Here is a 72,089-nt window from a genome sequence, read left to right on the forward strand (position 1 = left end):
TGCTTTAATAAGATACGAATTTTTGTTAAGCCACCTTGAACTCTGCCAAGAAAAGGTGGGATGCAAATTGCTTTAAATAAAGTACAGTAGTACCTTGGTTGTCAAATGGCTTAGCTCCTGAACAATTCAGCTGCTGAATGCAGCAAACCTGGAAGTAAGTGTTCTGGTTTGCAAATGTTTTTCAGAAGTCAAATGTCCGACGTGGCTTCCGTGGCTTCCGATTGAGTGCAGGAAGTTCCTGCAGCCAATAGGAAGCCGCGCCTTGGTTTTTGAATGGTTCCGAGAGTTGAATGGACTCCCAGAATGGATTAAGTTTGACAACCAAGGTACCACTGTAATTCTTAGGGCTGTGCCCGGATCCTGAATGGAATTGGACCTATTTCAGTCATCCTAGGAGTCTGCCGGATCATGTTGAAATAGCCCCAGGATTTCCTGGGGTCAGAGTGGGTCCACCCAAAGTGATTTGGGGCTGTCGAAAGGTGTGTGTGTGTCTGTCTGGTGGCATATAATGGGTGGAGAAGGAGATGTGCAAGCAGTCCGTGCACATCTTTCACCCCCCCCAACTGCATGACTGTGCAATCCTAGTCAGACTGGGGTTGTGCTAGATCAGTCCCTGAATTTGGGGGATTGCACACAACTCTAGCAATTACAAGTCTTGGACCCGTGAGAGTGGGTGCCCAGGGCACGCCAATGTCATTGTGGCGTGCGTGGGTTGTGTCGGCACCCCCACAGCGTGCTGATGTCACTTGTACACATTGCGGGCGTGTGCGTGCACCGCCGAGTGAAACCTTGGGGGGATCCGGTCCCTTCATTTAAAATTTTTGGGTGCTCAGGCACCCAGGGCCCCGCACAGTCAGCACCTATGAGCATGCACCTCCTTGTAGTCTCTACAGCCACAGCAGATGCTGTACTTCTCTATTGGCTTGACTTTACCCCTGAAAGGCACATTTTTCCATTGTCTCCTGAGACAGATGGATGCCAACAGCAGTTTAGCCCTGTGCTTGGATCACAGGCTGCTCTGCATATTAGGAGCACCTGCAGCAACAGTTTCTGACCTGTAAAATGTGGAAATCAGCCACATTGATTTCAGTGTGATTTGCTTCCAAGCCAGCGCATTTAATTTTGTAGCCTTCTTAATTTCAACACTGGGATCCCCCCCCCCCCCGGAAGATAAGCCAGCCCCACAAAGATTCTCTTCATAGCATATAAAGAGTTTAACAATGTGGAAAGAAACCCATTCCCTGTAGGGACTTGTGTCATGGTGGGTGGCCAAAAGTCATCTTGTATTAGTAGCAAAGGACATCTTTTATTCATGGACATGAGAAATAAGAGGGAACTGCAAAAGACACGCTGCTGGATTATGATACAAAAATAATATGGAAGACACTGACAAATTGGCTCCTTGACAAAATGTCACTTACTGTTTGAACGCTGCATATTTTAAAATCTAATTTAAAGCTGCTTATCAAGTTTTCTCTCTCACAGGTTCTTTTATTAACTTTTACGTCTACACTGGATATACATATCCATCTGGGAGACATGATTACCCAGAGCATTACTGTGCACACAAAGTGTTCCTTCGCCTCATCTTGGCTGCCCTTTCTTAGTTCAATATGTGATTCTCCACTGTCAGTGGGATTTCTTGGTGGGACACTGGCAGTTCATGCTGCTAGCAGAAGTAAAATACTAGCATATTGCCTTCATTTTTAGGGGTCTGGAGGAAGTATTCCAGCAACTGGCTCCTGGTAGAGTTATCAATAAAACAACGTAGGAAGTGGCCTTATTCGATATCAGATCATCAGCCATCAAGCTTATTGTTGTCAACACTGACAGAAGCTTCAGAAAGGGGTTTTCTCTATCTGGAGATGCCAGGTACCTGGCAAATCACTGTGCCTGTTTTTGCACCTTGTCAGAAAAAAAGCTTGTTGCTGGAATGGTTGATCTTCAGGGTTCAGCTCTTCTCTCTAAGAGCCTGCAGAAGTTTCATCTTGCAGTGGGAAGTATTTCGTCTCTAGAGCACGTAGGTGTGAATGCTAAGGCACCTTGCAGTGCACAGCCGGTCTTTTCACAACTGGCAGTTCTAGAGGTATATTTTGAACAGCAGCTAGCCTGTTGCAAGACAATGCAGTTTCCTAGGAGGAATTTAATAAAAAGAAACATGCTTCTAGCTTTAAAACAAATGCAGTGTAAAGTAGGTTGGCTGGGGGTGGGGCTCTCAGTAATGTGAAACAGTGTGATTGTAAGTGGACCAATCCCAGGATATAAAAATTGGGATGCTTCAAGGATATGTAAAGTCCGTTGGGCTGTTATAATAATAATAATAATTTATTATTTGTACCCCGCCCATCTGGCTGGGTTTCCCCAGCCACTCTGGGCGGCTTCCATAAAAACCAGAAATACACTAAAATATCACAGATTAAAAACTTCCCTGAACAGGGCTGCCTTAAGATGTCTTCTGAATGTCAGGTAGTTATTTATCGCTTTGACATCTGATGGGAGGCGTTCCACAGGGCGGGTGCCACTACCGAGAAGGCCCTCTGCCTGGTTCCCTGTAGCTTTGCTTCTCGTAATGAGGGAACTGCCAGAAGGCCCTCGGCGCTGGACCTCAGCATCCGGGCAGAACGATGGGGGTGGAGACGCTCCTTCAGGTATACTGGGCCGAGGCCGTTTAGGGCTTTAAAGGTCAACACCAGCACTTTGAATTGTGCTCGGAAACGTACTGGGAGCCAATGTAGGTCTTTCAAGACCGGTGTTATGTGGTCTCGGCGGCTGCCCCCAGTCACCAGTCTAGCTGCCGCATTCTGGATTAGTTGTAGTTTCCGAGTCACCTTCAAAGGTAGCCCCACGTAGAGCGCATTGCAGTAGTCCAAGCGGGAGATAACTAGAGCATGCACCACTCTGGCGAGACAGTCCGCGGGCAGGTAGGGTCTCAGCCTGCGTACCAGGTGGAGTTGGTAGACAGCTGCCCTGGATACAGAATTGACCTGCGCCTCCATGGACAGCTGTGAGTCCAAAATGACTCCCAGGCTGCGCACCTGGTCCTTCAGGGGCACAGTTACCCTATTCAGGACCAGGGAGTCCTCCACACCAGCCCGCCCCCTGTCCCCCAAAAACAGTACTTCTGTCTTGTCAGGATTCAACCTCAATCCATTAGCCGCCATCCATCCTCCAACCGCCTCCAGGCACTCACACAGGACCTTCACCGCCTTGACTGGTTCTGATTTGAAAGAGAGGTAGAGCTGGGTATCATCTGCATATTGATGGACACCCAGTCCAAACCCCCTGATGATCTCTCCCAGCGGCTTCATATAGATGTTAAAAAGCATGGGGGAGAGGACGGAACCCTGAGGCACCCCACAAGTGAGGGCCCAGGGGTCTGAACACTCATCCCCCCCCCACTTTCTGAACACGGCCCAGGAGGAAGGAGCGAAACCACTGTATAACAGTGCCCCCAGCTCCCAGCCCCTCTAGACGGTCCAGAAGGATGTTATGGTCGATTGTATCAAAGGCCGCTGAGAGATCCAGCAGAACTAGGAAACAACTCTCACCTTTGTCCCTAGCTCTCCGGAGATCATCAACCAGTGCGACCAAGGCAGTTTCAGTCCCATGATGAGGCCTGAATCCCGATTGGAAGGGATCCAAATGGTCCGCATCCTCCAGGCGTGCCTGGAGTTGTTCAGCAACCACGCGCTCAATCACCTTGCCCAAGAATGGAAGATTTGAGACTGGGCGATAGTTGGCCATACTGGCCGGGTCTAAAGATGGTTTTTTAAGAAGCGGTTTAATGACCGCCTCTTTCAGCGGATCTGGGAATGTTCCCTCACAGAGGGAAGCATTCACCACCCCGCAGAGCCCATCGCCCAGCCCTTCCCGGCTTGCTTTTATTAGCCAGGATGGGCAAGGATCCAGGAGACAGGTGGTTGGTTTCACGCGTCCAAGCAGCCTGTCCACATCCTCGGGGGTAATGGATTGAAATCGATTCCATGCAACTTGACCAGACAGAGCTCTAGCACTCTCCCGCCCCAGCCCTGCTCCCACGGTGGTGTCTAGCTCCTTCCGAATATGAGTGATTTTATCTGCAAAAAACTTTGCAAAATCGTTGCAGGAGATCTTGGGGTCTTTACAAAGCCCCGGTGGTAAAGGTGGTTCTGTTAAATTACGAACCACCTGAAAAAGTCTCCTGCTACTATTTTCTGCAGATGCAATAGAGGCGGTGAAGAAAGTCTTCTTCGCCGTCGCTATCGCCACTTTGTAGGCTCGACGTTGAGCTCTAACCTGTGTCCGGTCAGATTCGGAGTGAGTTTTTTGCTACCGACGCTCTAGCCGTCTCAGCGATTGTTTCATCGCCCTCAGCTCTGAAGAAAACCACGGAGCTGTCTGGGCTCCATGCAATCGGAGAGGGCGCTTCGGAGCCAGACAGTCGATAGCCCTGGTTAACTCCGCATTCCAGCGGGCCACCAGGGAATCAGCTGAAAGGCCATCAACATGGGATAAAGCATCCCCTACCACTCTCTGGAAACCATTTGGATCCATTAAGTGGCGGGGGCGGACCATCCGAATTGGTCCCACCTCCCTGCAGAGGGGAAGGGTCGCGGAGAAGTCCAGTTGCACCAGGAAGTGATCTGACCATGGCACTTCTTTTGTTTCACTTTTACTTAGTGTCAGATCACCCACGTCACTAGAGGTGAACACCAGGTCTAAGGCATGTCCATGACTATGAGTTGGGCCAAACTTATTCAGGGACAGCCCCATGGAGGCCATGCTTTCCACGAAGTCCCGAGCAGCCCCTTGTAAGGTCGTGTCGGCATGGATGTTAAAATCCCCTAGGACAACCAAACTAGGTGTCTCCATGAGAAAATCTGCCACGACCTGAAGCAGCTCAGACAGGGAATCCTTGGTGCAGCGGGGAGGTCGGTACACCAAAAGGAATCTTGTACTGCCCCTATTGCCCAACTTCCAGAACATGCACTCAGAAAACTGGATCTTCCCAGTAGGACGCCTGGTGCAAGCTAGTGACTTCCTAAAAATCACTGCAACCCCCCCTCCCCGCCCACATGACCTGGGTTGCTGTGCGTAAGAGAAACCTGGTGGGCAAGCAGCGGCAAGGACAGGCCCATCTGCTTCCTCCAACCAGGTCTCTGTCACACATGCCAGGTCAAATCCTCCATCCACAATCAGGTCATGGATGGCAGTGGTTTTATTCATCATTGACCTGGCATTACACAGCAACACCTTCAGGTCATGTAGGTTTCCCCTGTTGATTCCAGTATCCATCCGGTCAAGGCCAGACCTGGAGGCAGGGATAGTCTTCAAACGATGACTAAACCTGCCTCCTCGGTAATGACATGGTCTGGTCTTAGCGTAACTCCGCCTCCTGCCCATGATCACCGAGATCGGATGTCCCAGTGCTTCCCCCCCTGTGGAACTTGTCCCAGCCATCGTGTTGGCTGGGGCCCCACTCCCGGCAGCCCTGATCTAGCCCCTTCAAAACAAAACACAAACTATACAGAACCAATAGAACAACAACAACAACAAAAAGGAACAGAACAATTATATTAAAATTAATCCCCAACCAAATATCCATCCCACCCACCCCCGACAATGGAAAAAAAGAAATAAAGAAATAAAAATTTAAATTGCCACCGACTGCTTGAGGACATTTTAAAGCACATTAACCACCTGGAACAGGGAAGCAATGGCAGAACACTTCCCACCCTTCCCCAAGAGTTTGTTCCAAAAGTTTGTTCCTGGGCCACGCCCCCTGGGCCAGTTGGAAAAGGCCCTGGAAGGGAGCAGGCCCTGCAGTCCTCACCCAGCCAATGGTCCGAGGCCTCACCGCAGCAGGAGTCCCTTGTCATCTAAATACTTGTGCTGGTGCAAGGATTAGCGCTAGTGCAAGGAGAGTTTCTCCATCTCCTCCCCGGTCATGCCCTGTGCCATCCCTATATCTGCTCTCAGATGTTGGTGGAACCCCCACCCCCAAATTGATTTAAGGGGTGCATGGGAGGAGGAGATCGGGAGAACATTCCATTATGCAAGGAGAAATTCTTGTGTTGACACAACATTCACCTTACAGCATTATGTTAGGTACAACCCAAAGCCTGTGAAATCTTGAAGGGTATGCCATAACCTGAAAAATTCTACCCTAGCTCCACCCTGACCTTACAACCCCAAGATACCTGGTTCTGCTCTGGGCTAGACTTTGACTTACCAGACTCAATTATGGTTGTCTAGCTTTGCCTTACTCCTTTTGGAAAGCAAAAGTTGACAACCTTAAGCCCAGCCTACAGCCATCATTAGCATGGCAGGTAGCTAAATGATGCAACAGTGCAGTTTTGTGACATCATCAGTGTTACAGAATCATCAGAACTTCCACAACCAACTCAAATTTCCTCTTGAATTTGTTTGCACAGTCTCTGACAGTAACTTTTCTGCTCCCCCCTTTTCTACTTCCTGCTGAAGCTTTTTTTTTTTTGGGGGGGTATTTTTTAGTAAATATGCTAATAGCTACAGCTACTCCAGATTGCATGCTTAGTCCCTGGTGCATGGAAAGAAACATCAAATGAGGTATACATAATGGGACATTAAATTACATTTCTGAAGGGCCAGGCATGGATATTTCAACTGTAAGCATTAATGGAAAATTACCCCATCACCTCCACCAGAGGAAGAAGGCTATTTTCTTGATACCTCATGCTATCTTACACCATGTTCCTACATGGTAGATGTCCAAAGATGTTAATGCCATGCTTGTTATGTTCCTTTCAAACTTTCCAGCTTGAATAGCTGGGAAGAGAACAAGCTGTTTATAATTTTATTGTCCTTTTTGTGAGCTGATAATGCAGTGAAAGGCAGGGTATGCATGATATTAAAAGAATTATATGGAAGTTAAATTATATATTGGCTGATAGCCAACTTAGTCCTATTTGGAGTAGTCCCATAGACACCAATGGACTTAGTTATTTATACCTACAGAGGGGAGCCTTCAAAGCTTTAAGCCTCATATCTGAAATCCCAGCAAGACTACACCGCATGATTTTTCTCTCCATGTAGTTTGTCCTACAGTGCCAAGATTCATAAACTTGAAGTACAATAAGCCTTGTTGAGAAGGCAGTATGTTTGACTGCATGTCAGCAAACAGAATCAGTTAGCAAGGCATGCTGCCAGTACATAGAATCTGCCTTATACAGAGTGAAACCATTGGAACATTGGAACAACCATTGGAACATCGGAACAATCATTGAACATTCACAGCCCTACCTAGAGAAGCTGGGCAAGTAGTTGCTCTAACATTGAACTTTTCCCTTAAGGGAAACCTGTGCTAGCAGGAGTGGTTAGCAGCAATTTTGCCCTTTGTATGACAGGAGTGATATTCACTGCTTTAACAAAATATGTGTATGTGTTTGCGTGCGTATATATATCAGTTAAGAAACAAGGAATAAATACGGTTTATTATATCATTTTACATATGATAAATATCCACTGAGAACCTGGTGTTTAATGGTGATGTATGTGAAAAACGTGAATGTTTTTAATTTTAATTGGTCGTGTATGCATGCATTTTCAAACTGAATGCAGGAAAACCCACATCTGAAGTGGTTCTCTGGAGATGCTCAAATTGTTCCACCATGGTTCTTCTCTGTGTATCCTACTGAAGGATTTTTTAATGCTATAAATCATTTTATCCATGCGTAATTAATTTTAGCAATAAATGATGCCAAGCATGAAAGGAAAGCCACAAATCAATTTTAAGGAAGTCATTCTGATGACTGGCATGAAATATGTGAGCCTCCTGCTGGCTCTTTAGAGTTGTACCTATCCTCCAGATTATTTGCATGAACAGGTGCTTAAAGGATGCATTGCCTCATCTTGGTGATCACTGAGCACAGCAGAAAGGTGTATTCGTCCCTGTCTCTGATACATTCTCAGAGCCCTCTGTGTTCTGCTCTGCTTCAGAAGTGGTTTGAGCTGTCAGACATTGCCTATTGGGATGGCATTCAGTGCTGCGGAGGGACACCATGCACTCATCAGCAGTGATGTCCTTCTAAACCATTTTGTTCAAATTCCACGTTGGAATTCAAGAATTTGACTTGACATTCATAGGCCCTGTGTGGGTAAACCGCTGAGAGGGAATCTCAATGGGGAAAAATGTTGGAGGACACTGGTGCTAATAGGCTATTGCTGTGACTCCGCCCCACTGGATGAGCCACATTGATTTACTGATTGCTTTATCTACAGTACTTTGATTTATATATCACCCTTGCTAAGGTAACCAAGTGTGGCAGAGTACCATCAGGTCAATTGGGAGCCAGTGATATGTGTGATCTCTGGCCTGGGCTCCTGCCTGCCTTCAAGGCACATGGTTCTTAGGAAGATGAGGAACAGCTGGACCAAACATCTCTCAGGCCACTGATGGTTCTGTCCGAAACTGATGATATGTGTGCTCCTTGCCTGGGGTGGATCTACACTCAGTGAAAAAAACTGCTATAAATGAGTCAGAAATTAAATCATTATAACAAAAGGAAAAAAACAACGCTATGTAAAATCGCATAGAAAAGTTTCCTGCTCTACAGTAACATCTGGTGTTGCATGTTTATAACACATTCAAAACGCTGTTTTTGGACTACTTGGTTCTTTCTAGTTATTATCTGGGGACTAGACACTAAAGTATACTCTACCTGAGAAGGAAGAAAAATAGGTGTTTGAGCCTACACAATGGTCTTGTCAAGCAAACTCCAATTTGTTACATATCCTTTTCCAGCCAAATCAATAATCACCTTAGAGTATAATTCTATGCATGTTTACACAGAAGTAAGACCCACTGTTTTCAATAGGGATTCCTCCCAAGTAAATGTGCATAGGATTAAAACCCCTTTTGTACAGGTACCACAATTTCATTAACTCTGGTAGAATCCACAAATATATATGTATTACAAAACACTTCAATTTGCTTGCTCTCACGGTAAGATTTGTCAACTAGAAGTGCTTCTATCAATCTACATTCTGAGAAATAAAATTTATTTCATTTTTGCAATTTGCAGGGCACTGAGACTGAGTGACAGTGACTTAGGCTGCAGTCCTAACCCATTTTACCTGGGTGTAAACCCCACTGAGTTTGACAGGGTTGACTTCTGAGTAGACATGATTAGCCTTGTACTGTTAATCAAGGTTACCCAGTGAGCCAATGTCTGTGCTGGGTTTACCAACTTGCTTTCCAGTGTTTAAAAATCATGCGAGGGAAAGAGCCTTTGACTGCTTCATAATTGGCTGAAAACATGGAAATGAAAGAGTAAAGTTTCCTCAGTAAGGTATAAAAATGGGAAGTACATTTGCCACAGCAAAACAACTGCACTCTGGGCCACTAAGTGCCCTGCTTTTAAATCAAAAGATGATGGAAAGAATGAAAATTGGTTGAGCACAACCTGGTTTTTGTTGTTGTTGTTTGTTTGTTTTCATGTCACTGCACCTTACAGTGGGAGATTTTGGAATTACAGCATCCTCATCGCTTACAATTGTGGCCTTTTCAGCATACTGGGAAATGCCATTTAGTGACATGAATGAAGACTACGGGAAGACACTAAAACATTTTAATAATGAGGGCAAAACGCCTCATGTATGCCATTGGGCTTTGACCCCGGTCCATAATACTGGTGTGCAGCTCAGTTCAATGTGACGTTATAAACGGTGGGAGTTAAGAATTCAGTGCAATTAAGCAGCACTCTAGTGTGGCGTTTCGCCTTAAGTGATCTGAATATATTTCCTGCTGCTTATAAAGTGGCAAAATCCTCAAGCTTGGAACATTATATAGGCACCAGGGTGGGGCAGTCCCCCACAGGGTTTCAGACTACAGGACTATTCCTCAGGAGAACTCATACATTTGGCTGTTATATCTCATCCCAAACAAAAGGTGATAGGAACATCAGAAATTGCTTTATACCAGCTCAGTCTCTTTGTCCATCTATTGTGACTGGCTGCAGCTTCCCCCTTGGGTAGGAAGCTTTCACACACCTCAGTGATTTGAATCTTTTTTTTTTTTAAACTGGAGATGCCAGGGAGCTGGTTCATTTAGCAGGCAAAACATGTGTTCTGTCACTAAGCAGTGGCCCTCAAACAACTTTAACTTAAATGCATGGCTTTTCCCCAATTCAGACTGCATCCACATCCACACATTTAAATAACTCTTGTACCACTTTAACAGCCATAGCTCTTCTCCCCAAATCCTGGGAACTTCAGTTTGTTAAGGTTGCAGGGAATTGTGAGGGATAAAGTACAGTTTCCAGGGGTTTTGTGGGGGTGAAGCCATGACTATAAAGTGGTGTAAGAGGACTTGAAATGGATATTGTGGATGTGACATCAGTGTTGAGTTTCTCAGTTGGAACTTGATCTGAATCTTTTTACCCTTCCCCCCAGAATTCTCTTCACCACACTCCGTACCAAAACCAGAGATGGCCTTCCCTGCCTCCAGACTCAGTGCCCTTTGAAGATGTAGTAAATAGCAGAGGAGGAGGAGGTCCTCTGCCACATAGGTGGGGAGCCTGTGGACCTCCAGATGCTGATGGACTACAACTCCCTTCATTACTGACCATTAGCTGTGCTGGCTGGGGCTGCTGGGAGTTGTAGTCCAAAAACCTCCGGAGGGTCACACCCTGCTCTATAGTCAGGGACCTGCACACCTTAAGTAGCATCATCTCCTGCATGTACCTCATACCCTCCAACATTTCTCTGATGAAAATAGGGACACCCTATTCTATTATTATTATTATTATTATTATTATTATTATTATTATTATTACCCCACCCATCTGACTAGGTTGCCCCAGTCACTCTTGGTGTCTTCCAACCTATATAAAAACATAATAAAACATTAAACGTTAAAAAACTCCCCTATACTGGGCTGTCTTCTAAAGGTTGTATACTTACTTATCTCCTTGGCTTGTGGGTCATATAACTCCATACCCTCCAATATTTCTCCAATGGAAATAAGGACGTCCTAAGGAAAAGTGGGACATTCCAGGATCAAATCAGAAACTGGGACAGCTTCTGTAAATCCGGGACTGTCTCTGGAAAACAGGGACACTTGGAGGGTCTGTGTACCTCCTGGTTTCTTCAGATCTGTTGTGGAGGCACAGCCTTGTGTCTTTCACAGAAATGTGAATGGGAAGGATGCAAATCTGTACTTTCTCTGTGGTGACATACTGCCATTGTGGAAATGTAGCCAAGCAAAGCCCAGCTGGAGGCATCTCCATGGACCTCTCCACACTTAGTTAAGATGTAGCTGTTCCAGAAAGCATGTCTTGCCGGTTAAGCTGGAGCTGGTGCCTTTCTCTGTTGGGACATAACCTGGAATCTTTGGCTGCGTTTCATGCCGGCTGTTTGTTTCTCATAGTGTTTGGGGGATGTTTTTATTGTAATTGTTTGTGTTTATTGCACAGTACGCAGCTTTGAGTGTTCTCTTTTTGGCAGAGATCGTGAGATAGAAATTTCAATTAATTAATTAATATTTGGCAAAGAAATGAGAGAAAGCAGCTGGAGTGGTGGTGGGGGGGGCAATGGTGAGTAGCAGCAACACTTTTTAGTACCATTCTGAAATATATTCTGGGAGTGAGCCCTGACACAGATTTAGCCCCAGTGCAAATTTTGCTACAAACACACCCTCTCCTGCTGCATATGCTATCCCCACCGCTTTCCCATATTCATAATTAGTGTTGTGGGATAGAATTTTTTGTTTTGCTGTTATTTGTTTTAGTGTTTATCGTGAAGATTTCATAGGACACAGCATCTGAATATTCTACTTCAAGCACTGAAGTGTCTTGGGAAGGCTTGTGTTGCTACACCAAGGGAAGGCACTATAGATATTCATCCTTTGCTGTGATTTTTAATAGATATGGCACTGCAGGAGGAAATCTATCCTGAACACAAGCAATTCCTTTTTGAGGAGGAGTCCCTATTTCCCAAGGCCGCTCCCCCAAAGTTAGTGTGTCCTGTGCTTAATATTAGCTATTGGCTTATTGATTACTCTTTATACAAACATGCTAATTCATTTTTCCTTTAACCTCTGAGACTTTGAACTACAGGTCTGCTTCTGCAGTTTATTGAAGAACAAGCTCCTTAGTTCTTCGCTAGTCACTGAATGTGAGAGAGCTTGGAAAAGGCAATGCTCTCTAGAGGGCAGGCTTTGTCTAGTTATGCCTTGAAAGGTTTTCCTGTAAGGCCAAACAGCAACTTTTGAAAATCATTTCCTCCCCCAGATGTTGAAACATTCTTTATTTTAATATTCCAACCATGCCCTTCTGCTAAATGTGGTCTTCAAGGTACGTATGTTTTAGCAAACCAAACTACAGCAGACATGTGGCTGCAAGTGAACAGAGCCTTCCTGAAATGTACTCACTGCTTCCTTCTCATAACGTGTCTTTTCTCATATCTGGGATGTGGCGTAGCGTTGTACCTTTGGGGTAAATCCAGCTGGGTCCTTTGCACTAATGGAGAAGGGCTTTTGAACCAGCGGATGGTTCCACTAATGGAAGACAAAGGGAGGCCATTTTTGCTCTTTCACTCCCCTGATTCCACCTTGTAGACTCCACCTCCCTCCCTGTTAAGGAAGATTACCCAACTCTCTGGAGCAGATTTCTTGGGGGTGCTGCTGCGGGTAGCAGCAGGGAAGGGAAATTGCCAAGAATGGCCTCTTCCATTAGCAGAGGCCTCACCTACGTCAAAATTCCTTCCGTGAGTGCAAGGCCACTAACTGACCGCCAATAGTTGTGGGTGGGTGAGTAGGGAAATTCATGACATAACTAGTCACATCACAGAAAGTGAAGCTTCCCAATATGGAGAAGGAATTGAAAAAGCAAAACAGGAAGGGCCTGCTGGTACCCCCTCCATGTCTACTGTAATGTGTTGTTTGGCTACAAGCCAGATCAGAGAAGCTCCTTTTTTGTTTCTCAAGTTAACCTTGAAATGTGTTATGCGGCTACGTGCATTTATTCCATTGTGTGCTTACTGTCAAAATATGCTGTGGAGAGCATACTGGCATTCATTTATTTATTAATTTATTTTAAAGATTTATGCCTTGCCCTTCAACAAATTCTCAGGGTACACTGTAAAGAATCAGCATTACAGCGAAAACAAAACAAAAACATTAAGCCTAGATTTTGGCTTACATAGAATTGAATTGTAGAGTTGGAAGGGACTATGAGGGTCATCTAGTCCAACCTCCCACAATGCAAGAATCTTTTGCCTAACATGGGGCTTGAACCCACAACCCTGAGATTAAGAGCCTCATGCTCTGCTGACTGAGCTATGTTGCAGCTTCAGCTTCCCCGTGGTGTGTTTTCACTCCAGTAATGGGGGGAGGGAGGATGCGTCCAGAAGTGAATTTGCTGTGTTCTTTAACATGCAAAGTACCACAAGGCAGTGCCTGAGCAAAAGCTTGTATCCAACCAAGTAGTGTACTTCCATGTAAGACTACAACTCCTATCATCCCTGACTGGGACTGGATGGGAGTTGGAGTTGAATAACACATGGGGAACACCACATTGACTAATCCTGATCTACTAGATTGAACTGACTGATGTACCAGCACTGAGAGGAAGAAATCTCTAAAGTGATGCTATTTTCTTTGACTAAGGTATGGTTTTTGTGTTAGATTGAACAAATTCATACTGTCAGTATCTTTCGAAATGGCAGATATAGTGAAAATGCAACTGATGTTCAGTCACAAAACTGTTGTAAAGAACTGAAGGTTATGAGTGGCAAACACTGTCAATCTTCCCTGTGTGCCGTGTTTCATGTTGAATGTCAGGGGTGTTTGGGGGGGGGGGGGCTTAAATCACACAAGTTGGGAGATTTAACAGTTTTCCAGGTACTTTGCTGCAAGGTTATCTGTTCTAGAAGAATCAGATCCTTCACCAGGGCAAAATGGAGCCCATTCACTGCATCAAGATCCCAGATCAAGGCTTCCTTGAACCGTGGCAATGACTAAGGCTCATGAACTATATGTCATCACACAGGCTAAGCTTTGGCAATCGATTGTAAAACAAAAGTATGCTGGCGTACTGGCTTCTCTTTGGGAATCTATTACAAAGCAAATCAGCAACATCCTCAAACCTAAATGGCCTATGTAATTCTAGGCTGGATCTACACTGATGTGTTTAATGTTATTAGAACAATATTAGATATATTGTTCTAAAATGCCACAGGGCATATTTGCAAAGTACGGTAAATGCTGTCTCCCTACTTCTGGGTGCTGTGCAGCGCCCTCTGGTGCCACATTTTAATAACGCATTATGAACGTTAAAAGTAGGACATCATGTATCCATATAGTTAGCAAAACCATTCCTTAACCCTTCCTCAAAGTTAAAAACCATGAGTGTAAATCCACCCCTAGTCTGGACTGACTGCATTGAAGTGCCTTATTTCTCTCCAGCTGGCAAAACATGGACCTGACAGCTAAAGATGTGGTACATACCCAGGCAATTGCTCCATTTTGCTCTTTTGTCCGACCGGTCCTAAACGTGTCCAATCTCATAGAAGAAATATTTAGCTACTGAGCCACACTGCTAAACCTAGATTCTTGTTTGCGAGATGCAATGTGTAAATGTGTTTGTTAGGTGAACTGCTGTCTCCTTGAACAATACTTTGTGTGATAGATCTCTGAGCAATGAGGATTCTTCTGCCTAGCCTAAGATGATTTGCCTCTGGTTAGAGAGCACATTTCAGCTGCCTCTTGCTGGTAATTCTGCAAATGCAGTTTGATTCAAATCCAAAATGAATTCCGATGCTTCTTGATTTTAATCTCTATCTGACTTTCGTTCTGGTGCACATCTAATATATTGACGTATATCTTCCTCAAACTGATGATGGTATCTCACTTCGCTGCTCTCCAATATTGTTGAATTAAGACATCAGAATAATTAATGCTGCTGCCAGATCAACAATGATGCTCCTTTCCATTCCACAGAGCAAGTCTCAGTCTAATTTTAATGTGGAAGCATCAGCGAGAGAAGACTTCATTGCCATTAAGAACCAGTTAAACATTAATTAATGGCCATTTAGAGCTTTATGGGGACATGTTTAGTGAAAAATGCCCCACTGGCAGAATAGGAATTGCCTTCTAATTATCACATGGCTTTGAAAAATTACCTGTGTATCTGTACTATTATTCCTTACAATTTGATGGCATGTCTCATATCATGATCTATATAGATAAGGAAAAGTACAGAAGTAAAATGAACTGTTACTTCCCATCTTTCTGCTGGATTTGATCAATTTCCAAGTAAATGTGCTCAAACTTGTGTAGCAAGCAGAAATGGAAATGGAAACATTTGTCACCTTTAGAGAGAAATGTGTGCAGAGATTGTTAATATTTGCAAACTCACTGACATTCCGAAAGAGCACCCCCTCACTCCAGCTACCCCCTTCCCGAAGGAAAAGCATTCTGAGGCACTTCGCTTTGCTCTTTTCTGCTTCATGTTACTATATTTCCTCATTCTGGTTGTGGGGGAAAAAATCAATAGCAGCTATTAATCATTCTCCCTCATGTGCAAAGACTGTGAACACCTTAAAGGTGAAATGCAAAGGTTGGCAGCAACAAAGAAAGGGTATGTGAATTGCCATTAAGTACACCATAAGTGGGGAGACAGTTAAGGTGACAACCACATTCCACTATCTTAGATGTTGTTCTCCACACAGATGAGGATCTTAACCACTTAATGAGCAAGTCTTCTCTGGTTGCAGCCCCCTGCACCTCCCAAAGAGCTCTTTGGGGGATGTCTAAGGGCCAAACAGGGAATATACCAAACTCCTAGACTTTTTTTAGCTCACAAAAATTGTCACTGTATGTCCTGATCTCCCTCTTTTCTTATCCCCTTTGTGGTTGAATTCTACCAGATTCTACTGTTTTGTTTTTGTCTTTGATTCTTTCTGCATTGTACTTTGAAAATATATACTTTCAAAAGGTACCTGCCAGTCACTGCTGTGTGGATGCGTTTCTTAATTTCTAATATAAAACTCACGCAATCCCATTACTAGTAGCAAATGGCACAGGAGAACATAAACAGGTCGAAGAGGTTCAAACCCACCATTCATTTCATATAGTAAACTTTTTAGGAGAGAATGGGCTCATTTGGGATTCAAAACAAAATGGTTGAGCTTTCCATCCTCAATGTAGTTTCGTCCCTTTAAAAATGGAACCTTGTTCTATAAAACTGTATATTAGCCATTGTGGCCAAAAAGGCTTAGTTGAACCACAAAGCTGCTGGAATGAATAATTGGTCACCTTTCCTATGTGCATACAAAAGTGCTTTGCACATGCACAGATATCATCTCTCTATTCTGGTCACAAAGTTTCGGCCCATAGAGTTCATGATTATGCTCTTCTCACTGACCAATACTGGTGCTGAGAACCTACTAAAGGTGAATGCTAAAGGTACATAAGTTTTTCTTCAGTAGTGTGTTGGTTCTTCAAGTTTGCTACTTACGGGTCTTTGCACTGAAGAAACAAAAGAGAAATCTCCAATCTTGAATAAAAGACAATGAATGTTTCTCATTGTGCTTTGTACTCCTCCTGGCTTCTTTAATCAATAGAATGCTCAGTGCTTCCTGGTTCACTGAGACAAAGCAAAAGGTTTGGTGGGAATAGCTCAATAACGTCAGATCCTCCAAAAAGAAGAAGAAGAAGAAGAAGAGGAGTTTGGATTTGATATCCCGCCTTTCACTCCCTTTAAGGAGTCTCAAAGCGGCTAACATTCTCCTTTCCCTTCCTCCCCCACAACAAACACTCTGTGAGGTGAGTGAGGCTGAGAGACTTCAAAGAAGTGTGACTAGCCCAAGGTCACCCAGCAGCTGCATGTGGAGGAGCGGAGACGCGAACCTGGTTCCCCAGATTACGAGACTACCGCTCTTAACCACTACACCACACTGGCAGGTACCTTTTGAAAAGCATAAAAGAACACCGTTTTGCAGGTGGCTGAAAGGATTCTGCTAAGATGTTACAGTGAATACAGCAAATGCCATATTGACAATCTAAAATATACGTTGGCAAAGCTACGATATGTGTCCAGTGTATGACATTGTGAGAGCTTGGTCTTCTGATCTTGCCAAAGCAGCCCAATAAGAAGTCAGACTGCAGCATTTCCAATGATGCTGGTGACATAGGAAGGAATCCCAATACTGCTGATAGTGAACAACTGCTGGGAAAATGAAATGGCAAATCTCCTATGCAAAGGCCCCTATGCAGAGCCGCTGAGGGGCAGGTGCATTAGGCTGCTCCAAAAGGCAAGGGTTGGTTCCGAGTAAGACCAGAACATGGGGGGTGAAAAGGCCACAGCGTTATTGATTACAGCAAGGTAACAGGGATTTACTTCGCAATGTGGCACGGATCTGTTTTCCACTTCAGAATTCTGTTTGAAGAAAACCCCTTCAAGCATTCCTGCTGAGGTATGCTGCCCATGAGAGTTAACCAGAGGGAAGGACCAACATGGTGTAGCTCATGCATCAGGGACCTTGCAGCCAACGAGGTGAGAGCTGTGAGGTCTGGCCCCACTTGAGCCGTGACAGGGGGGTGATACATCACCTCAGGGTCCCATGTGGGGGTCTCCCCATGTTTGAGATCCTGCCCAATGTCATACATACATAAAATGAAATTCCTGGCTTATCTAAGGATATTGATACCAGAGCTTTCAGAAACTGCAACAATTCTAGCTCACTCAAACAATAATGATATTGATTCTTCCTGAATTTACAATTTACTATTAAATTAATAGTATGATGTAGATAGGGAATGACTAGGAGGGTGATAGGGCAAAAGCATTTTCGATAGCAAGTTATATTTAGCTGTGATTGGATGTAATACATATTATGTTCTCTACTGCTTATCAAATAACTTCATTTTATTCTCGTCACATCCAACATTAATCTATCACCAACGATCTGGGGTTTAGCATCTGAGTATCTGCCCAAAAGTCATCATTACCATGATGCTTACAGCCGTAGAAGGTCTCTGGTATTTTGTCAGTTATTATTAACAAATACCAGAATGGAAATTGACGATCAGTCTTGATAAGAGACCTGATTGTGCTATTTACATCAAGGCAATTTTAATGAAATGCCTAATTCATAAACATACACCATTGATTTTCATATTCACATCACTGCAATTAGGAATTGGTATTTAAAGGGCACACTTCATATTCTGCATGTGGGTTTTTTTAATCACACTTCACGTTTGTTTGTTTTTTGGAATTGTATAATTTCCTCCTGTGAGATGAAATAATTTGCCTCCATTTCCATTGCTCCATTAAAGGCAACACCTTTTAATGTCCTAAGATAGTTGGGTGAGGATGGGACATTTGGGGACCTGGTTATGGTGCATTGAGAGGAAAAGAGCAGAGTATAGTATGGTGACACACAAGGCAGTTCTGCTGCTGAAGCTAAGCTGTTGTGCCTGGATGGGAGACTGCCTATGAACTGTATGAATATTGTACTGGATCTCCTCAGAGGAAGTGTGGGGAATAAACATTATAGACAGATACAGTTATATGCAAGCTGGCTCCCAACAGTCTACTGCAGTCTAGCATGATCATAAAAAGACTCCAAGATGGGACTCTGCAAATGAAGATAAGAGGTTATGTAAATTTACAGTGTAATCTCATTTCCTCCTATTTTCTTTCAAAATTAACAGTTTAATCAAGATAGAGAGTGGCTCAAAGAGCAACAGGGCAAACGCCTGCTTAGAAGTCTAGATTTTCAAAAGTTGAGTTCTCTAGGGAACTCCCAGTTTTAATGGCACCCCAAAGTGTTCTTTCATTCCCCTCAACTAAGTTAATGGCCTCCTATGGGCAAAAGTGCACTTGGAATAACTTTTGCAGCATGGCAGGAAAAATCTATCCTACACCCCTGACCTGAATAGTTCAGTTTGCACAGTACACAAACCCCTTTGGGGTTTCTGGATGTATAGTTGAAGGAATGGGTTTCCAAAACCCAAAAACTGACTGTGCAGGCAGTTTTAAACTGCACCAAAATTCCTATTTTTCCTTAGCTAAAATCCATTAATTTGAGCTCTGAGCTCAATGCATAAACAAAAGCCCGGCTGTATAGACAAGTGCTCAGAGCCCTCTCCTTTATCAGTTGTGACGGCAAATATGGCCTTCACTGTAGCGGTAGTAGAACAGAACAGAGAGAAGACACGTCTGTGCTTTATCTTATGTCCTGGACACACTCTGACACACAAACCCAGGTCTGGGAACAAACGCCAGAGCGTGTTCCCGGAGATGATTACCTCTCCCCAGATAAGAGTAGGAAGAGGAAGATCCTTTTATGGTCAGAAGTACAGGAAGGAAGATCCTTTTATGGTTGAGAGTACCAGAGCAGGAACATATGTGATGTCAACCTGTGTACATAGGCCGACGTGGTTGGGCTCCTAGGGGAGGAGGGAGAGGGTGCCTGGAGGATATATAAACTGCATGAAACCTGTCATTTCTTTGGACTTGCTGTGGACTTGCTCACGCAAGTGCCTTCTGCTATCCGGAGAGCAGAATAAACTCTTTCTTTGAACCAACTCGGTGTCATTTTGACTTCCTTCCTCCTGTCCCGGAGCAACGGAGACATAGTCGGTGAACTCCAATAAGGCTTCATTGTCACTCTCTCCACACACACACACCCATCAGAGTGATGAGCATTTCCCTAAAAATAAATTGCCAATTCAGTTCTAAGCACAGTTTTAAATCACCCTAGCTGGAGTCCTTCACCTGCTTACTAGCTTTGTTGTACCTCTTCCTGAGTCTACAATCAGATGAGTGCATCTGAACTTGATTTGCCCTCCCTTCTCATCTAAAGGAAAATCCAAGCTACATTCATAGGGTCCTGCTCAGGCAAAAGAGCTGTAGCATATCTGAGGGGTAATGAAATTTCCAAAGATGTTGTGCATCTTTGTGTGTGAGTTTATAACTAGTTATTGCTTAAATATTGCATTTGGACAGTTCTGCTCAAGCAAAGCATTTTAGGGGAAGGTAAAATAATTCTAATATGTGAAAGTTAATTTTGCAGAGGAAGTTCCCACATGTTGTCTAATCTAAACATTAATTGGAATGCAGAACTCAACCCTGCATTTTTAAAGCAATTTGGCTGTTGGCACAGCTGTTATTTCCATGGAATAATTAGCATTTAGCAGTAAACAAGAAATACATTCTCTTTTCCTCTAAAGCAGTGTGTGAAATCCTATAGAATGTCATTCTATTTTCTCCTGTTCTTTGCAAATTGTTATATGAAACACTATATAATAGCAAACTCATTCTCAGTGTGGGCATCCTTCATTACCTGAAACTTCAACATCCACACACAAGAAGGAAAGCATTGCTTACTGACTGAAACCCAGAGCACTCCACACGGCAACATTTTGTTGCAGGCCTCACTTGGAGTACAAAGCTGTGGCCATTGCAATGGCTTGTCTCTTCATCCTTGCTGATGAAGGGCTCTCAGCACCTGGAGGTGATTACAGACAGCTGTTGGAGGACCTCAGAAGCTGGCACATGTGAGACTGGCCAGGAAGTATGGAGTGGAGAAAGAGGGAGAAAGAACAGTGAAAAGCAAGTAGCAAAGTCAGGGGGGAATGAAGCTCAGAGCAAGAAAGAGTTGGTGGCGCAAAGAGCTATTTCTCTAGGAACTGGGAGCAAGCAGGTAAGATGGAAGTTGAGAGTTCTTAACTCAAATATGCAATTGTTATTTTGACGAAAGCTTGTCCTAAAGACTGGCCTAAGTACCTGTACAGCAAAGTGGCCAATGCAGACCACATTTAAAAAGTAATAATCTGGTGCTGGTAATTTAGCAGAAAGCATTATTAAAAGGAAAAATATTAAGCTGGTAGACAAATAAGTCTTGCTGAAAAAGAATCAACATAGCTTTTGCAAAGGTAAAACCTGTCTCACTATCCTTAATGGATTGTTGGTCTATCTTCATATGTTCAGATATTTCTTCACCAGACACTGGCTAATGAAGACAGCTTTTTAAAAAAAGGATTTGACAACTTTGTGGAGGATAGTTTTTGTCAGTGAAACCTCTGGGTTCAGAGAAGGGCTTTACCAAGTTTACCTATGAATACCAAATGCTGGAGACAGGTGAGGGGTATTGATGCCATAACATGCTCAGCCATTGTTTGAAACATAATGCTTGTCTACATGGATGGGAACCTTTGGCCCTCCAGATGCTTTGAGCCACAGCTTGATTTTGACAAGGGTGTATCATGTTGTTACTTTGCTAACCTTTCCCCTCTCTCCTCCTTAACGGGACTGATTAGCCGATTTGGTGCTTTAGATCTTTGATGAAAGTCTTTCAGAATTTTTTCTGCAAAGCATTTTGTTTTCCTCTGAAAAGAAATTACAGCAGTTGACTTAGAAGGAGATTAATAATTCAGAGCTTTGAATAGAAAATGAAAATCAAGACAGGCAATAAGTTAGCAGTGTTCATGTTTTGCTGATCATATGAGTTTTTGTATGAAACGCTTTCTCATCAACCGACAAAAATGCTAATGCGTTGAAATATCTATATGGTACCATCAGCCTTATTTCACTTAGGGAATGATGTAAGATCAATTCAATTGCGCCCTTTTGAAGAATATTGAAATTTAGCATTTGTTCTATGTAGGAAATACAAAGGTAACCTTTTTTTATCCTGTCTCTCTACCTGTGTTGTCTCTTCCATCTATGCATACATTGAGTTTGTTAACCTTTGGAGCTGTTGAATCATAGACTGAAAGTGACTTCATATATGAGGGGAACTCAGCAGAAAATCCTTGCAAACTCCTTATTAGGTCTTTGCTTCAATTCCCAGTATTTCAGGGTTTTGTTTTTTTAATGAATACATAGCAGCTTAAGATGGCTCCCTTACTCTGTGGAGACATCCTTGCAGGTAGCATAGATACCATTGGGCTAGATGGACTCCGAATAAGGAACTTTAATATGTTCTGTTCTGCTTGTGTGAGAAGAATAAGGCTGAATTCCGGAACATGGTTACTCGAGAGACTAACTTCTGAGTAAACCTCCATTGAATTCTGAGACTAACTTCTGAGTAAACCTGCTTAGGATTGTGCTGTAAGAATGTTAGCAGAGCTTGGAAGAATAACTGACTGACGGCCAAACTAGATAAGGTTCCGCTAAGGAGTTGGTGTGCAGGCCCAGATGTTGAACATCTATCCATGGTAGGAATACTAGCTGTGTTAAATCACAAGCAAGCCTTGAAAGCTCCACACAAGTTTGATTCTCATCTATAGGCCTAACAGGATGTTAACAATCTGATTTGCAATCACGGCATATGTGTTGTTGTTTTTTTAAAAAAATTAAATACCAGGTTGACGGGAGGAGATGGTTATCAGGATAGCCGCAACAAGGAGGGAGGTTTTGAGCAATCCCTCTGCATGGAAATCCCAACCATTATGTGCCAGTTAGCCTGAGGGCGGAAACCACACTGGCACCAAAGGAAGCTTTTCCCCCTTAATAGCTGTGTGGAGTAGGAATTTTGTGGAGATTGCACTGTAATACTGATAACAGTCCACCTGTACCTGGCATTTGATTATGAACACACCATTGGTGAGAGTCAACATAGTGCATGCAGGCGTTCACTTGTGCAAGGAGGGTTTGCCTTCCTCCCCTCCCACCCAGCCTCCTGTGCAGCCCCAAAATCTGATTTGTATGGTTAGGGGTTGAGATGGAGGAGAACTCTGATTCAGTTTGTATTGAAAACAATACACAGACCAAAACAACAGCCATCTTTTGAAAGACACTTCTCTGAATTTTGCAGTGCTGTTCTCCTGCCAAGTAATCTGTAAAAAAAACTCTATATACTAGGGCAAAATGTGCAGAGAGATGCATATATTAGTGAAGATCACAAAACTGCACACAAACTTCTTTATTAGGAGAAATTGGCACTTCTTTTGAAATGTTAAGATTTTGTTGTCTTGGATTTTGAAAGTTGTGTTTTTTGCACTTGAATTTTGTTTCTGTGGGTTATTCTTTGTGAGATGCCTTGTGAGCTTTCTTAGTCTAAAGGCATCCTATTAAATAACAGTAAAAATAAAATGTTGATGGATTTTCATGAAGATTTTTTTTTTAAAAAAAGAACAAACTGATGTGAAAATGTGGGAGAATTGAATTTAAGGCTGAGGAAAAATTAAGAAACGGGGAAAAGCCAGAATTAACAGATTTGCCTATCCCTGGTTGGGTGACCCTCCAGAACAGATATTTGGGGCAACACGGTGGGGCAGGATAGAAGAGAAGTTATAGAAATCTAATTGCATGTGCAGATTTCTATTCCACATCATTGTATGTCACCCAGTCTGACTGCTAATCATGTTTTTAACTTCATGTGATGTTAGGCATATTTTACACTTACATTTTTATAGTTAAAGCTTGTTGCATGCTTTCCTTGCTGCTGCTGTTTCCACTGATGGCTGAAAGCCTGTATTATGTTGTATTGCACCCTTTAAGCTCAGTGATGGATGACATGCCAAACACGTCAAGGGCAATCAAAGTTAGTTATATACCCTCTTGAGTAGTACTGACCTGCAAGGACTGAAGTCCTCGAGCGTCAGCAAAATGTGGCAATAGTTTGTCGAAAGGAAAAAAACAAAAATCTAGAGCCCTATTCTGAGGAACGAAACCCCCAATGTGCTGAGCAAGCTGTTTATTTCAAGCAGGTATTTCTTCTATATAAATTGTCACTTCTCCCTCCATTGCTTCAGCGTATGTGTATGTATTTTGAGTGTACCAGCTATAGATCCCTTAAGTAGCAAAGAGGCAGGATAGACCTCCTCTGAATTTCCATAGGTGTACATATTAAAAGCTGCCTTATACTGAATCAGGCTATCTAGTCTAGTTCTGACTGGCAGTGGCTCTCCAGGCCACTAATCCCATTAACTGCAGGGGCTGGTATTGCATTGCTTTACTACCTTCCTTTTTAAGAATGACTTCATGGATACAGATGTTAAGAAAATAATCAGGTGCTGAGATACACAAAAGGCTATTTGCTTCTATGGGAGCCAGCAACTAGCCTTGAGGCAGGGTGAGCAGCACTTGGGAAGGCAAGGTGAGGAGAGAGGAACTATACCTAATAGTGCTCTTCAGCTGCCTGCATAAGTTCCATGCCAAGCTCAAGATTTTACTATTGACCAATAAAGGCCTTAAAAACTTGGGACCAGTTGACTTGTGAGATCTCCTTAACCCACTCCACAACTTTGATCTTGACATTGGGCCTCCACTTTCAGCAGCTACTTAGAAATGTTTTTGTTTAGACAAGCCTACCCAGATTTGTGGAATGTTTACAGGCATTTCGTTCTGTTTTTAGGTGATTTAAATTATTATTTGAATGTTTTAATTAGTTGTTTTCCACTGTTTTTACTAATACATTTATGGTTTAATTCTTTCGTTAATCCGGTTTGAGGTTTTTTGCATATTGGGTTTCCAGATCACAAGGGAGGCTTCTAAGCACATTCAGTCAAACATTCAGAAACACACGTCAAAGTCTCCTGCAGAAGCACAATGGTCTGAGAGAAGACTGCATGCCTGAATACATTTGGAACAGGGCCTCCATGCATCTCCTGCCCCTCTACACACTTGTAACCCTCATGTATTCAGGCAAATGCATGAAGAGGGGGCATGTGCGCGCACACACACACACACACACACACACACCCCACCATAGCATTATGAGATCTCATACCCTCCAACTTCTTGAATCCTCAAACGGGGATCTGCATCTTCCTGCCCGTGCACCTGCATGAGTCACATGACCCACGGGAGATCATGGAACCCAAAATGTGCACTTGTGTTTTGGGGTTCTGCATTGTGGCCCTGAAAAAAAAAACCTTTTTGTTGGGGGGAGCACTTTTTTCAGGGCAAGATCTCCCCCCCCCATTTCTTTTATTGATTTTCCACATTTATCACAAAAATGACATAAAAAAACACACAACAAAGTAAAACACATTACATACTATGAACAAAACACATAGAAAAATTGTTTCTTCAAATTCCTAATTCTCATTACATTGATAACTGACTTCCACGAATCCCCTCTAACTGTATTTCATTATATCACCTGTATAACAGTTCTCCTAATTCATATTTCTAATGATATTAACTTCTTTCATTTACTAACCTCTTATCCTTTATTAATATTCTAATCCTTAATATTTACTACCACACATTCTTATGCTACCCCTAAGCCTATTTATTACTTCCAAGAATTTTCTATTTATCTTATATCACAATATTTAGCTAGATATTCTTTAAATTTCTTCCAATCCTCTTGTGTCTCCTCTTCCTTCTGGTCACGGATTCTTCCAGTCAGGTCAGCCAGCTCCAAAAAGTCCAACATCTTCATCTGCGAGTGTTCAGTTGTTGGTATTTCTTGTGATTTCCAGTTTTTGGCTAAAAAAAGTCTTGCCGCTGTAGTGGCATACAAAAACAGTCTAACATCTTTTTTGGGCAATTCCAGTCCTAATATTCCAAGTAGAAAGGCCTCTGGTTTCTTAACAAATGTATTTTTCAACATTCTTTTCAACTCATTATAAATCTTTTCCCAGAAGTCTTTCACCTTGGGACATGTCCACCACATATGATAAAAGGTACCTTCTTTTTCTTTACATTTCCAACATTATCATTTGTATGATAGATCTTTGCTAATTTCACCGGGGTTAAGTACCATCTATACATCATTTTCATAATATTTTCTTTTAATACAGTACATGCAGTAAACTTAACCCCTTTCTTCCACAGCCTTTCCCAATCTTCCAACATTATATTGTGTCCTTTTCAGGGCAAGATCTTGGTGTGAATTGTGGCAGCCAAAATGGTCGCCATGCCCTCGTGTGAGAAAACAGGATGTCCCAATTTCTCTGGGATACTTGTGGGGTATGCAATCTTACTTCAGGAAAGTGGCTCCCATGCCACTGTGGAAGCCTACAAATGGGCCCTCTATGGAGTTCCTTTATTGGGGTAGACAACCCTTCTGTCCCTCACCTTCCCGACATTTCCGCTAACTTTCTCATAGAACTAGCGGTGGGCAAAGTTGTCAATTTTGGCTTCTCTCAGAGGAGTCTTAGGCTGGATCTAGACACATCAAAGAAGAGTTTCAGTTTAAAGTGTTGTAAATTTAAACGGGGAAAACAGGTAGAGAAAAACAGGACTCCATGTCGCCATCCAGTGGCACGATGTTATATCACACATACAATGCATATAAATCGCCTTTTCTTTACCAGTCTAGCTGAGTCTCAGTTCAGTTCTCCATATTTCCACATCAGTCCTAATGAGAATTCACCAGCATTTTCCTGCAAATTTCTCCCAAATTACACATTTTGCAAACCAGTTTTTCCTAATGTTACTTTGTATGTTACTTTCACTTATGTATGCATTTTTATGCACACTGGGCTCCAGTATATGCCTTTTTGAACACATTGCAACACTGTTCCCCATCCAAGTAAAGTTTGTAGAAATTTGAATGCTGGGTGCATTTTTAATTCGTATATTATTTAGGAAAGTGAAAATTAGGTAGGTTCATCTTTAACTGTGAACTGAATTGAATTTCTCCCCAGTCCCTAGTTGGAATTTCAGCTTTGTTCCTCCAGGCTATCCAAGCGCCTTGTCATTTCTGTAATGATCTAAAATGGGGAGACTTTGGTACTTAACTGTGCTTGTAGAAATATACCTTGACATAAACTAAAACAAGCCCCTGTCATTTAATTTTTAACTCCATTGATTTAATGCCTAATGAGGTGGATTTAATATATTTGGCTACTGGCAACAGTATTTAAATGAAGCACATGATTTGTTAAATACTAGCAAATATGCTTCCGGCTTTAATGATAATGTATTTTTTTCACCCCTTCAATGGCAGCCCTAAGTATCAAGATGCTGTTTCCTCTATAGCTCAGCTTTTGCAAGGTCATGGTGGCAGATGTAACCAAGATATTCCTGGTTTTTATTTTAAAAACTAGAACAAGCCCAATTAATCTTCTTCTACAATCCCTTTCAGCAGCTGATCTGTGTGGAGAACAAGGGCCAAAGGAGGAAATAATATCTGATCCTATGTGCCCATGATGGCTTCCCAGACAGTGTGGGAGAAGTCTATATGAGTGTTTAGGCATACAAATTGCCACCAGAAATTAATTGCTATCCCTGTCAAGCCAGGCCAGCCATGACTTCTTTTATACAGCTGTATCCATGGGGGACACTCTGTGTGGACCCCCTGACCTCAAATCTTAGCTACAATTCAAATCATCACTGAAAGAAGGGAGCCTGTACAGGTGACCCCACCCCCGCTGAAATGGCACTGCTGCTTTGTTACTTTTAGCATGTTACTGGAAATCACAGGAAGTGTGCACACTTAAGATTCCAGGCCCAAGCCCTGGGAATAGCAGTTTCCTAAAATTCATAGGTTGCTGCACCTTTCCCCCTCAAATCTCCCACGATCAATATTTCCTAATTAAAAACAAAGACAAAAAGGACCCCATTAGCTTTCCTTTTACTGTGCCCCAAGGCAAAAAACCTCCAACAACCCTTAAATAATGTTTCAATTTTTTTTAAGCATAAAAAAAAACTTAATGAGGGATCTGTCACACCACGACAAAATTCCTCAAGATTCATATTCCCTTGAGAAACTTTAAGAACAGATACATAACTAAAAAAGGAGGCCAAAGCAGATTAAGCCTGCTCAGAAGTTGACTACCTTGCATGTATTATTTTGTGGCATTTACTTGTAAGCCTGCTTAGGATTTCATTTTTTAAAAAATGGGGGTGAGAGCTGATAAGAAAGTTGTTCTCCCTGCTTGATTGACACTAGGAAGAAGTAGCCTGAGGAGAAACGAAGAGCTAATCCTTTCTCCTCCCCTCTGCTGGAAAAGTTCCAGACATTGAGGCAGCTGATGCAGGCAGTGGTGGAGCCAACACTTAGATAACTGACCCAGGGTCATCAGAAGAACCTCTGAGGATTCAACTCCATCCTAGCTGTGCCTATACCTCACAGCATGTGTCCAAAGCCCACCCATAATCACAATCTCATCATGCCCACTGATGTGATGGTAGATGCATGTCTGACACAGGCTTGGCATCAGTACCTGGCATTGTGGGGCAAATGTTGGGACCCCTAGGCCCTGGGTTGGCCTACTGTCACTGACACCACCCCTTAATTATTATCATTCAATTGCCTAAGAAGTGTGATGAGACACACCGGGACAGATGGCTGCAGCTGCTGTCATCATTATCCCCAATACCTTGAGGCTCTGCCCTCAATGTTCTCTACATTAGGGCAGAGTCCCGAGGCACTGGGGTTGATGAAGATGACAGCAGCTGGTGCTTATTTTCACTGCTGAGGGAGCACTGCAAGGCTGGAGCTGCACTGATTCCAGCATTGCCACCTGTCCCTGTTTCTGCCACTTCCACCTGTCGACATTCATCTTCTTCTAAAGCAAGTTTGGAAGGGCACAAGGGTGATGTGTGGTGCCCACCGGATGGCACCTGCCGTTATGTCTCCTTAAACCTGGTATCAGCCTTGGTCTGAAGGACCCCTTAAGAAATGGCCCCAAATAATCTGTGAAAAGGAAGCGCAGAGCCTTGCCAGCAATTGCTAGAGGGCTTTGTCTGGGAGCACTTACTCCGGTCTGTGTTACTGTTTGGAAGTAATTACAGGTTAACTATAAAAGAGGTTTTTGCTGTAGATTTTACCAGCTTCTGCAGGTGAAAAAAATGCAATTTCTTTTCAATGTCTTGATCTCCTACAACCTTCTATAGCACAGAAATTCAGCCCCAGGCACTGTTTTTGAGAACAAAGTTTTCTTAATTTTATTTTGTCGTCTCAGCGACTGGGGGAAAACATGATTTTTCGTAAAACCTTTTCTGGGGAAAATAAAACACTGATACTCTCCTAGATCTATTATATGCATGAATGTGCACAACCTCTTTGCTATCCACAGACTCCGCCCTGCCCCCTCAAAGCAATGCACAGAACCTCTTTGGACAGAACTAATTTTTTGTTGTTGAGTGTCAATAATTACTACCCCTCCCCCCAAAAAATTAATAAATTGGCATTGTCCATATAATTTGGATGCTTCAAAAGAAAACATTAGAGATGTGGGTCTCTTCTGACCATCTCCGGTTTGCACAAAGAAAGCCTGAGGACCACTGACAAAAATGTAATTGCACCTCATAGTTGATTGTTAGTCCTCTCACAATTCCAGCTCTCTCTATCTTAGTTTTTTCAATGAGAAGATTAATTCCTGCAAAATATACAATTATGCACATGCACACTCAAAACTTCATTGATTAATTGCACTTAGAAATCATTATTCATCCAAGGAGCTCTGTTCTAGAGAGAAGCAAGGAACTAAGTTAGGCTCACAACACCTCTGCAAGGTAGTTTAGGTTTGTGGCTGACCCAAGGTCACACAGCGAGCTTCATATCTGGGGGTGTTGCAGAACGTCACAACTATGATATAACAAATTGAGCAGAATGGAAGGCAAGAGGCAGGGGTGCCAAATTCTGGTCTTGCAAAGGGCACTGCTGAAATTTGAAAGACCAAAGTCTACTCCTGGCTTAGCTACAATAATACTTGCTCTGGTAACCTCTCAATTAGTCTATTGCGTGGACAGGCGGAGTCCCCCAGATCCCAAGCGCCCCCCCCATCATGTGGAATAACGACTCAAGACAACATGCTATGGGATTAAATTGGCCACAACTTTATTAAATTTCAAATGTGGGTAGACCTTGAGCCAAGTGACGATTCCCAAGTGAGGATTCCCAGGTAACATCCTCCCTCTATTGTCTGGGCAGGTAGTCCCTCCTCTACCTGGCCTGGTCTCCTTGGCAACGCTTCCCCCAGGTGGGATTGGACAGCTGACTGAGGTAGGCGGAGACCTCCAGGTATCCCACCTGAGGGAAGGCGAAGCCAAGCCTATGCTGATGGAGCTGCTCCAGATCCAGGGGCTGCATGCGTCCACGCAAAGGGCGCCCCCCATTTTGATGCGGGGAGCAGTCATTGTAATGTGTTCTACAGGGATGCGGGTGGCACTGTGGGTTAAACCACAGAGCCTAGGACTTGCCAATCAGAAGGCCGGCAGTTCGAATCCCCTTAACGGGGTGAGCTCCCGTTGCTCAGTGCTCCCTGCTCCCTGCTCCTGCCAATCTAGCAGTTCAAAAGCATGTCAAAGTACAAGTAGATAAATAGGTACCGCTCCGGCGGGAAGGTAAACGGCGTTTCCATGTGCTGCTCTGGTTCGCCAGAAGTGGGTTAGTCATGCTGGCCACATGTACTCCGGCTCCCTCAGCCAATAAAGCGAGATGAGCGCCACAACCCGAGTCGGTCAGGGGTCCCTTTACTTTTTTAATGTGTTCTACATAGGGCTGCCCTTGAAGATAGTCTGGAAACTACAGTTAGGGGAAAATGTGATGGCAATATGGCTGTGAGTTACTTCTTGAAGGAAAAAAACTACAGGTAACTTTTGTTACGCTGTTTCTTCTGTTTTGTTTCTTAGCGCAATCCCAGTGCTAGGCTCTGTTTCATCCTTCCCCATTTTACTTTGGATATGAAGAAATCTTTCCACACAGGAAGGAAAGCTTCAGGGAGCCTGATGAGAGCATATGTTTCTTCCTCATAAGTTTTTCTGAAATGAGAGTTCTGAAAACAGTGTTTTGACTTCATTAGATGGATCCTACAGCAGGAAAATGTTGGTGGTTTCCTCCACCCCAAAAAAGGAAAATAAATAAATCATAAATTGTTCAGAGAAGAAAAAAGCCCACTCCATGAAAACTTCTGAAAACTTCTTTTAGACAGGTTTTCTATTAATTCTTTATGCAGCATCTGGCAACAAAGGCGCAAAACAGAAAGCCCCAAGAAATGTTATTTTTATCTATGAAGCATTTTGATCTAGTTTTAGCAGAAAATAAAGCCATATTTCCTAAAATGGTATATATTTTTTTATCTCCATGGGGAAGATCATGGGAGGGAAATACTGATTATCTAGTTCAAAGCAGATATATGTTTCTGATGTATATAAATAAGTGCTGTTTCTTTGTGAAACTCTGATCCAAGGCCTCCCCCCCCCCACCCTCTGAGGGCAGGGAAGAAGAATCTATATTAGAAAAAAGTATCCTAGATCAGTATGCATGAGAAGATTAAATGATATTTTGGACTCTACGGTATCTTTTAAAAAACAGTAGGGTGTATCTGTAGAACCAAATGACACTGGCAACACTCCTGGGTAGATTCACCACCATATTTACTCAGATAATGGTAGATTGTGACATGGGAATTTGATGTGATATTATTTCTCCTAATATATTTGTTTTTATGTAAAGTTTTGACTAATGTATACTTTGGGCATACCAGCCAAAGCTGGGCAAAGATATCTTTGGTATCACACTGTGCCATGTTTGCTAGGTACTTGAAGCATAAAATTGCTCACATTTGTAATGACCTGGATGCCATGGTTGATGCGTTTCAGTCAGTGGAGGTGTCTAGGGCATTGTTTGGCTCTACCTTGTTGCATGATTTTCAGTTATTAAGGCCACAAGCCCCTTTGCCAAGTCTAGCCAGCCATTTGTTTGCTTCCCTCTTGCTCCTCTTTGCTTTTTCTTTTTTCTTCATCTAGCAGCAGTGCTGGCCCTCTTGGAGGTGGAGTGAAGCAACACCAGCCGATTTCTGGCAAAATCTCTTGGGATTTCAGGAGATCTCACTGGAAATTGACATTGATGCTGGCACCGCTCATTGCTGCACATTTGGCATGAAGGGACCCTTCATAACCTGGCTTCTATACAAAAAGAGTAGAACTGGCCCATCTGTGTTTGTTTGTTTGTTTCCCCTGTTTATACAGCAAAGAAGAACAGTTCTCATGATATGGTGGGGCCTCATAATGGCGATGCTGTAAGTAGTGGTGTGTCTTTGTTTCTCTACCCAGTTTGTTGTTATTTCATTTCCCATTCATTTAAATAGCTTTATTTTACTACTTCATTCATTTTCCTATTGATATATATATGGAAAATCCCATCGGTCTTCTGCTGCATGCACTGACTTTTTCCAGGCCATCAGACCTGCCAACTTTCAGAGAGATAAGACAAGGGTCATACATTTTATAGACAATTGAAAAGGGTCTGCTCTTATGACATTCAGTTACTTTCAACAGGAGAACCCAGCTGCATTTATCCTGCTTATAAGTGGAATTTTTTATCCTACTGGCACGAAATCTTTAGATGTACTTCCAAACAAAGCCCCTAGCACCAGATCTGCCAGATTTCAGATAGTTAGGACACAGAGATACCATTTTATAGGTAATTAAGGAAGGTGTACAGACGCAACCTAAATGCTACCAGTACTAAATAGAGATTCCAGCTTTATGAATTTCACAGTGCCAGCCCTCCTGCCTTCCCCATACAAAGAGTTCTAGCCCATTTATTCCATGCATAACAATTACCACTTTTGAAAGTGGTTAGAAACAAACGAAAGAAGGAATAATTGTTTTCCATTCATTCAAATGAATGTGCATCCTTGTGATAAGGTTCAAAAAGTTGACCTTGTTAGTTCTGCAACATGTAAAAATGTCATACACACAAGCATAACGGGAGCATGGACCCAGCTGTCTTTTGTCACTGTTGCAAGGCTGTTTTTGATCTTTGTGATTTGCTTTCTATTGTTTTAGCGAGGGCTCAAATGGGAATTTTTTGAAAGGATTCTAATAGATCAGCGCAAGACAGAGCCAGCTATTTCCCCACTGCTTTAATGCCTCTGTGAACCGCTAAGGCTCAAAGAAACAGAAAGGGAAATTATTTTGGAGGAAAGAAAGAAAATTGCAGAGGGAATTGGGATGGCACTGGGATAAGCAACTCTTACTCTTAACTTTTGGTAATAGCTAGAATTACGCAAAACTGAAGAAACCCTCAGAGCTCAGATTTCAGTTCAAAAGGTCTCAAACTGCTCATATAGTCTATGAATAGATGGTCTGGAGGAGGGAGGAGGAAAAGGTAGAGGATGGGTGGCCATTTTGGCATGAAAAGACTAAAAAGCCATACCACTCAGATCTCCAAAGATGCCTTCCATTTGATCCTAAATACAGCTTGATGAAAAGAATAGGAATTGTGTAATTTTTCACCAGCTCACTATGTCTACAGCCTCAGTTTAAGTGTACGGTTGTAATTTTAATTTCCATAGCTCTTGACATTATGTTGTTCTCAGGGAAAAAAAGAGATAGATGTGCACACCACATCTAAATAAATAATTGAGTACTTTAATGCAAATGCTTGCTTTGAAGCTTTGTTTTAACGCTTTTTATAAAGCTGAGCTGAAGGGAAATTTCCTTTGACATGTAGCAAGAAAGAAATAACCCTGGATGTGATTTCTCTAATGAATGCTACCAATGAGAGAACTCATAAATAATATTGTGTCCCCAAAGGCTTAGTTCAGGAGGTCTTTAAGCAAAAGAGCAATTAATTACTTTAGTGGGATTAAGCACATGTTTAAATTTAGGTATGTGTTTAAATACTTAGCAGCACAGGGAATTTGATGAATGAAAAACGATCACCGAAATCAATGAAAGTTTTGCAGGCAAGGGTTTACATAAAATCCTAGAATTGTAGAGTTGGAAAATACCCAAAGTAACATCTAGTCCAACCCCATGCAATTCATTTCTTCAGTGGATTAAGTTTTATTAAGGATCACAACAATTTCTTGATTGCCAAACCCAGCAGTTTAAACAGTCATTGTCTGTTGATGATTCCGGGCATTGATGGAAGCATAGGAAGCTGCTTAAGTCCAAGACCGGCCATTGGGACTTCTCTCTGTTGTCTATTTACTGATTGGCAGCTGCTTCCCCGGGTTTCAGACAAGGGGCATTTCCAACTCTACCTGGAGACTGAAACGGGGCACATTTGCATGCCAAGCCATACCCCCCCCATTCCTCAGATGAAAATAGGGACATTTCTCACTGTCCCTCAACTGACTCTCTCCAACCCCCCATTCTTTGTCTCCCCCACACAGAGCATTTCCTGTTAGAAGAAAGACGAGTTCTGCCACCACCTTCCTGCCCAGAGCAGCCCTGCCCTCTGCCTGCTCCTCAGAGTCTGCATGTCACACGGGGCACAGCCTCTCCTCCTCACTTGCTCTCCAGCAGCCCCTATGAGCTGCCCAAGGGAGGAGGCTGGCAGCGGCGCCCATGGAGAGGCAATGAGGTGCTTCCTCACAGCTGCCGTAGCTTGGCACAAGCACCAGCTCACCCTCCTCTTTGAGCATGGCGGTGCTTGTGAGGGGAAAAGGGACATTCCAGGATCAAATCAGAAGCCTGGGTGGCTTTCATAAATCTTGGACTGACCCTAGAAAATCAGGACACTTTGGAGGGTATGTTAAGCAGATGTTCTACCACTGAGCTACAGCCCTTCCTCAAAGGTAAGCCAGGATCCAAAGAACCTCCAAGTAGTTCCACGAACACAAGGCAGCTTTAACCTTTGATTTCACAAAGAGTAGCCCCATCCGCCAATGCCACATGCCAAACTGCTTTTGAATCTAAGGCAGAATGCAAAAGCAATTTGTGGTGGGGCAGGAGTGGGGGTACTATTCAAAGTCCTCCCCATCCCGCAATCTCAATATGTATGCCCAAGCTGCTAGACACACTTTGAGTATCTCTTTGGAGCCCATCAAATGCTGTATCACTTCCACTATTAAAGCTAGAATTCACCCTAAGCTTGAGAAGTAAAACAAAGCTCTCTGGCTTTCCAGGCAACAGTATTCTGTTTTTGTTTTGTTTTAAGTATGACAGACACTTTCAAATAAGAGAAAAGCATAAATATATCCTAAAGCGCTCTCTAATGCTGTTAGTTTCCAAGCTGTTTATTATTACTGCTTTTGTTTAAATCAGAGTAATAAAATGTAAAACCATGGATTAAATATGATTTGCAATAAGCTTGTATAATTTTTTTTTTTGAAAAAAGACCTGGAAAGGTTCTGCTGAATTAACATTTAACGGCAAAATAATATAACTGCAAAGAACCTATAAAATCTCAGTAGGGTAAGTTGGAATCCATTTCTGTCCCTGAATAATCTAATATTATTTGGAAATACTTGTCCCTAGTGGGAATGTTTCAATGATACTTCTTGACATATTAATAAAATGGTCTCTCTTAATTTTTTATATTTAAAATCATATATTTCTAGCAAATTTAAAAATGAATGTAAAAACAGGCATTACCCACATCATTCAAGTTGTAGAAGTACTCTGATGAAAATCTAATTAAGGATATTACTGGGGGAAAGAGGGGGGGGGGATACAACAGCCGCCAAACTGGTTCCTCAGAGATGAGGATATTAACTAGATGCAGATATAGATGAGAGAAAGAAGAATCTATAACCCTCCTTCCTGTGTCAACCGCTTGTAGGGGGTCCACACAATCAAATGAGAAGGTGGGCTGTGCTGCTGTCCACACTCAGGAGGTCACACAGCTTCCTTGCCTCCCCTGCCCCCCCCCCCCCGCCAAACATCCATGCACTGAGTGTGGATGTCTGCAGAGGAAAAGCCTGTATGTTCCTCAGATGCTAGAACTAGTGCACTGCTGAAAATGTATTTTCACCTTGCGGACCTTCCCACCACCTTGTCTCTCCCACTCACCCTACCAGGAAGCAGCCCACCTGCCAGGAAATGAGCATAGCAGCTCCTTTCCATCCGGGGAGCTACTTCTGGAGCACACCAAACAGAGGCACACGATAACCAGGCTCTCTGAATTCCCTCAGTTAAAGTCTGGGAGCAGACATTACAAAGCACCTCTCTCCCCTTTTCATATCAGGAAGCATGGGCAGCTGGGGCGGCCCCAGAACTCTGAAGAAATGTATCATAATGTTGGGAAACGCCAAGGCCGATGCCTCTCCTCCCTCCTGTGTCCCGTTGCGCTGATGTGGCCCATATCCAAGGACATGAGCACACAGTCCAAACAGACGCTGAGGTGAGACAGCTAAACCTAATTTATTATGTAGAAAATCAAACTTAACAGAGCGAAGAAAACATGGCTCCTCTCTTACTTCCTTGGGGAGAAGGGAAAAGCAATATAGAATGGAACGGAACAGTGTATCTAAACTTCCGTTCCCATGACATCCAACACTGTGGAATGTAAACACAGACGCGTAACATGTAACAATCACACATCTGCAGCACAGAGGAATGAAATTCCCAACACAGAGGGGAAACTACACAGACCACCACTGGCCACTTTGCAACAATAAGACCATACCTTCCAAAATTCTAAAGTGTGGGGAAACAGGTGAGGGAAGAAAACCTCTGAGAAAACAGAGAACATGTTTTGACACAGCACCAGCTGGATCCCTGATTGTGTATGGTCCCATCTCCTGTGGAAACCTATACGCACTTTTGGCAGCTATGACATTGGGTTGGGCCATTAGGTATCAGTTACCCTGATAAAGGGGTCCAGGAAAGGTTTGCTTTGTCTGAAATTCCAGATAGGGACCATGGGCCATAGCAGCTTCCCAAGTGGTGGCCCTGTTGGAAATGTCCCGCTTGATGTATGTTGATGGGTAACCTGTTACTTAAGGTTGACCCACCTTACTGATCAAGCAGCAGGTGGGTTGCTTGATATCTGATACATACCCAATACCTTCGCCAAAACCAGCTCACATCTGTAATCGATAAAGCTGTGGCCTGTTTTAACCCAATTCTGATGTCCTATGTCTTATTTTTACCCTGGACTGACCCCTGGTGGGGCACATACTTTCCGTGCCTGGGCATGCAGGCCTACCCCATAAACACCCATGCATAATTTGTGAACATGGGGGAATGGGGAACTATGCAACCTTGGGGTCAGCAATGTGGCCCTGTTGCCCCTTCAGCTCACGTGAACCCCCTTTTCACATGATTAATCTGTGAAAGAGGCTAATGTGATATTCTAACATTACCCTTTCTATGTGAAAAATGTTAGCTTTCAACTCTCCTCTGTCTTCCACATTTTCAATATCCCATAGAAAGGAAGTTGTCTGCTTCTCATTAGGTCAATATTTAATTACAATAAACAGGTTGGTCTGGTTGCTTTTTAAATACAAAGTTAATCTATATTTCTATCCAAATGGAAATTTCCTCCATGTTGTTCAGTCAGCGGCATAGCTTAGCCTCAGTTTTTATTGCTCTTTAAGTATAGATGGAAAGCAGGGTAGCTAACAGTTTAAAGAAGAGAAACAAAAGCAGAACTCTGACGCTAAGCAGACCTGATAGCTAAATCGAGCTAGATTATTGAGCTTGCAGCTGCTTCTCCTGGTTTTTTTTTTGGGGGGGGTGCCATTGGCTTCAGAGATACCAAAGTCACTGCCAATGCAGACATGACTTTAATTGCATAGTGAGCAAATCTCTAAGAGGTCTAGTAAAGTAGAAAAGAACATATTATTTTCATTTGTCCATTGTACAACCAGCTATGCAAACACTTTCTATCCCCTTTTTTGGGGTACTCTAATATCACGGCACAATGAAAATACAGATTCTATCTGTCTTACATTAACCCGAAAGTAACTGCAAGGGTGGCTGAGTTTTTATCAATAGTATCTCTTAGAGTGGTGAATGGCACTATTTAGTGGGAAGAAACTCCAATGAAAATCCTCATTATTGCCTATTTTTACATGGCTGTTTATTTGTATATATTTTAAGATTTTATATGTGGATGTTTTATGATGGCCTATATTTGTAATGAGACATGGGTGGTGCTGTGGGTTAAACCACACAGCCTAGGGCTTGTCGATCAGAAGGTTGGCAGTTTGAATCCCTGCGATGGGGTGAGCTCCTGTTGCTTGCTCCCAGCTCCTGCCAACCCAGCAGTTTAAAAGCTCGTCAAAGTGCAAGTAGATAAATAGGTACCACTCCAGCGGGAAGGTTAACGGCATTTCCGTGAGCTGCTCTGGTTTGCCAGAAGCGGCTTAGTCATGCTGGCCACATGACCTGGAAGCTCCCTCAGCCAATAAAGCAAGATGAGCGCCGCAACCCCAGAGTCATCCGTGACTGGACCTAACGGTCAGGGGTCCCCTTTACCCCCTATATTTGTAATGCCTAATAAAGGTTTGGAGAAGTAAGTAAGACATAGAATCAATAAATAATATTATTAAAGCAAAACAAAAACCCCAATAACACAAAACCAGCAATATAAAAGCATAAAAACAGGAATTCAGGGCAACACATGGTTCCTGCTTCACATATAGCCAATGAAGGAGCATGCTACAAATACAGGGACAATAGTGGAAAATGCCTGTTTTGGCGTCACTGTCCTATGCTTTATTTTATTTTATTTTATTTCATAACATAAATTTCATAGCATTTATATACCACTTGATTTTTCTTATAAAACCCCCCCACAAACTGGTTATTATATTTTATGATATGCTGTAGAGTAGAGTACCGCAAGTATAATTTCCATTCTTTGTGGTTATGAAGTCTAGGGGAGAAAATCCATTGATGCCCAAATCACAGTTAAACCTTCTTTCCCTATGCACAACTGTCCTGATGAGAAACACCCACCCCCCGCAGCTGTAATTAAATGAAGGAAAAAACCACATAGCCCCAAGCTGCACATTTAACGTAATGTATGGTTTGACCCTATGACACAATACTTGTATTTTTAGGCATTACTCATCCTCCCTCTCTTGCATGCAGCTCTCCAGCTGCGGAAGGGAGTTCTCAGAGGGCTCTAATTAGCCCTCCCTCCTTAACCTCCCCACTGGCCCTCAGTTCATGTTCTTTCTCTCTCTCTCTCTCTCTCTGCTCACACTTGCATTGTCCTGGGTGCACTACAATGTTTCTAGCTATTACCTCATGCGGAAATCCATTAGCCCACTTTTCACTTGGCACCTGGTGCACATGTGATTCTTGCAACAAGCAAAGGGCCCTGAAGATGGATAGATACCTCTGTAAGGCATGGGATAACTTTATGCTCACTGCAGTGGCTAAGAATGCGTGAGGAGTTCAATTTCTGTGAATACTGATGCAAACTGACCTGATCTGACCTCCCGGACAAATGTGTGGAGCAGAATGTAATTATCCTTTCGATTTTGTGATATGGTTCTTGGCTCAGTAATGAACCAAAATGCACTGAAATTCATGTTAAAGATAAGATGTGTTTAGAAATGTGTACATTGATATAAACATAAATATTTAAATGTGGGTTTGTGATAAACATGAAATTTCATGTGGATCTTTTCAAAAAGAAAATAGGAGGAATGGACATATGGATAACAATTGACCTGGAATAGACTACCAATCCCATCTCTATTCTGTGAATCTTCCCCTTCTTTTGTGTTTGCAAAAGGCACTGCTGTCACTTTAGTTTATTTATATAAATTGTTTTCTAGAAGTGCAACAGTTGGATGAAGCAGGATCATTTGCACAGTGCTTTAATTTTGTGTGCCTTGGCTGCTGCAAATGCTCCAATAAGTAGAGAGAGATTTCAGCAGGAGCTGATTCAAACAGTATTGATTAACGTCTGCTTTGCTGTTCTCTGAGGTATTCTAGTGATTTCCTGGAACTGGATTTAAGGATCTGGATTCAATTCCTCACTTGGTCAGAAAGCATAAGGGGAAGAGCTAAAGATGGTGACAAGATTTTCTGGGCCCTGTATGCTATATATCAGACATGTTCAACCAGTCAACTGCGATTGACAGGTAGATCCCTGGAGTGATCCAGGTCGACTGCAGATGCTCTTGGTCAATTGCGTTAATGAATAATGAATGTCACAACTCCCCGCCCCTGGCGTTTGGTTTGTTTGCTGCCACAGCAGCAAGCACTAGTAAGTGCAACACATTTGAGTGGAAGCGTAGGTAAAGAACCCCACCCCAAAAAGCTCAGTAACTCTGGGCAACCTTCCCCCGCTTCCACCCACCCAATGCTCCTCCTCCCTCCAATGACAATGGGTAGATCACTGCCAGTTTTTTTTTTACTAGGAGTAGATCGCAGTCTCTTGGGAGTTGGATGTTCCTGCTATATATTGATCTCACCTTTCTGCAATCTATCAGAAAAAATTCTGCTGATGTCCATATAAGAACAGCTCACCTGTGTGGAGGAGCTGCAGCAATAGCCTCCCTCCAGTGGCATCAGCAGGGCAGGGTGAGGAGTGAGATTGTGATGATTCTGTCATGGCGATGAAATCACAAACTTCATTTGCATTTGCTAGTCTTCTGCCATGCTAATGGTGGCAGTAGGCTGGGCCTAAGGTTGTCAACTTTTTATTTCAAGGAGGAGCAAGGCTAGACAAGCATGACAGAATTTGATTATGAGGACCTGGTATCCTGTGGTTGCAACTGAATGAACTGGTATGAAGGGTAGGGCTAGGATAGAATTTTTTAGATCATGGCATACCCTTCAAGACTTCACAGACAAAATAGACATACCTTTGAAACATCCCAGTTCTTGTACAGTTGGCGAGCATCCCTGGGTATAGCTTGCTGAAGGATCTTTAACTTCTAGGGTCTCTTAGGGGGTGGGTGGGCGCGAATCCTCCTGAAGAATGACCCTTCTAGAAACTAACACCAATGTTTTCTAACATTCCCAAAGGGCAGAAATGGGGGTAGTGGCCCACCAGAAATAAGAAGGGTTGGAGTGTGTGAAATGCAACTGGTAGTATGTGTGGAGGGTGGTAGAAGGTGGAGTTTACTACATTTTCAGGCCCCAGTATTGGTTGGCAGACAAAATACAGTATTATAGACAGCAAAATACCAGCTGGTACTGGGGAAAGGACATAGCTCAATGGTAGAGCATCTGATCAGAGCTGTTCAACAGTGGAATGGACTTCTTCAGAAGGTTGTGGATTCCACATCACTGGAGGTTTTTAAGCAGAGGTGGATGACCGTCTGTCACGTACAATCTAGTTGAGATTCCTGCATTGCAGGGGGTTGCACTAGATGGTCCTTAGAGTCGACCTCCAACTCTACAGTTTCTATGCATGCAAGTCCCAGATTCCATCCCCAGCATTTCCAGCTAGAGCTAGAATAGTTCCCTATCTGAAACCCTGCCAGTCAGTAGTGCTAACTTGGATGCATCATCTGTCTGATTTGGTTGAAGGCAGCTTCTTATGATCCTACCAAGGGGATGTGCTGAGAGACAGAAAAAGCCAATGCAACAAACATAGCTGCAGCTGGAACCAGGTGGATGCCATCCCAGCATATTATGTTGGTGCAAGCTATAAGGCATTGGCAGGCGCTCATGGAGACTGGAGCTGGGACAGTTGTACCCTTTCCGTTGTCCTTTTGGTGGTCATTGATCAATATCAGAGTACATGTTTTGCATGTAGTTCAACCCTCAACATATTTAATACCTGAGGCTCTGTAAGGCACTTCCAAACAAAGCAGGCAGTAGTGGGTTGCATGACCTTAAGCACAGGTATTTTTTACTGGGCTTACAAATGATACATTTAAGAGATCTCTCCATGCTCTTCAAATTCCTTACTTTGGCTGAGAAGCTACAGAAACCCTTTGGCCACAATGGGACTACTTCAGAAAAATTGGTTAAATGGTCATACTTTAAAGGATGCCTTTATCTTAAATATTAGAACCATGGACTTTATAAGAGTTCTTCATTGAGAGTATATATACATGCAACCAAGGACACATGCAACCAAATGTCTTTAAAGCTGGTGCAGCATGAATAATCTCACCAATAGCAGAGGATCCATCCATGCCATCTCCAGTTCCATGGCTCACTGTGAGGAGACAGCTTGCTTTGTTTGTCTGTTGTCCAGTCCCAATGGATGGTTGCTTGATTCCATGCACATGTGAGCTGGCCCTTCAGTTCACCATCTGGCAAACTGAAACTATATTTCTTTGGAGAAGAGATAGATGCCCCTGGGATGAAGTCAGCATTTTGCATTGGATAGCCTTGCCACCAAGGAGACCTCAATGGATCTCAGATCACCATTCCATGCCAACATCTTTTAATAGTGCCTGTCAAAACTTTATGATCTTAATCAGATGCCATCCTTCAAGTCCTCCTTAGATGGGAGGTGAAAAGAGGTCCTTCTCAGTTGTGATGCCCTGTCTATGGAATGCCCTCCCTAGGGAGGCTCCCCTTTGTCCCCAGGCAAATATATTTGTATGTGCTTGGGTTCTTGCAGTATGTCGTTGAAGGTGGCTTTAACTGATGGTTTTATCTCTCTGCTGTGTTTCTGTGGTTCTCCTAATTTTATTGTACTTAATAAGTTTTTTGTAAGTTGCGCCTGAATTTTTTATAGACAGAAGGGCAGGATATAAATATTTTAGATAAATAAATAAAAACATGATACCCACTGCAGGAAGAAAGAAATGTGGTACAGGCTTGCTATTCCAAGCCCTTTCACTGGGAATTATTCCTCCATTGCTTCTTATGTCTTTTTCATTTAGTTTCTGTGCAACAAAGACTGAGCAACCCATCAGAAAGTTTGCCCATTCACTTTACGTGCTCTTTCAAAGCCTTGTTCTAAATGCAGATAGTCCTAGTTGCTTTCAGAAATGTTTTGAAAACTAATTAGCTAAGTTGGGGTGATGTGCAAAGCATTTAGAATTCCTGTTATCCCTTGAGTCTGATAAACCATGAAATCATGCATAAGTCACCAATTAAGCTCATCCAATGTTTAATGGGTAAAAGATCAGATATATTTGAACTTCATTCAAGCCAATTATGTTTCCCCCACAAACTGGTGCAGTGAAACTATTAATGGATCTTGACTTTGCCTTAGGCTTGAAGCTACCAATTTGTTCCTTTTTGCATGAAACTTCTTACTCAGTACATGTTACATTTTCTTGCTATTTAAATTATCTTGATCTGTCAGATGCTGCGAGAGAGAATGTTGCTTAATGTTCTGAGATGGCATATTAGTGCAGAAGGAATTTGGAAAAAATTAATTGCACTCAGTAGTCACTACATGTGCAGAGCTTGTGACCTACCAAGATGAGTGCAACCCACCAACCATATATGGGGTCCATCAAAGACTGAAAAAGTAGGTGGTGGGCTAGGAAGCACCTAGCCACAATTCATGGCTGGTGAGATGCAATGCGCTCAGAGCGTCGGAAATAGTGCAAACTTGCTAAATTTATAATGTTGCTTTAATAAAGGAAATCACTTTAGTTTACTTACTTTCTGGATTCCTTTTCAGTTTTCTGTTTTAACTTCCTATAGCCTTGTGGCTGGCCTTTGACTGACTGTAGGTAGCCTTACAGTGAAAGCCTTACTCAGAAGCAAGCCCCATTGAGTTCAACTGGGACTTACTCCTAGGTAAACTGCTATAGGATTGCAGCCTTAGGGAAGCATAGAATCATTTTGAGAATATTAAGATGATGTTGTAGAGGAACTAATGGGTATGTAATTGGGAGCAGAAATTTGCATAAAAAATTGAAAATATATTTCAAAGCTTGGAAACATCAAAGCACATTCAAATGCCAAGCTATCAATGTGGATGTTCAGTGTTTTTTAAAAGAAAAATAAAAGACAGAAATGTATGAGTTTCAGTTTTAAGTTGACTAATTATATCAAATAATTTCAGACAAATGCAATACCTTCCCTTTTTCTATTTTTCCTGATTGTGGCTAATGTGCTTTTTCAATATATATGGTAAGGACAAAGTCCTCCTGTTTTTCTGAAAGCAATGGGCTTTAATGCTGCCCTTGACAATGTGATAAAGGTGATGCTCTGAGTTTTATTGCATTTTAACATATTTATTTATTCAAGCAGTGCTTTTCTTTCCCGGGGGGTACTCAAGGATACGTAGTACCAGTACCTTTTTTCTAGAAGAAAAGTATTGTATGCAAATATGTGTATTTATAAACCTTGGGTGAAAGTACAATTTATTTTAGTGAATGCTTTATGGCCAAATGGTCTCCTTAATAAAAAAATTTCACAGTGTTCACAACAACATTGTTAACATTCCAGCAAACCAAACAGTGAAGACTCAATTCATGTAATGAGTCATTTTCATGCAGCATATCTACAGCAATTTATTTTGAATGCCATTGAGGTCCATTAAAATCCCATTGATATTGATGGGAGAATGAAGCACATTTGGGGCCTTCTTCCCTTGAAAACAATAATTGCTTAGCATTGGGTCAATAATATATGCACGAGTATGAAAGTTGCAGTCCCACTACCTCTCCATTCCGAACAGGAGGAACAGAGCATTTGACAGCTCATGGAATCATTATGAAATTGCAGAAGAAGGCCAAGTCCTTGCAATTTGTCCAACAAAATGCATATACCCCAAGTTCCTTGGCAACAGAAGTTTCAGTTAAGCGGGCATGCGGCGAGGAAGCCATGACAGATTGGTATAAAACCAACAGAAGTTTGTCATGCTGATATACCCTTATCACTGGTGTCAATACTCCTCGAGGCTGAATGAGTCAACTGGATCTTTCTGAGCTTTATAATTATTTATATTGGTTGCATATAAAATGAAAGCCAAGAGTCTGAGTAGCAAAAGAAAGTACTGTTGTTGAGGAGAGGACAGGCCACACACCCCAATATGGAGATCGATGCACTTTTTCTTCCCTTCCCTCAGCCATTTCCCACTGTTTACACTCCTGATGGCACATTCCAAAATAAAACTTAGAAGGAAGGTCATAGTGCTTTGGCAAAGATGCTCATAAATCAATAACTTTCCTTGGCATCATCGTATCTTGTTCATTATGTCATTTGGCTTAGTAATTCACCTTGAAGAGTGTGCTAACTAGGCAATGGCACAGCCAGGTTCAGGTGAGCACAGAACTGCAAGGAACACTGAAGCACAGAAAGAGATTGCTTGAGAGAAGGGGGGGGGACAGTCCAAATGCAGGGTGTCAGGTTGATGGAAAATAGGCAGAAAATGCCATGGGTCTAGCCTGGTGTCATCTTTTTTGAGGCCCTATGCTGATAATGGCTTATATCTCATAAGGGTCATGTAACTCGGCTTCAGTAGATTATTCACTGAATACAACGAACTTTTAAAAGAATTTATATAGCAACTTGCCCTCATAAGACATTTTAATCAATAGGACGTTGTAGTATTGATACCATCACTCTCTGTATCCTTGCTTCTGATATCCCCATTTCATTAAAATGCATTCTTGATGTAAACATTAAAGCAGGTCTGCACAATCTGTAATCACAGCCAGTCATTCAGTCATGATCTGTCGCCCCTCCTCCTTGTTTTTACTGTCCCAGGCAGGCAGCAAAACGAGAAGAACAAGGTGGTAGGTAGATCAGTGCTGTGCAGGCGCAGCAGCTGGAGCTCCAGATTGACCACCAGTGGGCCCACACATTGCACCCCTCCCTCCTGCGAAGTGGTAGCAATGCCACAGCTGCAGGGAGGACAGATATGCACCCCACCTCTTCCCACCAACCACTTTGGGTGACGAGTGAGCTGTGGGGTGTTTTTTTTAAGGCATCACAAGTTGTAAAGGCAAGGATGGGCAACCTGCAGCCCTCCAGATGCTGTTGGATTCCAACTACCTTCATCCCTGACTGAGGTTGATGTGAGTTGGAGGCCATGCTGGTTGAGGTTGATAGCAGCTGGAGTCCTTATGGAAGGCCGCAAGAAAGACGATCATTGTTGGCACCTGCCTGTTTTGTGTTTGGCTTATCTGAGTCTATCCTCTTGTCCTCTTTTCTTTTCTACAGGTTTTAAATAGAGCAGCTTTTCTTCTAAATTTATTCCTGCCAAATCCCCACAAGAGCACATGTGCTTTTTCTAAGAACTAAGCCGAACTATTGTCTGAAACTATTTCACCATGCCTAAACCTGCAGTGGAGTTTGGCTCCCATGTATTACAGAATCAGTTTTATCCTGAAAGCAGGTGGGCTGGTGGTACCTGAGTGAACATTTTCATTAGCCTGCATTGTAGCACATGCTCTGAGAAGATTTTCTTTTTTTTTTTTTATAAATATTTATTAAGGTTTTTTAAAATATAAATGCACACATCAAACAATCTTACTTTTATAACAACAAATTCTTCACTTCTTTGGACTCCCTCACGTCCCCCTCTCCCATTTACATCATTAAAAAAAAAAGAATTTTTCCAAACAAATTATCAACTTGTTTACAATCTCATGTCCACACATTCCAATATAATTTAACACTTTTTCCAATAAAGTTTTTATATTTTCTTTAGTCTCACTTATCATCAAATTTAAATCTAGTTTAGTGGTGGCCAGTTTTTTATAATCTAGCATCCTTCTTAACATTCAAACAAATTACAATGTTTTTGTAGATACATCTTGAATTTCTCCCAGTCTTCCTCCATCTTTTCTTCTCCCAGGTCTCGGATTCTGCCAGTCATCTCGGCCAGTTGCATATAGTCCATCAGCTGCATCTGCCACTCTTCCAGTGTGGGTAAATCTTGAGTTTTCCAATTTTTTGCGATGAGAATCCTTGCTGCCGTTGTTGCATACATGAAAAATGTTCGATCCTTCTTTAACACCTTCTGGCCGACAATACCCAGAAGGAAGGCCTCTGGTTTCTTAGTGAAGGTATACTTAAATACCTTTTTCAGCTCATTGTATATCATTTCCCAGAAGGCCTTCACCTTAGGGCATGTCCACCAGAGGTGGAAGAATGTTCCTTCATTTTCTTTACATTTCCAGCATTTATTGTCAGACGAATGGTATATTTTGGCAAGTTTAACTGGGGTCATGTACCATCTGTATATCATTTTCATAACATTTTCCTTCAGAGCATTACATGCAGTGAAGTTCAACCCAGTGGTCCACAACCTTTCCCAGTCCTCAAACATAATGTTATGCCCAATATCCTGTGCCCATTTTATCATAGCCGATTTAACCATTTCGTCTTGTGTGTTCCATTTTAGCAGCAAGTTATACATTCTAGATAGTACCTTGGTTTTGGGTTCTAACAATTCTGTTTCTAACTTCGATTTCTCCACCTGGAACCCTAACTTTTTATCATTTTTAAAAACTTCTTTAATCTGAGCATAATGTAACCAGTCTCGCACCTTATCCTTCATTTTCTCCAAACTCTGCAATTTCCAATTGTCTCCATCTTTTTCTAATAATTCCCAATATTTTGGCCATTTGGCCTCCATATTGGGTCTTTTTAGGGCCTTAGCCTCCAGAGGTGAGAGCCACCTTGGAGTTTTGTTTTCCAATAAGTCTTTATATTTCGTCCAGACATTGAACAGTGCTTTCCTGACAATATGGTTCTTAAAGGCCTTATTGATCTTAACTTTGTCATACCATAAGTATGCATGCCAACCAAAAGCATTGTTAAAACCTTCCAAGTCCAGCACGTCAGTGTCTTCGAGAAGTAGCCAATCTTTTAGCCAACAGAAAGCTGCGGCTTCATAGTACAACTTTAAGTCTGGCAGGGCAAAGCCACCTCTTTCTTTCGCATCTGTTAATATCTTAAACTTAATTCTGGGCTTTTTGCCCTGCCAGACAAATTTAGATATATCTTTCTGCCACTTCCGGAAGCACTCCGTTTTGTCCACAATCTGTAATGTTTGAAACAAAAACAACATTTTTGGCAATACATTCATCTTAATAGCAGCAATTCGGCCTAACAAAGAAAGCTTCAATTTTGTCCAACTATCCAAGTCTCTCTTAATTTCAGACCAACATTTTTCATAATTGTCCTTAAATAGACTCAGGTTTTTTGCTGTTATGTTTACCCCTAGGTATTTTACTTTTTTAACCATAGTTAGTTCTGTTTCTCTCTGAAACCTTTCCGACTCTGTATCTGTCAAATTTTTCCCCAACACTTTAGTTTTCTGTTTATTTAATTTAAATCCTGCCACCCGACCAAAATCCTGTATCAGTTGTAATACTCTTTTCGTACTAGATTCTGGCTCCTGCAGAGTCAAAACTAGGTCATCTGCAAAAGCTTTCAATTTGTATTGTTTCGCTCCGACCTGAATCCCTTCCACCAACCGGTCCCCTCTGATCAAGTTCAAGAGCACCTCCAGAACCGAAATGAATAACAAAGGGGAAATCGGGCAGCCTTGTCGTGTTCCTTTTTCAATTTTGAACTCTTCTGTAACCACATTGTTAACTATCAGTTTGGCCTTTTGTTCTGAATATATTGCGTCAATCCCATTCTCAAACCCCCGTCCCACTCCCATTTCATTCAAATTTCCCTTCATAAATTTCCAAGAAATATTGTCAAAGGCCTTCTCCGCATCTATGAAAATTAACACTGCTTTTGTATTTATGTCTGTTTGCAAAAGTTCCAAAACGTCAATAATGTTCCTAGTATTTGCAAACATATGTCTACCTGGGAGAAAGCCTGCCTGGTCTTTATGAATTACTTCATTAAGCACTCTTTTGAATCTACTTGCCAAAATGTCTGCAAATATTTTGTAATCCACATTCAAAAGGGAGATGGGACGATAGTTTTTGAGTTGTGTCTTTTCAGCTTCAGATTTTGGTATCAATGTGATAAAGGCTTCCTTCCACGATTCCGGCGCCTTCTTCCCTTCCATAATTTCATTACAGACCTCCATCATTGGTTGGGTCAGATAGTCTTTTAATGTCTTGTAATACTTGGAGGTCAAACCGTCTGGCCCTGGAGATTTGCCCAGTTGCATGTTCTGGATAGCTTGTTCAATCTCTTGTTGTGTTATTTTGTTGTTCAGGATTAATCTGTTTTTTTGTGACAACTTTGTTAATCCATTTCTTTCCAGAAATTGTTTAATCTCAACCTCATCTTGCGGCCCTTGAGTGTATAATTTTTTAAAGTATCTCTGGAAGCACTTTCTAATTTCCATGGGGTTCTGGATATTTCTTCCTTCAATTTCTAGGTTTGTAACTGTATTTAATTTCTGTCTCTTCTTCAACTGCCAAGCTAGCAGTTTTCCACATTTATTTGCCGATTCAAAAGTTTTTTGTTTCATTAATTTAATCTTCCATTCTATTTCTTGGTTTATCAATTTAGAATATTGGGCTTGATATAGTTTAATTTCTCTCAGAATCGGCTGTGACTTCGGGTTTGATCTTAATTTCTTCTCCAATTCTTTAATTTTCTGCAAAATCTTATCTTTCCTTTCATTTTGTGTTCTTTTCTTTACAGTGTTCTGTTGTATCAAGAACCCCCTCATCACAGCTTTGCTTGCGTCCCAGATAGTTCTTTTTTCCACCGTAGTGTTCATATTTATTTCAAAATAATCCTTCAAGGTTTTTTGGGCCTTCTTGAGAATCTCCTGATCTCTAAACAAGCTATCATTCATCTTCCATCTAAAGGAGCCGGTTGGCAATAGTGTCATATCCATCTTCAGCGCATTATGGTCGGAGCAGGTCTTTGGGCAGATTTCCACTTTTCTGACCTTGGGTGCCAGACCTCTAGATATCCATATTTGGTCGATTCTTGTCCAAGTCAGTTGGGCTTCAGAGAAGAATGTTCCCTCTCTTCCCAGGGGGTTCTTAGTTCTCCAAATATCAATCCAGTCCATATTGTCAGCCATTTCAAAAAAGGTCTTTGGTAGTCTGCCGTCTTTTGTAACGTTTTGATTTTGTGACTTATCCATGTTTGTCGATACGACCCCATTCATATCTCCCATCATAATGATGTTGTTGTAGTCCAGATAGTCCAGCATAGTCTCATGCAACTTCTTGTAAAATTCCGATTTCCCGTCATTTGGTGCATAAATTCCTAATATCAGAATCTTTTCTCCTTGGTGTTGTATCTCAATTCCTAATATTCTTCCATGTTCATCTTTGAATAAGAATTTAGGTGACAGGCTCTCTTTTGCATATATCACCACTCCTCGCTTCTTTACTCTGTCCGAAGATATAAATTCTTGGCCAAGTCTTTTGTTTATTAACACCTTTCTATGGAGCCTAGTCACGTGTGTTTCTTGTAAGCAGATAATATCCAATTGTTCTTTTTTTAATATATGAAAAATTTTCCTCCTTTTTTCCGGGATATTGCAGCCATTAATGTTCCAACTCAAAAGTTGCAGAGACATCCTGAATAAATCTGGTTATTTTTCAAGGGGTGGTATCTTGTTCAGAGAATCTTCAGAGTCCAAGGGTGCAGATGCCTCTGGTGTTTCAGGCCCTGGAAGTTGATCAATTCCTTTGTGAAGGTCCTCTCCGTATACGTTCAGAAATTTATCTCTGTCTTCCGGTGTTCTGATTTTGATCTTCTTCCCTCTAAAGGTAAAAGATAGTCCTTGAGGAAATTCCCACCTAAAGATGATTGAATTCTTCCTTAGTAGTCTTGTCAACTCCAAATAGTCAGATCTAAGATCTAGCAGTTGTTTAGGAATATCCTTGTAGATCTCAATTCTTTTGTCCAAAATGTCCAGTGACTTTCCGTAGTGTAGGCCCAAAATCTTATCCCTTTCCTCCTTTGACCTCAATATTATCAAACAATCTCTGGGCTTCTCTTTCTTTAGAAGTCTTCCGAGCCTAAAAGCTGAAACAATTTTAAAGTCCTTTTCCTCTAAACTCCAAAATTTGGAGAATTCTTTAGTCAGAAACTCAGCTAGGTTGCCTTCTTCCACTTCTGGTATTGCTCTTATCCTTAAATTGCTCTCCCTGTTCCGCAGTTCAAGCATGGACAAATAGGTCTGATGTTCGCCTACTTGCTTGCAGAGTGGTCTTACCTCTTGTTCTAAATTTTCAAGTTTTTGGCTGGTATCTTCAGCCAATTTCCGATTTTCCCCTGCAGCCTCCTTCAATTCTCCGATTGCTTGAGTATTCTGTGCGACTTGTCCAGATAATTTATTTAAACATTCTATGTTCTGCTCAATTTTGTATGTTTGCTCATCAGCTTTCTTGTCCAGAGATTCTACTTTCTTATCCAAAGATTCTAATTTTTCAAAAATTTTCTCTAAAATAGTAGTGCTTGCCCCTGAGGCCATATCTTCCAGTTGTAATTCCTCAGTTTCTCCCTCCCCTGCCCGTGGCAGAGAAACAGTTTCGACCTCAGAGGGCAAAGTAGGCACAGATGATCTACGTGCCTGTGAGGCTGCGGTTAAAGTTGTCAAAGTTGTTTGTTTAGTTCTTCCTCTCCTTCTTGTACCACTCATTCCAAAGTTTTCTAAAATTCAAGGTCAAGCTGAGTTGTTCCCATGAGAAAGCCCCAACACAGATGGTCACAGTCAATAAGGGGCCGGGAAAAAGAAAGTAAAGTAAAAGTCACTGTTATAAGTCCCAGATCCTCTAGGGGGAGTTTAAAATATTTCAGGGAAGAAATCAATTTCAGTTAAAATAAAGTCAAATTTCTAAGTCCAAGAACCTTCAATAAAAAGATTTTTCAGCAGAGTTAAGGTTTAGTGCAACAACAGTATTTCTGATGGTGTAAGCTGGTAATCCAAATGCTTCAAAGTTACAAGTTCAGACTCTCTCAGATTGTTTCAAAGTTCAGATTCAAAGTATCCAAGCTGCAAACTGCAAGCTGACAGCTCAGTTTCTCAGGCAGTTCCAGCGCCTGGGGTTTTTAGTTAAAATATAGCTCCAAAGGGAGAAAGATTAAAATATAACTAAAATTCATAAAAGTCCAGCACATGAGGTTATTTATTCCACTTAAAATAAAGTTCAATGGGTGCTCAGATCGAATAGTTTAAAAGGTCTCTCTTTGCCTCCACTCTTCCACGCTCTTTGCGTTCAAGTTCAATGGGAGCGGAAGACGGACTTCCTGTTTTTCGTCAATCCGCTTTCAGCCAAATTTAATGTTTTAAAGTCCCGAATTACATACAGTCCGTTGTTTACTCACGGGTTGTTGTTTTTAAAGCATAAATTTCAGGAAGAAAGGTCAGCGCTCACTGGCAACAGCTACGCGGCTTCACTCCGCCGATTGCGGAACGACCCACAGCGCCGCAGCCTCCTCCGCGATCCGGAGCCCCTTACGAGGCTCCCTCAACGTTTCGGTGGCCGCTTCTGGCACCCGCCGGGTCCCAGGACCGCAGGCTTCTGCTGCCTGCGGTTTTCCGTTTCTGGGTCTCCGCTGCGCCGTAGCGGACGACCCTTTCTCGCGCGGAGCTTCCCTTCCCGTTAGGAAAGGGCAGCCATTACCCTTCGCGCCGCCTCCGGAAGTCCCTCTGAGAAGATTTTCATAGTTTTCGCAATGCTTGGGAAAAGATGCTTTATGGCTGAACCAGACAGAGGGCCTTCTCGGTAGTGGCGCCCGCCCTGTGGAACGCCCTCCCATCAGATGTCAAAGAGATAAAGAATTACCTGACGTTCAGAAGACATCTTAAGGCAGCCCTGTTCAGGCATGTTTTTAATATGTAATGCTGTATTGTTTTTAATACTGATTGGGAGCCGCCCAGAGTGGCTGGGGAAACTCAGCCAGATGGGCGGGGTATAAATAATAAATTATTATTATTATTATTATTATTATTATTATTATTATTAGCCAGCATATGTGTATATAGCTGCAACTTCACACAAGGATTTTCCTGATACGATGACACCATGCTGTTTTTAAGTGACTACCATGTATGTGTGTGTATATAAGACAGGACAGTAGAGGCCAGTAAGGTGGCATGAATTGTTTCCCTTTGAGCTTCCTAACAGCAGTTTGCTGGCACTTTTAAATGTACATCCCCATTCCCACATATGACAGCGATCAGAGTGCCCAGCTTAAGACTGGGAACAAACATCCTGGGTCAAATCACATTCAGCTATGAACCTCACTAGGACATCTTGGGTCAGTCAGTCTTTATCCCCATAATTTGGCTTGCAGGACTGTTGTGAGAATAAGAGGGGGGAGGAACTTGTAAGACGCTCTAAGCCCCTAGGATAAAAACAGATGTAAAAGAATTAATCATCAAGCGGTGTCAGAATTCACCATAAAAGCCTCCCTTGTTCTCTTAGAATGACAATGGCACCCACCTGAGAGGTGCCAGAACTGAGTTCTGGTGAGTTCCAACTGAAAAAATGCCCTAAGAATAAGAATAAGAATAAGAATAAGAATAAGAAATACATATTTTTTAGATGAACAATTAGTTGGATCATAGTGACCATCTATGTGTTTTATAGTGAAGATAAATGGCTAATTCATCCAAGCTTTCTCCAAAAGGCTGGTAGAATTACACTTATTATTACGATGATCTTATTGATCTTATTGAAATAACTTTGAAATATCTTAAGAAGTGGAAGGAAAAAGGTTGAAAAGAAAGCCAAATCTGGAAAGTACTATCGGTTCTTATGTCTCTCTTAATCTGCAGAAAGTTATATAGAATTGTACTCAAGTCAACACAGAGTTTTGCTTCTTAATTTCAATTTAAATGTTGGTAGCAGTAGTAAGATATTTTCCAGAGGCAAAATGCCTTACAGTGCAGAAGATAATGGCTTCCACTGCAGTTTTCCAAGTGCCTTTTTCATGAATATATTGCATCCTACTGGTTTCATGCAATAGTGTGAGATGGTAGCATTTCTACTTTGAGTGGACTTGATTAACCACAGCAGAAAGTCTAATTCTATGTGTCATACTCCGACAGATCTATTATTGCACAGAGAATAGGTGACATCGTATCTCTCATCATTTTCCGAGCCACACACCAGACCCAGGACAAGTTCACAAAACAGGTCCCATTCTTCATGGACACACACCGTATAATGAAATATTTTATATTTAATTTTGAAAATGGTACAGATAGATCTTATCACTTTATAAGTTTAATTTTATAAAGTGAGCACTTCCCCCTCCTCCACCTTGGCAATGAATTTGTTTAACCTTGTCGTGCTGGTCACCTATACCACAAGGATTTAAGTATACAGTATAAGGAATGAAGCTTCTGTTCACAGCAAGTCCATTTGCTCTGGGAGTGGCAGTGTCATATTGTAACTAAGAACTTGCCTGAGTATGCTCTTTCCCCTCTGCGCTTCAAGTCCTTTTTCCTTTTTGTGTTGCATCTTTTGGACTGTAGGACTGAGGGTAGGCACTGTCTTATTTTTCATCTTTGTGAGCTGCTCTGGGAGACTTTTTAACTGAAGAGTGGGCTAAAAGTGCTTTGAAAGACTGAAGCTAAGCACTACTCTATTACATTATAAAGCATGCTGAAATCTAGAAATACATAGATCCAGTGCTTTTTTCTGGGGATACACAGAGGTATGCATACCCCTAAACATTTTGTGAATCTTTGTACTTTTGTCCATTTACTGTATTTATTTTTCCTGTTTTGAACAATAACATGGTGATTTTCTTGAGTTAAAATGAGACTACACCTAAACATTTTTTTAAGAAAAAAAAGCACTTCATAGATCAGCCATAATTGCAGTCTTTCTTCACTAGGCTGTGGCTAATTCGCAACAATAACTCAGCTAACAATGAATTGAACCAGTAACAGATGTTGTTTCACCACCTCTCTGTCTCTTACTCTCTGAAATCCACATCATTACAAATACACAGGGCTAGGCTGGGGGTGTTCATATAGGGCTGGTTAACATATGTAGCAAACCATATGTGATCCCCACCCGAAAGAGAAAGGACTTCTTCAAGACTCTGGACAAACTCATGTGGAAGTGTTCTTCTGATAAACTATTACAACATCAGCATTGATCAGTGGCTTGTGGTCAGTGGACTAGGGGGACTAGGCTAGTCTCCTAAAGATTCCCAGTAAATTAGAGTAGGGAGAGAGGTATGATTCTCCAAGGGGGCTCAAGAGCTCTTCTGCCACTTTCCCAAAAGCCCAGCTTTGAGAAGGAGGCGTGATGCTCACATATGTTTCCTCCCTGCAATCACTGGCACCTCTGGCCCTAATTTTTCGCCTATGGAAAATGTCACCACATGCCACAGGCATCAATAATGTACCCCCCCCCCCAAAAAAGCTAGTCTAAAATGCAGGTTTTACCTTGGAAGAAGGCCATGTTGATTCTTAAGAGGAGGGTCCATAGTTCAGTATTCCCAGGTCTAGTCCTTGGCAAATAGGAAATCGCAGCTGGCATCCACTTCAATCATCTCTTAAGCCTCTCCAACCCTCTCCTAGCTTCATATGCTTATATCCTCAGCAGCTCTGATCTCTGTGGTGGCAGTGGCACTTCTTGGCATCACCATCAACAACTGTTCCTTTCCTACTCCAAGTAAACTTCCTATATCACAAATTCTCTCTCACTCCTCACCTTTCATTGCCCGCCCTCAAGTGAATCAAACGGATTCGAACTGCCTTAGAATGCTGCTAACAACCTCTCTTCCTCATTCCAAAGGCTAGGGCATTGCAACAGGAGCAGGCATTTCACCCCAAACTGCCTCCCAGACTGTTGATTGTCTTGCATCCTATATCAAGAGTGCAAGATTAGGGTTGCCATATTTCAAAAAGTGAAAATCTGGACACAAAAGTTGTTGAGCGTTTTTGGCAAAGTTGCTCTTCCTTGTGATGCTCACTATAATCTGGATAGCTAAGAGTCGAACGTGACTAAACAATGAAGACAATTGTTTTTCCTTGTTGTGATCATCTGCTCTTGCCTAGGGATGAAGATAAATAAATCTGCTGTTTTCAGCTTTTCTCCATTTCTCATGTTTCTGAATTCAGTTCCATATCCATGTCAGTTTGTGGGGTTTTTTAATGAAAATTTGTGCGTGTTTTTATGTGAAACTTGGTGTGCAGTTTTTCCTAATACAGTGTACACATTGTTTGCAAGCCATATCCCTCAATAGAATGTGTTTTGATAAGATGTTTCCACTAAAGACATTGTTGAGGGCACTTTTCTCTATCATCTGCATACTTTTACATTTTTTTGGTTGGAGAACTTGCATCACAACTTCCACAGATGTGCAGATTTTGAAAGGTAGCTGCATTTTAGCTCACATATTGGCCCAGGAATGACAAGTTAGATAGGCTCACATTAAAGTGCAAACAGAACAAATTGCTCACCCATCCTTACTCATAGCTATCATGCAAAAAAACATCTTAGGAAATGTAATTATCTCTTCAAAGAAATCTCTTGATTCCGAAAGAGTAATACCACAGCAATTGTCAAAAATTATAACAAACTACATTTGAGTGTAATTCAAAACACATGACGCAGGGGTGAGGGGTGGTGATAACCTAGTGTGAAAGATAACAACATGACTTAGGGTGCTTCTTTAACCTCACTTACCCAGGAGTAAATCCCATTGAATTAAGTGGGACGTACCACTGAGTAGACATGGTTGGGCTTGCAGCCTTAGATCACTCCATATATGCATGGGGGCGGGGGCAGAAAATGCATTCTTTATACCATTCAGCAATGAATATTACTTCTAGAATTTTAGTTACCTATGGAACTTCCTGATATAGATATAAAACAGCCTTTCATCTATTGCATTTTGGTGGCAATTATCATGATGATTTGCTGAGTTTTTGAGTAACATAAAAAAATAATAATGAACAGATTGCTTCCAGTCAGTGGCCATATGGCAATGCACAAATGAGTAAGTGAAGATTTTGAGCTCTCTTGCTCTTTCTCCCTCTTATCAGCCACTTAAAGAAAAGGGAAAGGGGTGTGTGTGGAGCTTTTAGAATGTAAAATACATGTCTGCCTCTTCTACTGCTTGAACAATTGGTGGGCAAAACACTGGTAATAATGTTACAGATAGGTAGCCGTGTTGGTCTGCCATAGTCAAAACAAAACAAATTCCTTCCAGTAGCACCTTAAAGACCAACTAAGTCAGTTCTTGGTATGAGCTTTCGTGTGCATGCACACTTCTTCAGATACACTGAAACAGAAGTTTCCAGACCCTTCTATATAGTGAGAAGGTGGGGAGGGGTATTACTCTCTTGCTCTTTCTCCCTCTTATCAGCCACTTAAAGAAAAGGGAAAGGGGTGTGTGTGGAGCTTTTAGAATGTAAAATACATGTCTGCCTCTTCTACTGCTTGAACAATTGGTGGGCAAAACACTGGTAATAATGTTACAGATAGGTATTCTTTGGCGTAAGGTCTGGCCTGTTTGTCCAATATAGAGACACATTGTGTATGCCATAAAATGCCAACAGTGTCCTTCAGCTCTCTATATTGGACAAACAGGCCAGACCTTACGCCAAAGAATAAACGGACATAAATCGGACATCAGGAATCACAAGACAGAGAAACCAGTAGGAGAACACTTCAATCTCCCAGGACATTCTATACAAGATCTCAAAGTAGCTGTTTTACTACAAAGGAATTTCAGAAATAGACTGGAAAGAGAAGCTGCTGAATTACAACTTATCACCAAACTTAAAACCATGGAGAAACCTGGTCTGAACAAAGACATTGGATTCTTATCTCATTATACATGACAAAGCCATTTTTCACCTTTTCACCCCTTGCTTTTTCCTGTAAGACCTATTGCAGTCGTTAAGAGTCGTCAACAGGCTCATCACAGCTATCTGCCAATCACCCATTCCCACCACCCTTCTGAGTAATACCCCTCCCCACCTTCTCACTATATAGAAGGGTCTGGAAACTTCTGTTTCAGTGTATCTGAAGAAGTGTGCATGCACACGAAAGCTCATACCAAGAACTGACTTAGTTGGTCTTTAAGGTGCTACTGGAAGGAATTTGTTTTGTTTTGACTGGTAATAATGGTTTGAAATGTCTGGTTGTAACCTGGTTGTAATCAATTGGAGCCCTATAATTTCCTGTTATGTGCCAAGCAGTAACTCTTTACAAAAGAAGGCCTTTATTCCCGCTGGGTCCATCTTACAAGGTGTGAGTGTGTGTATGGCTTTATTTGGCAGTTCTGACAACTTTTGAATCCCCAAGTTGTCCCCAATGCATTTCGAAAGTGTACCATCTGATCACCTGAAGAAATTCTGATAGGTTGCAAAAGCACATCCCTGTGAGATGGTTGTAGAACTTCATAAGCCCAACTCTACAGCACATTCATACCCATTTCTTTTTTAAAAAGTTAATATGGTTTGTTTTATAAGCAGTTTGTAGCTGTTACAATATTGTGTTCTTTTTAAAAAATAACATTGAAGCAAATTAAATTAGTTGCTTTAGTAACCAGTTGTAATATCTGGATTCATTAATAACCCATTCAACCTTTTTATTCGACCGTCAGTCAGAAAACAAAAACAAATACATTTGTCAATACACAGTTAAAACATCCAGAAAGCTTTTAGAGCTTAGCCAACACTAAAAAGGGTAGCCCCATATCAATACAGTCAATTATGGTCTTGCGACTCTTAAAGGCTAAAAAAAGAAATTTGGCCACCAAGAAAGGTATAGCTCTAGTAACATTATTCAGCAAGTGTAAAACCTGTATAACCCATTCATAACCAGTTGTATCTTATATTGAGGAATAGAAATGTTTCCCAACCCCCTGCAATGTAGGAATGTCAACAAACAGTTCCCCATCCAATTTGAAACCATACTGGACTCTGCTTAGCTTTCAAGACATGCTAGCAGTTTTATTGCTGCAGCAAAAGAGGATGTTACTCTATTGCCTTACCAGTTCATCCACGATCCAGGTGTTTGATTTTCTGCTTATCATAATCATATTATACTTCACACAATATTTCACAGTATGTTGTCATTTGGTGTTTAAATGGCCAAGCAAGAACCTACAGCCACAGTCTGGACTTGGTGATTGCATGCTTTTAAAAACATATTTTTGTTTGTTCGCTTTGATCAAAGGTACAGTGGTACCTCGGTTTACGAACTTAATCCATTTCGGAAGTCCGTTCTTAAACCAAAGCCGTTCTTAAACCGATGTGCACTTTCTCTAAGGAGGCCTCCTGCCGCTGGTGCCCTTCCCCCTTTCAGCTTCCATTTGTAAACTGTGGTAAAGTTCGCTAAGACTACTTCTGGTTTTGCAGAGTTTGTAAATCAAATAGTTAACAGGGCTGTTCTGTTAACAGTGTACCTATGTACACTAAAAAAACCTGTAATTGTCTATAATACATTATAGCTCAACACTTCAAGCTCAACTTCCCTGCAGCATAGGGAATACTATGCTTTCTTCTAAAGGATGCTGTATATTTTAATCCCATACATGTTTATTCAGCAGTAAATCCCATTGATTTCAGTGTGCCTTACTCCAGAATCAGAGGGCATAGGATTGCCTTGTTCATGTATATGCACTGCATGCACATGTATGTGCTCTGGAATCAAGCTGTCTGTCCCCATGCAGAAGTTTTACTTTTGGAGACCTAGGGATGAGAATGGAAACACCAAGAATGGCAACCTTGGTCCACTTATGCAAAAACTAATACAGTGGTACCTCGGGTTAAGAATTTGTTCTGGAGGTCCGTTCTTAACCTGAAACCATTCTTAACCAGAGGTACTACTTTAGCTAATGGGGCCTCGTGCTGCCGCCACCGTGCAATTTCTGTTCTTATCCTGAAGCAAAGTTCTTACCCCGAGGTACTATTTCTGGCTATTTCTGGTTACAGGTCTGTAACCTGAAGCATCTGTAACCTGAGGTACCACTGTACAGTTTATAACAGGACACCCCAAACAGACTCCTCAGCAAAATAAGGACATTGATATGTCTAGGAGAAGCACCAGAGAACAGGGCCGATCCCTGATGCATAAGGATGTTTGAAGGGCATACATAGAAAGCTGTTAAAATGTTTCTTTTTGGGACAAAATAATAGTGCCTTCAGAAAGGCCAACAGGAATGGTGGAGGTCAAGAACATCAGGAAGTTCACAAGTTCCCCATCCATGGTTAACTTTAAGTGAAAAGAGCCAAGAGAAAATTCTCTGTTGTGTTCATGAGTGGTGAAATTGGGTGAATGAGATTTCATTGAATATTCAACATGGAGGGGAGCAAAATCCTCTTAACGGTTTCTTGGGAGTAGAGCTCACCAACACAGCTTATACCCCCTATTCTTATTTTGTTGCTACTCATGCAAATGGCATCAGCATTCCTGGACAGGCAGCCTGACCATCACTCTGCCCACCCTGCCCATAATTCTCCTAACCTTCTAGAACATTGGTGTGGGGTGGTAGAAATAGTGGTTGCCACAAAAAACAGCGCAGATTTTTCTTTTTGCAAAATTGGGCGTGGGGAGAAAATATCTAAAACATCTCCCAAAAACTCTCCTCTGAAAAATTTCAGATTACCTCTAAACTCCCCTTTTCTCCTGCTCTTGTTACTATGCTGCAGCAGCTATGGTTGCTTATTCAATCTACCTGTTAAACCATCACTTTAAAATGAGGCAAGTGCTTGCCCCACAGTGGGTAACAGAGGCTGTCAAATGGGACAGCACTTAGTCTCTGTTGACTTTGCTGATCTCTGATGCCAGTTACAGCCTCAGTCATTTCTGTGTGCACAGCTCTTGCACTTTGAAGCTTAGAGAGATGTCTTTGCTGAATGCGTAGTCTGCAGCTGTTGCAGGAGAGAGCAGCAGGAATACTAATAAAACCTTAAACAATAAAGCCGCCACTTCTTTTTGAGCATGCACTACAAGAAGCCTGCAGATTTAGAGAACGAAAGCAAACAGCCTGGTCCTGAAGGCAGCTTACTTGTGAGCTGCACTTAAATACCTCCTTTTTGCAAAAATCCCACTGCTGTGCATCTATGGCAGTAAAAGCCCTCGACTTTGCTGAAGCGGTTTGGGGAGCTGCTGCAAGACTCTTGAGAAGTCCCAGCATTTGCATTCTCAACAACAGCTGTCTAACAGAGGCTGTGCTAACTCCAAGTGCATCAGCACCCAAAGCAGCTTGACAACAAGTAGATCCAATTTATCTGGCAGTGAAGAGATGGCTCCAATTCAACCTTCCAAAATAGTTACATTTTCTCAGCAAAGAAGGAAATTAAATCTTGTCAGAGCATGGCAGAGAAGATGTGGAGCTGCTGCTCCAGAAATGTATTTTTTTTTAAGGCAACCAAGTTAGCTTTGTACCAATATGCTATGCTTAAGAATAGAATACCATGGTCTGAGTATGTCTGAAAATCCACAGATTGGCCCAGAAATGGTCTTGATCAAAAGAGGGAACCTCTATGTTTACAAGCAGTTTCCCTGACCTGAAAAGGATTCTAGAATGGTTTTCTAAAATGCATTTTCATGGACTTTTTATGCAGAGTCTCAGGGGAAAAAAATCACAGTTCAAACCCCAGAGACAAAATATTTATATCACATAAAGTAAGGTAAAGGTAAAGGGACCCCTGACCATTAGGTCCAGTCGTGGCTGACTCTGGGGTTGTGGTGCTCATCTCGCTTTATTGGCCGAGGGAGCCGGAGTACAGCTTCCAGGTCATGTGGCCAGCATGGCTAAGCCGCTTCTGGCAAACCAAAGCAGCACACGGAAACGCCGTTTACCTTCCTGCGGGAGCGGTACCTATTTACAGTATCTACTTGCACTTTGACGTGCTTTCGAACTGCTAGGTTGGCAGGAGCAGGGACCGAGCAATAGGAGCTCACCCCGTCACAGGGATTTGAACCGCCGACCTTCTGATCAGCAAGTCCTAGGTTTAACCCACAGTGCCACCTGCGTCCCTATATCACATAAAGTACTGTGCTATTAAAAGATATCAGTTTATACATTCAGATGACAGTCACCAGGTGTCCTGTAATCAAATACAGAGAAATGGAAGTTAAACATACACTTTTGCAAACTAGTCCTATGCCGTCCTTTATCAGTCCAGATCAGTGGTACCTGCTGCTCCATAAATCTGTTCGGTATGGGAAGCAATACTTCCTAAAGCAGCATGTTTAAAATAGCTTCTATAGCAAAAACAGCCACTCTTTCTTAGGAAAACGTGTCTTAAACAATAGTTCCATCAAGCCAAGAAGGTCATTGCATTTAAACACATCACATCAGCAGTTTGCAATTAAAATGCAGTGACATACCAGAAGAATCTTGGTCCTTGCTGAAGAATACGGGACAGAAGGAAGAATGGTGAGAACATTAGATCACCCCCTTCAGGATTAATTAATTTGCCAGAAGCTGACAAATGTATTTCTGAAACAGCTGAAGGCAAGTGTTAATTGGAGACTTATCTTTCCTACTTTGAAGAAAGTTTCAGTCTAAACTAAAATTGGTTTATTTCTGTTTTCAACTTCAGTTCCTTAAGTTGTACTGGAGTTGTTTACCTGATCACTTATGTGATAAGGTGGACAGATGCTTACAGGGTCCTGTGCTTACACCAAAACTGTAACTGGGTGTGCGGGTCTTATATTATGCAGCACACAGGGATGCTCCTTCAATTGCTATTAATTGGCTTTGGATTTTCTTACATCACGGGTTAGCTTTGCTTTCATCTTTATAAGGATGAATGGGAGTACCAGCATCTTTGTTCAGCCTGCCACTGCTGCCTGCCAACCAGAGGTGGCTTCCTCTTTTGTCTCATGCAAAAAACAAACAGACCCATGTCCTTCACCCCATGCCTGGGTGGCAGCAATGGTGGCTGCTCCAAGAAAAGGGATAGCCAATGTTTGCAGAAAATAATGCAAAGTGATCTACCTTTTCAGGGGGTGGAATGCCTAGCTGAATGTATATGTGAGGAGCATATGGTCTGTATATGTGAGGAGCATGTGTGCATGAAGTGACTGACTGATGGCCATTTTGACCATGCCCACTGCTGGCATGTGCCCCTTGGATGTTTGGCCCAGTGGCGTAGCGTGGGGGGTGCAGGGGGGCCGGCCGCACCGGGCGCAACATCTGGGGTTAGGGCAAATCCACGGGTTAGGGGGCGCAAATCCACGGGTTAGGGGGCGCAAATTACTTGCCTTGCCCCGGGTGCTGACAACCCATGCTACGCCACTGGTTTGGCCAACCCTCAGGGCAAAAAAAGGTTAGCCACTCCCAGCCTCGTGTCTCCACAAATTGAGCAAGCCTGGCCTTGCTGTAAACTGACTATACAAGGAATGCGTTTCTTCTGCTCTATTCTTCTGCAAAATACTGAACTGCAGTTTTGCAGGCACTCCTACCAAGGAGTCTGCTTTGATAGTTTGCTGAACCTTCTTTCGATCCTCTCCTGCTTCTGGCATCTGCTCTGTTCTCACCCTTCCACAGGCATTTGCATTTTCCAACACCTAAAATGCATCTCTTCCAGATGCCAGTGTGAGATGCATACATTTCAGAGAATGACATATTGTGTCAAGAAAGGTTAACACAATTTATTCATCATAAGCAGCAAGGCAGAGAAATTTCTTGATCAGTGGAAGCTGTAAATGCAACTCAGAACCCTATTGATTTTCAGCAGTTTTTGTCCCATGATTAATTGTTTACACTGTGTTCAGTGTTAGGCACCAGATAACACATTATTCTTAGTGTTATGACACATTATTCTTAGTGTTATGACAGCTTTGAACCTGCTTCCTGTACTTTAATCAGGAACAACGTTTCAGTCAAAGAAAATATAACACTAATTTAAGGTGTTTCTAGGTTGTTTCATTCAACAGTTAGTTAGAGTGTTGTCATTGCTGTGTGATAGGTCTTCACTGAGACATATAGCAAGGTTATTGGGTGATACCTGTTTGAGACCGATACTATTGCTATATAAAATGCAAGATGCCCCACCCTGTCCCCACCACCACCACCAATGCAGGCCCTTGCCAGTTCCAAGTTATTGTTGCCCTTGATGATTCAGCGTAAGCCTGAGTCTGTAGAAAATGTGTCTTTTCAAATAATAAAAAAGGTTTAATGTGTTTATTCTGTTCCCTTTTCAGCCGTTGTTTCTATAGAGGGAATAATGGTGATGGATGGGCCTGTAATTTTCATATTCACTACAGTCTTTTGAAATTGGTTTTTTCATGTGCTCAGCAGGGGTGGGTGGAGAGAACAGGTGTGTACTTTGAGAGACTGACATTTATGGTGATTTGGTTCACATTCGCTGCTTTTCCTCATGTTTCGATCATACCGCCTTCTTTCCTTTCTCCTCCCCCCTCCACTTTCCTTTACTTAATTTTTAACACAAGCTAATTCCAGCTCTGTGTGCATCTGTTCCTTGCTTTCAATTCATTTTAATGTGTGTTCTCCTAAGACAGTTTAGAGGCTCATGTATTCATCGGGCAATTCAGAACAGATTTTCTGAACTTTTTGCCTTACCAGTGAAGCATCAGTACATACATCAGATTTTGAATAACTTTCGAGTGTCAAGTAATTTCCTAAACCTAGACTAGTCTTCTTCAGCCTGTTGCCCTATATACATTTTGCCTGGTAACTCCCATCCGCCCCAGTCAGCTTCACCATGCTGGCTGGGACTAATAGGAGTTGTAATCTGGAGGAGGTCAATCTATATGTTTAATTGGCAGGGCTGGATTAAGATCAATAAGAGGCCCTAAGCACTTAAAAGATTTTGGTGCCCTCATATCCATCTAATTCAAAATATAATCAATAAGAAACCATAAAAAATTTATTTTTCAAAATGAAACAAAATCTACAGTAAAATGGAATATAGTGTTTATTTTTGTATATTTGTATAAATACAGTGGTACCTCAGGTTAAGTACTTAATTCGTTCCAGAGGTCCATACTTAACCTGAAATTGTTCTTAACCTGAAGCACCACTTTAGCTAATGGGGCCTCCTGCTGCTGCCGCGCCGCCGGAGCCCGATTTCTGTTCTCATCCTGAAACAAAGTTCTTGACCTGAAGCACTATTTCTGGGTTAGCGGAGTCTGTGACCTGAAGCATATGTAACCTGAAGCGTATGTAACCTGAGGTACCACTGTAATGTTTATTTTTGTTTAGTTGCACCATATGGCCCATGGTAAATCCAGCAATGGAAAACTTCTGTGGTGCTCCCTTCCCTTGACTCCCTAAGCACGTGCTTATTTTGCTTAATGGTTAATCCAGCCCTGTGAACAAAGGGATGTTGTGAACAAAGCTTCCTCCAGACATGGGGCAGCCATCTTTTCCCCATACAGTATCACAGGAAGTGATGGCATTCACAATGTACTGCCACTTCTGGGGGCTTTTCACTCAAAACTTTCCAGTGAGCACAGCAAGCGCCACACTATTGCAGCAGCTGCAAGTAGTTAGAAGTGATTCTAAAAAATAAAGAAGAGCCAGGAAGTCCTCAGATCACTTAATAATAATAATAAAAAACCAAACCTTTCATCAGGAGTGAGATATACTTGGAAAGATTTGCAGATGAGCTCTCTAATTTGCATGTCTGTGTTCCAATCTGAGCATGATCTGTTGGCTGCAGATTGTGGAGGTTCACTCCAAATGGTTGAGCAAAATCCTTTTGCATGCCAAGTCTTCTGTTTGGGAAATGAGGAAGTAAAAGGACTGGCCACTGTGAGAACAGAATACTGTGCTAGGCAAGCCTTTGATCTGATCCAGCAGGGCTCTTTTCATATCTCCAACAGGGAGACTTAAAGAATGTATCTGTCATGAAAGCCCACGCCTAATGCTACTTCTAGCCCAGTGTTCACTTCTGGATGCTTTTGAAGTGATTGCAAAAGGACCTGCGGAGTGACGATGCACAGCGTTAGAGTTGGGCAAGGCTGCTGAGGTAGATTGGGGAAAGATGTGTCCCAGGGAGCAACAGCTGTGGGAGATTTACGAGTCTTAGGGCAGGTTGTTCTCTGCCCGTATTTTTCTAATCTCCTTCTCTGTTGAGAATGCCATCCAAGCACAATTCCATAGGTGTGCATAGTAATTAGGAATGGATGGACTTACTGCCTGAGGGCAAAATGAGAGCTTGGCCAGAGCAGAAAGAGAGGCATAATTAATGGACATAATATGGAAATGCATGTAGGATTGTGTGCGTTTTACATTGTGCTCCAGAAATGAGGTGATGGCAGTCATTCATATTGTTGATAATTATCAGTGCTATCAGGAGGGGTTCCCTAGAGACCTAATAGGGAGGCAAAATCTGCTGGAGTATTAGTATTGTGAGCCCCCCCTATCCTATGGTTAAGTTGTATATGTGTGTAAAGAAAACCATTCCAAGGAAACTAAACCCTGGGTACATGCTAGGACCCCTGGAGTCTCTCACTGCTCAGAGACTGGGGTTCACACACAATATAGACAAACTTTTTTTAAAACGTTTCTTAGCTGTTTATAGAAAAAGTCCTAGAAAATTCTGCTTCCTCTTACTGCAATGAAATTTGAACCCTATAAATATTGTATTGGATTTTTTCTGCCTGACTTTGGTGGCATCAGGAATGCATTTTTTGAGCTGTAATCTTAATAACATGGAGCACAGTAATTCAGTTCTGGTAGCTCTAATGTGGGCTAAGTGGTTAAAGAGTGGAACCTTAAGCTTTCACAATTTTTAGAAAAAAGATGCCTGCTAATGGTTAGAAAGCACCCAAGTGCTTTTCAGGTGTCTAAGGAGAGCTAAGTGGCACTTGAGCTTTTGGGTGGCTTTTACAAGTTCACCTGTGATGCTGAATTAACTTTTGGTGATGAGATTTAGCAGTGCCATGCTACACCCCCAATGCAATGGTGGCCACCAACAAAATGTAAATGAAGAAAGCAAAAACAAAAAAGCCATTGTTAGAAAGAAGGCGTAACATAGCAAAACACACATGCATAGGAACACTGCTATCACCAATAGCAGCACAGGGCAACCACAAAACCTGCCCATTACCTATGCATTGTTGTTTAGTTGTTTAGTCATGTCCTACTCTTTGTGACCCCATGGACCAGAGCATGCCAGGCACTCCTGTCTTCCACTGCCTCCTGCAGTTTGGTCAAACTCATGCATACCCATGCAAAGAGAGCATCAAACAATGCACAAGGAAAGGCAAATTACTTAAGCAGCATCATGACCTTGAGGGATGGAGCCTTGGGCTTGGAGGAAGAATTAAAGGCCGAGAGGGAATTGCTCACAGGGCTAATCACAGTGGTCTCCAGAAACTGCAGTACATGATGAGGCTATTCTGCTAACACATCTGTGACCTGAGAAAGTTGCATTGATGCTCTCTGACCTTGAGGCTGCTAGCCCAGAAGTCCCACCAAACCAGAGTCTTCACCCTAAGAACGTATAGCAAGTTCCCTTTAAAAAGAGGAACTTTACCCACTGCATGCTGGAAATAACTTTCTGGATTGAGTGGCAGCTTTTTAAAAGACTTTGTCAGGGATAGTCTGTTTCTAATGCAACATTCTTCATTTAGTCCCGCTCCATGTGGAACTGCTTGTTCTGAATATTTCAACCATTTCAACATTGTTTCACCTTGCTCTACTAGAGTCAGCTCCTGGATCAGAACAGCTACTTCAAAAAAGAAAAAGAAAAAAGAAGTAGTCCTGGATAAAGTGTGCTTTCACCCGATTTCCTACTTGTACAATCTGAGTTCTTTAAACATGGTGACAGGATGTTATTATCACATGAATTGACATCTGAGGTGTGTATCCTCTGGCTAAGACATCTATTCCATTGTTGGTATGGCATGACTAGGTGCAGAGTAGGTCTGAATTCTATCTTCTATTGTGGCTTTTGAGAGAGAGGAGGCAAGGGGCAATCAGTCTGGATTTTTAGCTTCAAAAGGTGTGCTTAACTTAAAGTTGTGTCCTTTTCTGGAATAGCATTATGCCATAACTGAGGCTAGGACCCAACCTCTGAATGAGCTTTGGATTCCTCGTAAGTCCCTTGCTTCCTTGCCTCATCTGCAACCCTCTAAAATAGGGTTTCCCAAACTTGGGTCTCCAGCTGTTTTTGGACTACCAACTCCCATCATCCCTAGCTAGCAAGACCAGTGACCAGGGATGATGGGAATTGTAGTCCATAATCAGCTGGGGACTCAAATTTGGGAAACTGCACCAAACTGTTCCCCTATGTGCCAGTTTTATCATGCTACTCTTGCATCAATGTTTCACCCTGGTTACACCAGCATAGATCCATCTCATCATCATACCAGTGGCTCCACCACTACAGCTACGCTATCCTCATCAAGAAGTTATAAATCAAGGATAGGGTTGTGCTTGAAGATTTACTTTTGAAAAACTTATGTAGAAGAGCCGCACTGACTAGCAGAACAAAGGGCTGAACCTTCTTAGGTGCTCTATGGCAACCTGGTTTTTTTTATCAGAAGAACATTTAATTTCCAGTACTCCATTTTATTAATAAAACTGACCTACATTTCAGAAACATGATATTGCTGAAAAGAGTACATTGTAGTCTACATGTTACCTTGCAGCTATTCTGTAAAAGCCCTGAGCGGTGGCTCTTTTTCATATTACTATTGTAATTCTGATGCAATTCGTACAGGTATCAAAAGAAGAGGATGAGCAGCTTCTTAGTTCTTGATTCTTACCTTACACATGCTGGCCCTAAAAAAAAAATAAAAAATACACACAACAGAAAGTTAACAGAAATATTCAAATCCCCAATCAACATATATAGCCTTTCAGGGGAATATCTTGCAGAAAAAGAGAATAAAATCTTTATTCACATCGCTTTTGGATGGCATCACTCTCTTCTGTGGTTTTCAGTCCTATGGTTGCCACTGTTTTCCTGATAGAGACTCTGTGCTGTTCACAGTGGCATAGGAGAATTAAACAGTGTTTCAACTATAGGCAAAGTTCCCTCCTGTTGAATTTCTCATCTGCCATGTAGCTGTTAAAAGCAAAGATCCTCTATTAACAAATGGGGCGGGAGTGGGTGGGGAACAGCTCTAATTGGTGCTGGAAAGAGGCACTTAGATTAGTTTTCTGACCAAGCATTTTCATACAGTTTCAAACACAAGCTGTGATTTCCCTTGAATCCATCTGGGTTTTTTCTGGTAGTAACAGGAAGACTGTCCTTCACATAGTTGCCTCTATTTGTGGCAGGTAGTAAGCAGGCAAGCGTCCTTATTGATTCTGCCATGCAAACTTCAGCTGGACTCATGGCAGCAGCATCAGTTAGTTCAGTATAAGAAGACTGCATTTAGACATATTAAAATTTATTTTCTTCAATACTTTTTTGCCTTCCTGGTAAAATAAGTTATCAAAGTGGCTTACAACATAATCATTTGGATGCACATTTAATATACTGGGAAATATGTATTTAAGAATGATCCATCATCATATCATCTGCTTCCTGACCTTGTCCAATCATACAATTTTAAAATTAAACTTCATGGGGGATCTCCAACTCAAAGAAAGGAAACCAAATTGCATGCCAAATCAATATCTTAAAATCTTAAGTTAATATTGAAAATCCTGCAGGTCACATTTACTTATATTTAAAAAATAATTATGCAAAATCATCAGTAGGCGAGCTATAATATGCATAATTGAAGTGAGTTAAATGATATGAAGAGTTCCTTGAACAAATAGCTATGGGGAACATGTACTTATACATATACAGAGCCATTAGTGAGAATCCATAAGTCTGCTTAATTAGACTTAATTTCAATACTGCTGTAGTCAACACAGAAGCGGGGAGATATGAATATAGAGATTGATGTGGTTGTACGATAAGGGGCTAATTGGATGAATTGGTTTTGACTAATCGGGAAACAGAAAACTTTGAAACAGGCATACATGCTGTAGGTCTATTCAGCAACCATATCCGCCATCTCTTCTGACTTGGTGAAAAGAATTGTAAATGACTTTCAGAACAAAGATCATACAAGCACTTAATCAGTAGTATGGGTTCTACAAATACAGCCTAGAATAGCGCTGATAAATCTTAGGATCTATAACGCAGCCTTTCCTAGTTTCAGCTCTGTGTGTGTTTTGAGTCCATAGATGTTTGAAATCCTTGGATTGTGGCTCTTCTGGAGAACTTTGGGCATGGGGCTATTTTGTAAGAAGTGAGTGAGAACTGTGTAATGCATGAATATTACAATTATGATTATTGCATAACTCCCTTTCTCTTCAAGCAACATGGTACTTGTGAATTATTTCTATAGTAATGGGGAAAATCTGGGCTTCCAGATGTTGCTGGCTATGATTCCTATAATCCCTGACTATGCTGGCTGGGGCTGATGGAAGTTGGACTTGGAATTCAACAAGATCCACAGAACCACAGGTTCCCCTTCCCTGCTATATATAGTAACTAGCAATTGGCCAGCATTCTGGTGTCTCTCTTGAGGTCTAATATACCTTAGATTCATTGCTTCCGTAAAAGAATAGTATTTGTGTATGCTGCTTGCTTGTGATATTTCCACCTTCCTACGTGAGTTATTGGGTTACAGTGAGCTGAATGGAGTATAATTGGAAATCTAGATGTGTTAGCAATGAAATGTTTGAAAACAGTATACTGAGCTCAGCTTGTGCGGCATCAATCTGCAATTTGCCCCAGCACAGATTCACGTTTAAGTCGGTTAGGAAAAGATGTGACCTTCTCTTTTCACTGGGTGGTTTAGGCTGTTAACAATGGTTGTCTGCTACCAACTGGCTCCAAAGGCTGGAATGTGAGGGGAAGCACCAGGCTCCCATTTTGCTTTTCTCATGACACCTGCTGTGTTGGAAATGAACCACATGGTCTTAGTCATTTTCACTCACAGCAGGTTCTTCAAATTGTGGCACAAGATTCTATAACACACCAGGTGTTTCTCCCCCGTCCCCCTTGAACCCAAGGAAAAGAGAAAAAGTAAAAGTATGTATATAGAGAAAAGCTGTATATGCAAAAGAACAAAGCGGAGAAGAGAATATGGGAAACCACTAAAAAGATATGCTGTTGCAGAAATAAAATCTGTGTGCAACATGGTAGGTTTTGTACTGAAACATTTAAAAGGCTGGTGAATAGGAGATAAAATGGCAATTCTTGTTGGGAGACTGGCCATCAGGAATGCACGTGACAGTTGAGGTTGCGTGGGAATCTTTAGCAAATGCTGTTAGTGCTCTTCTAATCACATGGGATTCCAATTACTGTCCTCTACATGTACTAATAATGGATACTGTCTCTCCAAGGAATTGCCATTTAGAAGACAGACACATCTCTGCCTCCTGTGGGCATGGCATGGCCAAGCCTTGCACTGTCAGGAGGAGGAATGGGGAAGGAGCTGAAGTAATCGAGTGCAACATTCTTCCCATTTGATCTAGGCAAACAGATTTAAGATCATTTAGGTGTGGGGGTGGGATAGGGGAAAGAAAGAGACAAGACTATAGTGCTAAAATATATCACATTAATGTGTCCCTTGTTCTTGAAAAGAAGCATGTGGAGGCACTGCATTTGTAGCCCATGTGTATGAAGAAAATAACTCAAACAAACTACTGCTCCAACACACAACTTACTGGGGGTATTGATCTTGCCATTCGTGGCGGGGGGGGGGAATACTTTCAGCTAGAAAACTATTTAGATTACATGGGAGGTAGCATAGAAAGAGATTGAATTAAATTTAACATTAAAAGAAAAAAATAGCAAAATTCTAGTCAAGGATTTTATTCCCTCTCTTCCTCTTGCCTAAATGAAATATCCCTGCTGCAAGGACATATTGCAAAGCATGGCTGAATGCCTGCATATCTTAGGGAACGTATCTAAATGTGATGCATAGGAAGACACAAAAGAAATGATGAACCCATTTAACGGCGAATTGTTCCTTTCGGAATTGTGCAGCTAAAGAGGAAAAGCTTCGTTAGCTATAAGAATGTAGCTCATGAATTTTCTTCCAGGTGTAAAAAATAATAATATCCAAGCAACCAATGTATGAAATTAGAATAGTTGTAGCAAAAAGCAAATAAATGCATGAAAAGAATGATGCACAGTCACATATGCAAACATGAAAATCAGTTAGAATCTTGAATCTAGCAGTACAAATCTGTGTCCTTTTCTTTGGAGCATTCCCCAACCTGTATGTTCCAGATATTGTTGACTACAGCTCCCATCAGCTCAAGCAAACACGGCCAACAGTCAGGAATAGTGGGAATTATAGTCCAACAATATCTGGAGCACACCAGGTTGGAGAAGGCTGGCCTGTGCTTATGTACTTGTATGTAAACATGTCTGTGGAGGAAACAAATGGGATAAAATGAGCTCCATCTGTTAGTATGATAGATTAAAGTCAATGTAGCACTGATAAATTCAGGGGTTACTAACCTTTTTGGGCCCATGGACACACTAGCAAACCAGACAAACAGTTTTGTGCCGCACACATATCAAAGCCAAGCTGCAATAGAATGTTTCTTTCCAATGCTCTGTCTACTGGAAAACAAACCCAAAGGCATTCAAGAATCAGCTGGATCCCATTAGCCTAAAGGACAGACCATCCTAGTCTTACTCTGCCCACCCTGCAGGACTGGTTCAGAACTATAAGGCCAAATATTAAACTAAATACAGTATATTATGAGAGAACAATGCAAAATGTTATTGTTGCAAACAAAGCAGCAATGAAAACTTTCTGAACCAGGATGGATGAACAGTAGATTAATCATAAACAAGGCAGAGAAACCACACACACACAAAAT

General features: G+C 42.0%; 2 long non-coding RNA genes across 6 annotated transcripts in view; both read right to left on the reverse strand.

Moving 5' to 3' along the window:
• Positions 1 to 20,660: 20,660 nt before the first annotated feature.
• Positions 20,661 to 55,205, reverse strand: LOC309342502. Of its 4 annotated transcripts, XR_014156863.1 has the most exons (4): positions 54,742 to 55,205; positions 29,178 to 29,251; positions 27,364 to 27,458; positions 20,661 to 21,353 (listed from the first exon to the last, which is right to left on the reverse strand). It is a non-coding gene; the product is annotated as an uncharacterized lncRNA (long non-coding RNA). The 4 variants fall into 4 exon arrangements; XR_014156864.1 differs by lacking the exon at positions 29,178 to 29,251 and having other exon boundaries at positions 54,742 to 55,201; XR_014156865.1 differs by lacking the exons at positions 29,178 to 29,251; positions 54,742 to 55,205 and adding an exon at positions 40,044 to 40,089.
• A 12,607-nt stretch (positions 55,206 to 67,812) lies between these two features.
• LOC309342550 overlaps positions 67,813 to 72,089 on the reverse strand; it is a 5,713-nt gene continuing 1,436 nt past the window's right edge. Inside the window, exons 2-3 of one of the 2 annotated variants that reach the window (XR_014156897.1) lie at positions 71,722 to 71,823; positions 67,813 to 68,024 (exon numbers count right to left, since the gene is read on the reverse strand). This is a non-coding gene — a long non-coding RNA (uncharacterized lncRNA). Of the gene's footprint in view, positions 68,025 to 71,721; positions 71,827 to 72,089 lie in introns of both variants that reach the window. The other variant, XR_014156898.1, reaches the window with a different exon arrangement.

The sequence above is a fragment of the Podarcis erhardii genome, assembly GCF_964252035.2.
Source record: "Podarcis erhardii genome assembly, chromosome: 5".
NCBI lineage: Eukaryota > Metazoa > Chordata > Lepidosauria > Squamata > Lacertidae > Podarcis > Podarcis erhardii.